General features: G+C 40.7%; 3 protein-coding genes and 3 long non-coding RNA genes across 6 annotated transcripts in view; 2 read left to right on the forward strand and 4 right to left on the reverse strand.

The window, feature by feature from the left end:
• The first annotated feature begins 3,745 nt into the window (after positions 1-3,745).
• LOC145448981 (uncharacterized) lies at positions 3,746-42,769 on the forward strand. Its single transcript, XM_080327441.1, has 8 exons — positions 3,746-4,025; positions 6,863-6,957; positions 7,523-7,678; positions 9,268-9,397; positions 18,341-18,562; positions 20,322-20,491; positions 21,152-21,263; positions 38,564-42,769. The coding sequence occupies exons 1-8, from the start codon at positions 3,860-3,862 to the stop codon at positions 40,726-40,728; spliced, it is 3,216 nt and encodes a 1,071-aa protein (XP_080183567.1). The 5' UTR covers positions 3,746-3,859; the 3' UTR covers positions 40,729-42,769.
• Positions 9,435-14,932, forward strand: LOC145448983 (uncharacterized). Its single transcript, XR_013918087.1, has 3 exons — positions 9,435-11,133; positions 11,682-11,741; positions 12,701-14,932. It is a non-coding gene; the product is annotated as an uncharacterized LOC145448983 (long non-coding RNA).
• LOC145448982 (sulfoquinovosidase-like) lies at positions 24,816-37,231 on the reverse strand. The gene is made up of 18 exons (XM_080327442.1): positions 37,124-37,231; positions 36,651-36,800; positions 36,366-36,475; positions 36,190-36,301; positions 35,418-35,514; positions 34,917-35,067; positions 34,100-34,212; positions 33,907-34,022; positions 33,209-33,318; positions 32,893-33,124; positions 32,243-32,389; positions 31,935-31,995; positions 31,573-31,666; positions 31,067-31,202; positions 30,798-30,949; positions 29,702-29,933; positions 29,227-29,325; positions 24,816-25,202 (listed from the first exon to the last, which is right to left on the reverse strand). Exons 2-18 carry the CDS (start codon positions 36,793-36,795, stop codon positions 25,006-25,008), a joined length of 2,304 nt encoding a protein of 767 aa, XP_080183568.1. The 5' UTR covers positions 36,796-36,800; positions 37,124-37,231; the 3' UTR covers positions 24,816-25,005.
• Positions 42,770-45,402: 2,633 nt separating the features above from the next.
• LOC145449126 (uncharacterized) lies at positions 45,403-46,914 on the reverse strand. Its single transcript, XR_013918142.1, has 2 exons — positions 46,629-46,914; positions 45,403-46,429 (listed from the first exon to the last, which is right to left on the reverse strand). It is a non-coding gene; the product is annotated as an uncharacterized LOC145449126 (long non-coding RNA).
• A 7,555-nt stretch (positions 46,915-54,469) lies between these two features.
• On the reverse strand, positions 54,470-57,062 carry LOC145448623 (uncharacterized). The gene is made up of 2 exons (XM_080327064.1): positions 56,347-57,062; positions 54,470-56,028 (listed from the first exon to the last, which is right to left on the reverse strand). The coding sequence occupies exons 1-2, from the start codon at positions 56,543-56,545 to the stop codon at positions 55,646-55,648; spliced, it is 582 nt and encodes a 193-aa protein (XP_080183190.1). The 5' UTR covers positions 56,546-57,062; the 3' UTR covers positions 54,470-55,645.
• A 10,279-nt stretch (positions 57,063-67,341) lies between these two features.
• Positions 67,342-72,089, reverse strand: part of LOC145449130 (uncharacterized) — a 7,247-nt gene continuing 2,499 nt past the window's right edge. The window contains exon 2 of the long non-coding RNA XR_013918146.1: positions 67,342-68,431. This is a non-coding gene — a long non-coding RNA (uncharacterized LOC145449130). The remainder of the gene's footprint in view (positions 68,432-72,089) is intronic.

The raw sequence follows: 72,089 nt of genomic DNA on the forward strand, positions 1-72,089 counted from the left end.
ATTGCATTAAAAGTTGGTCGAGAACTAAAAAAATTGAGAAGCACTGCTAAGCCCGTTTACATGGTGAAGTCGTACGTCTTGGATTGAAGTCATGAGACGGCTTATCAAAGTGCTGAAAATTCTATTCTGTTTACTTGGCAAATGTCTGTCGCAGTTCAAATGAAAACGTAGTCAAGGCTGGTATTATGCTACGCGAGTTGCAATAATATAACCAGAAATAGTAGTAGGCGAGTATCGTCAGTAAACAGTGTGCTGTTCATTGAAGACGTTTTGCCTACTATAATTGCTCTAGTTGCAAGTGGGTGTGAGTTTTGTTTGGACTACTTCTGCTTCAACTTCACAGCGTTCAGAGTTCTGTTTTTAGGCAAAACTTGGCACCATGCAGTGTGATTTTCAGACGCAATAATTATACATAGGGATATTAATTTATTTTTCTGCCCCTTCGAAGAAGGTTTCGTGATAGAAGAGGCGATGGCCTGATCTTGGATTGAGGCTTGACGTTTAACAAAAATAGTAGTAGAGAAGTCTGATTCAACCGCAATCGATCGATTCATTTCATTCACATATTACAAATTAGTTATCTGTGTATGGTGCCTTTATATCGCATATCGCATTACCTAACATCTACGATCTCTTCCTTGTTACACCTTTGAATAGTATATTCATATTAAAATGAACCCGAATATTTTCGGCTGACACTCGTCAGGGGTAATCGTCAGCAACTAGTAGAGAATTCGAAAGAACAGCGTATATCAACAATCGTAACACAAAATTATCTACTAGTTGCTGACGATTACCCCTGACGAGTGTCAGCCGAAAATATTCGGGTTCATTTTAATATGAATATACTATTCAATTGTATATTGAAGTTCTGTACCTCAAAGAAGCTGTTACACCTTTGAAACATGAGTAATGAGTATAGCAGAGATGCGCGGATTTGAAATTTGTATGTCCTAATCCAATCCAAATCCGAACCTTCAAATCGAAATCCAAATCCTAATCCATAACTTTTTTATATTCAAGTCCATGTCCAATCCTAATCCGATTCCAACTGGAAATTCAGAAAAAAAAAAACTAATTTATGCAATGGAGGGATTCGAAAATTTACTTTCACAACCAACGATTCACTTGATTCAAGATAACCTAGTAACCATAAGTACATTATTAACTGATCTGAATAAAGTTTGTCGCCATTCGCCACACGACATTTCAATCTCTCAGAAAAAAGGTAAATCCAATCCAAATCCTAATCCGTTCTGAAAAAAATGTCAAATCCAAATCCGACAAAATTTCACAAATCCTGTTTTTTAAAAACCTAATCCTAATCCATGCTCATCTCTGGAGTACACGGCCGTAAACCAAACTTTACGCTGATTGGTCGAGAGACAATGGCCATGGATACGACGCAGCAACGGAGGACGCTGCATTTACCTCAACCTATAGTCGGCACTACGATGTATTCCTGTAGCCGTATAGACTGCATAAAAACGACAAGATTACAGTTAAATGTTTATTTCTTCATCAATAATAAAATTAGGAAAGGATATTAAATATTTTGTAACGTATACTAAAATATAATGCCGAAATACTTCTGTGTTTATAAATGCTGTGCCACCGATGGCAATGAACTGGGGAGGAACAGATTTTTCCATTCATTTCCTTCCAACGCAAAGGTCAGGAAGGCTTGGGAATGGAGAGTAAGAAGGCAGGATTTCAAGCCTACTTCTACAAGCTTCATTTGCTCCTCATCGCCGACCTCACTGCAGCTGCAGTGACTTAAAAAGCCCAGAAATCACAGTGAGGCGAGCTACAAGTCGGCAGCTAAAGACCCGATGAATCGCGAGCCGATGCATATGAGAGAGTGGAAAGAATGTCAAAGACAAGAATAAATGCATTGATCAGTTCAAATACTGTCATGTCGTGGAGCACAAAGCCTTAAACAGGCTAAAAGCACCACTGTTGTGTACAATTATAATATTAATAATAATTTGCTCCGACCATTTTTGCAAGGAAGATTTTGCTGCTAGTGCATTATAGATACACCAATACAGTCACGTCTAAAGAGAGGTGCGATTCCCAGTCGCAATCTCCGTGGTGAAGCAGTAGATTATGCGCATCGCAAAGAGGCGGACCCTGAACTCCATGCCGTGTCAACTGTCTTCCTCCAATGTTGTGGATGCTGCACATGCAAATCTTACATTGTCATCTTGTGATCCTGATCTAGAATCGCCATCGTGTAGCCTTGAAATGGAATCTTCAAATCCATCACCTGAATCTTAGGGTTAGAAGCCAACGATGTCAGTCATATGCGGATTTATAGCTAACTAAGACCACAGGACATCAGAACAGAGACGATGTGCAGAATGGGGTAAATACATAGGGCTCTTCGACTCACAAGTAGCAATTTTGGTAGGGTTTTGGACTGCTTTGAGGGGAACAAGACAGCAGGTACTCCATATGCAGTGGTGGCTTTTGGAGTGGGCGAGGTGGGCGGTCGCCCGCCCCCCCTGGTCGAAGGGCCCCCCTCTTTGGTTTTAGCGCTTATTCCAAGGGTTGTAGCGAATAGACGTGGAAATCCTTGTACCAATCAAGAAGATGATTCCGTTCAGATGAGTCAATCATCAAATCTCCACATTTGTTATTTTAAAGTCCCATATAACGACAATCATGAAGTCTCTGCATGCCTGTTAAGTTGGTAGGCGAAAAGGGGGGTCTGGGGGCGGAGCCCCCCAGAAGCTGCGATTACATACTTATAGGGGGCCCCAGAAGTCTCGCCCAGGGCCCCCCCCCAATCGTAGGGCCACCACTGTCCATATGCAACATCTCTTTTCAAATCACTTCAATGACAGTGCAGTATGAACAGGTATTCAATATTGTGGGGGTTATTGCACGAAGAAAGGGCCATTCAAGACTACCAAGCATCACTCATGTGAATGTAGCAAAGATTGGTCATGTTCTTTTTCCATATGGATATCTGGGTGCTTCGCATGATAGAGTGATTCTATCTGAGCAGACCTCATCTGCAATGGTGTGCTTGAGGTATCGTAACAGCACATGCGATGAGTTCATGAAATTTGAACTTGGGCAGAAAACACAGAAAAAGAGTTTTTATTTGACTGCTGCTAGGTAATTACAAGTAAGTCACTCTTATTGGCATCAAATTCAGGCCCAAATGTATGCCACAAATAGTCCTGCCTTCTTATACTCTGCGTTCCCAAGCCTTTGTGTCCTTTGCGTTGGAAGAAAATGAATGGAAAGATCTGTTATTCCCCAGTTCATTGCCATTGGTGGCACTGCATTCATAAACACAATAGTATTTCGGCATTATATTTCAGTATATGTTATTAAATATTTTATTTCCTTTCCTAATTTTATTATTGATGAAGAAATAAACATTCAACTGTAATCTTGTCGTTTTTATACAGTCTACACGGCTACAGGAATACATCGTAGTGCCGACTATAGGTTGAGGTAAATGCAGCGTCTTCCGTTGCTGCGTCGTATCCATGGCCATTGTCTCTCGACCAATCAGCGTAAAGTTTGGTTTACGGCCGTATAGTAATGATCATGGTTTACTGCGTCATGCATGAATGATGACTGTTACGGAAGACTGATCAATAAGGAACTTCAAATCTGGCGCCAGTGTTATTGTTGTTGACTGTCGATGTCGAGTCCCGAGTGCTCAAGCGTCGACTAGGTCTAGGTGAGGATGTGATTCATTTCTAATATATTTATAAAGACTTTGCTGGGCTCCTAATGACTTTTTTACTCATCTAGGCATATTGCTATGCTAATCATTTCGGTGGAATAGACTGCAGTCCGGAGTAATAGATTTGATTTCAATTGACCGAGGTTCGGGATGTATTTTTCTGCAACAAATCATCCCCGAGATGATGGTATTATAATGTCGCCGATGCAGAGCGAAAAAAAGAAAGCGAACCCGTTACCTGTGTACAGCTTCACCTTGTTCGATATCGTCGTTGTTTTTGTGTCCATCGGAACATACCTCGCTGACATAATTACAGGTAATAAGTTAATGATATTTGAATTACCGCACTTTTTGTTTTCGTTCTTACTTCTTATAAAGATTGAACATGGACGGCGAACTGATTTCATGTGCACTAGGGTTATGACTAGAAAAAAAATTTCAAAATTTTGTGTGTCCTGTAGTCACGAACGATAAACTTTTGTGTCCTGATTTCAAAATTAACAAAAGTTAAGACTGGTTAAACAAAAACCGCCCGCACAAAATTTTTCCAGTTTTCACTTTATGAAGGATAGGCGTTTTTTGTAGATACAGACTATATAATATTTATACCGACTGATTTGAATTAACTGCCACAATTCCAATTGCGAAGATTTAAAATAGTATTTTGGTAAATTATGATTGCCCAGATTGAATTAATCCGATCGTTTTCTTGCTTACAGTCAAAATTAAATAATTAATAAATAATTATTAAATTCGATTTACATGTAGACTGTATATATCGTGTAATTTCAATTTGTCTGACACAAATCGATCTGGTTGTTCCAAAAGGCGAAAGTAGAACAACTGAACATATTTCAGCGGTCTAGAAAACCGATTAGAGGAATATGATGAAAATTTGAAAATGTCATATCATATGTGACTCAGCATCTGTTGATACTGGGCGGCGGAATGGCGTTGTTGTGCAACTGCAAATTGCAATGATGAGCACGGGTTTTCATAAACCATAATATGGTTTGCCATTTATGCCATTTGCCAACATAATATTATCGATTCTTAAAGCATAGGCTATATCAGAGTTCTTCAATCCAACATCCTCAACAAATCCAACTCTCAGCTACAAATTTGGATATGATATGGTAAAACACTACGAAAACAATCATCAACAACAATCATGCTTATTCATCACAAATGCGTGTCAGGAAGTCTGGTATTCGAACCAGATGTCTATAGATGGGATATACTGGAGCCCGACCGATTATTGGTTCTCCGATAATATCGGGACGATATCACACTTTGAAAGAATTATAGGTATCCGCCATTAAAGCTGAAAAATTATCGGCAATTTTCGTGACATCACAACATGGCTGTAGGAAGTCAGACAACTATAATCTTTGAGCGCTAGACTGAGAATATTGATATATGTCACATAGCTTACACTTAACAAGTGTCCAGAGGTTGCCTTTCTAGTTTATTTCATGTTCAAAATGGCTGTAAAGATGTTCAAATAAATGCTCTGAAGCTTTGAAAATGTGCTTATATATATCCAACTTCTTTGGAATATCGGCTGAATGTATTTGGGTTCTCGGTCAAGGTGTGAGATATCAGTTTTAATGGTATCGACCCAAAAATTCAATATCGGTCGCCGGTCGGGCTCTAGAGTGTAGGCTACCAAAGATTATTTGTTGCTATCTTTGCGTTCGAATGTCCTGCAGCGATTAAGTGCCTTAAAATCCCATTGGAAGTAGGCTACTAACATAATAACAGAAAGGGAAGTCAAATTGATGGATGAACTTTGCCAGAAGGGCAAAAGGACATATATATAAAGATTAAATTTGTAGCAAAGAATACCTTTGAATTGTAATTTTTTCTGTATTTGAACCCGTGTCGAAAATTGAAATTAGTTTGTGCGGGACATTTTTCGATTTGAACAAAATGATTATATTTTATCAATTTATATCAAAATGTTCACTAATTCCTGCCACAGGCAAAATTTTTTTTAAGTCATAGGCTACTGGTAACCCTAATGTGCACTGCCGGGTCGAGTTGGAATTAAGCTACATTTTGCGCAATGATAATTTTCCTCGCACAGTCCAATTTGCTGCTTGGCATGATTAAAAACCTTGTGGCAATGTGACAGGCAACAGCTCTTATTTCAAGACGCGAAATGAAATGAAATATCGTACATAGCTTCATTACCTCGGGAGGCTCGTGGTGCTTTTCCCATGCATACAAGTCATCCCAGCCCCATCATAACTCAGAAACAATGTAAACTTTAGAATATAGGTGCAAGCGTGCAACCAGTGTTCCCTCTAATTTTTCACTAGTCTGCGCGCACTTCACCAACATGACCAACTCACAGTGCGGTCCCTCGAACAACAGTGCGTAACGACTAAAAAAAAAGCACGCATGAAGTTTAAAGTGGACCTTGGTTGGCCTTGGCCGGCACGGCCCACTGGGTCTGACACTGCTGACTGACAGAACGTCATAAAACGATAGCTACTGCTGTCAAGGGTTAGTCCAGGTGGGGATAGGCGTCACAGGCAACTTACGGTTTAATTACCTAATTATTCTATACATGATACCTTCCCACCATGCCCAACTTATTGTCATAAACTACCATAGTTTCCAGTCTAGGAGTCAGTGACATATGATTATCATTTCTATGTAAATGTCCTTCAGGCCTATCGAATATCACCTGATTTTGCTGTGTTTTACCTGAAGCGCAGTGAAATTGCTAAATTAATTGTACGCCACATGTATCAGGATATTATTATTACCCATTGTCAGTATCAACAGTTGAAGCAGGGGTCACCAATACGCGGCCTGCAAGTTCATATTTTGCGGCCCGCGATCTAAATTGAGATTTCATGATAATGGTTAATAAAGCATTTTGAAATGCTAGAATTGATTTCAGCTTAAATATATTGTTGTTCAAAGTAAGATATTCTCCGTTGTTCAACATCACTATTCCCCACTAGTTGATACAGCTTCGGCGATAATACCATCCCATGGAGGAAAATTAGCACACATTGTTTGTGGGTAACAAAGCCACAGTCTGCTGTCAATACTAACTTTGATAACGCACACATCAACCTTGACCGTCTGATAAGGTACCATGGTGAATCTGTATACTTATACTACTCTCTCTTGCAGATATACTTGTCACTCTTGTATATTGGAGGCTGGATGAGAAAATGTGGGCATCACTGACTCTACTCTTTCTCCTTGTCCCGTCAATAATCATGCAGGTATAGTTGGTTTATACATTGTCCCGTCGTCAGAATAATATGGAAGATTCATCTGATGATGAGATTTGTGTTTCATATATATATATGTGTCTCCGAATTCAATAGGATATGGAAAGGTGAGCTTTTGCTTATCGCACTTGCAGATTCTTCTGTATCATATCTACTGCACTACTCTTGGTCTTGATGTTCGAAGTAACCCAACTATATATTTATTGTGTCATGCATGTTATGCTACAGAATGGTGTGTGGTGTGCAATTCTTAGCTGAACAATGCAACTTATCTATGAACTACTTGTCCATCCAACAAATTACAGTGGCCTACCTCTGCAATTGCTCAGTGCATGATGTGTGTTTTTGCAATTTGCATCAGCTCTCGAGAGCTGGGCTTTTATTTGTCGCATACCGTACTTGTAATTGAATATTGGTAGCTGCATTTAACTGTCTTTGATCACCACTAGTTATGATGACACTTTGCTAAGAAGCTGTGTTTCAGGCTCTGAGGTACATCATAATTAATATTCTCATGAAGATTTTTGGTATTTGACCTTTTTGACTGGATTTCCAGATTTTCAGCGCACGCTGGTACTTGGCCGATGGTCACAGAGCATCGTTTACCATGATTTTAACCCATCTTTTCATGATGGGTCCGATTAAACGGTACATCGAGGTTTTGAATTACGGAATCAGAGCCAGGCGAACAAAAAGAATTGAAGATTATCAGGTTTGGTAATAGAGTAGCCAATATATATTTGTGGGATGAGAATGTGCATTTATACCTATGCTATGCTGGTAATGGTAATGGACAGGGCAGGTTTCATGGATAGGCATTGGCTATCTGTTATCATGTAAATTCTCAAATTACGCTAGTGTTTGGCAGAGTGCACTGTTATTTTCATGAGAACTGAAGCAAAAACAGTAAATGTACCATTTTTATATGACATCTCTTTAATAGAAGTGCTGCCAACATGAAAATTTCTTCCTTGCTCGCAATACAATGCAAGTATTAAGAACCGTGTATATTCAAACCTCAATAATTCCCATCTATTGCTGGATTTATCAGCTTCTGCACCATCACTTTATATAGGCCTAAGCCAGGCGCGTAGCCAGGGGGGGGGTTTCGGGGGTCGAAACCCCCTCCTTTAGAAACGCGAAACCCCCTCCTTTAACGCGAAACCTTGCTCTTTTTAAATGACCGCTCTGACGCTAATACTCGTTTGCAATTCAATAAGTCATATTATCAGTATTGTGCGCGGCGAATTAACGAAAGGCGCGGCCAATTAACGAAAGACGTGTTGCTAATTAGCGAGATTCGTCTGTGCGCATTGCACTGCACACTTGCACAGTGTAACGCGACACGATCTCCCGCTGAGATGATTGGCGAAATCAGGTCATTCATTGTCGCGCGTTCGGCAATCATTACTAGCCTGATTTACCGCGTCTCCAACAAGCCTAATTCCGCTGGCTTGAATAATCACATCTGCAATAGGCCCGCGGCGCACGATATCGTCACTGGCCTTCACAATCACATCTGCATTGGCTTGGTGTGCACGATATCTTCGTAGGCCTACACAATCGCATCTGGAATAGGCCTCGTACTAAAGATATCGCTAGCCTAACTACCGCGTCTTGGGCCTACCATGCTTCGGCTCCTATTTCTCGATGGCTTGGATAAAATGCTATTAAGTATATGCTGATTAGCGATTGTGATTAAAGAGTTACATCTCGTAACTGAATGACATCGAATGTCCGCAATCATGTTCGACGCGTGCGTACATGCGTAATTGATTTCCACTAGTCTTCAGCTATAGTCCAGTAGGCTTGAGTTATAAGAGGTAAAGGTTTGAACCACCTGAAATCGGCGTCATTATAGCACATATTCCATAAAAACTCGTACATTTTTACTTGCCTAAATCGTCACCGAGGCTACGTAAGACGCAAGACGCATTGATGAGCGGGCGTATTTAATTGTTGGACGCTTTGACAAGCGCGCGAATTTAATTGTTCAGCGCGTTGATAAGCGCGCGTATTCAAATGTTCGACGCGTGCGTATTTCATTGTTCACGACAGATCAGGGAGTCGCTAATTAACAGCACTTCCGGACTCGTCGAAAAGCTTATCGTACGCCTATAATCGCCAACACGGGGATGTTGTATAATCGTTATTTACGCATCGCATGTACTTAACCCTAATGAGTCAATGCTACGTTACTAAATTCGAAAAAAATCGAAACCCCCCCCTTTTATTTCAAACCCCCCCCTTATTTTTCGGCTGGCTACGCGCCTGGCCTAAGCTAATATCTTCCCATCGCAGGCCATGTACTCTGAATTAAGTGACGTAAGCATGCTCAGGTTGTTTGAGAGCTTCTTGGAGTCTGCACCGCAACTCGTGCTCCAATTATATATCATGATCAAAGTGACGGAGGATGACCATATTCTTACTGGTGAGAACATTGAGAATTTTTAATGAGTGACGACTTCCATACAAAGCTAATATTGTGACGAGAAAGATTTCATTAGGGATGGTGTGAACCTCTAAAAGGTTCAGGTTCGTGTGAACGCGAACCTTTTTGAAAGGTTCTGTGTGAACACGAACGTGAACCTCATGACGTCACGGATAGTCATATTGCTAATTCCAACCTATCCTTCAATGAAATGATAGCCTATATTAACGTACACGATACCTAGCGACGACTCATTACGTTACGTCACAATGCTGAAATACATATTGACGTTTTAAACGTCGCTAAATGTATCAACTGGGGCAATCAAATGATATAATAATTTCATAAAATCAATAGGCCTATCTTCCGTTGCTTTGCCAACAATTTTGACGAGGACTTACCAGGGAATATAAGGGAAGGAAGGGACGTAGTTTGTTTTTGCGGCATATACACTGACTCATGATATACATACACACGATCTGCGTATATGCATACCATGAGTACATGACGTGCATATGCCGTCGGGCAAGGAAGATGCAGATATAGCCTTGTTGCAGGGTTGGGATGACCCGAGTCATGACTTGACTCAAGTCAGACTCGAGTCACCTTTTTCCTATGACAGATCGGAAAATGTATTCGGCGTCTGAGTATTGCTACATTGATATTGAGCAGTGTGTGAAACGGGTTTCTATAGTTGCTACCGATATTACCCCACTAACAAGTTATACAGCAGTATAGCCAAGACCTCAATCGCACCGATTTGGTTTTAATGATGGAGTAAACATATGAAGTCAAGATTGACCCCATACGCTTGCTAGATTGATTAGTTGAATAAGCATCATTCGCTGACTACGTAGCTTATTTCGATCGTGATGTTTTGTGATTGTGGGTCAAGCTCGCAGCAGAGATTCAATAAATATTTACAAACGGAAAGTTGGATATTTCGAGCAAACTTTTGCAACAAAGCAAGTAAAACTTTTGGGATTGTCAAGGTACATGCTCGTTTAGTGTTGATTATCTATGCCTATAGCGCCATGCTTAGAGTGGCCTGCAGTTTAAATGCAATGAATATGAACCGTCGATGTTGAAATGAAGTGAAAATTGTAATATATGAAAAAGGTTCACAGTGCAGAACCTACCAAGGTTCTGTTGTGAACGCGAACCTCTAAGGGTGGAGGCCAAAAATATAGATCAAATAAAAGATCTGGGGATTTTGCACGTTGCTGGATTTTCTGCGGACCAGAAAGGTAGATTAGTAAGATTCTGCCAGGACCGACTGAGTATAGACTGCTGCTTCTTGATCCTGGTCGCCACCAGGATTAAAGTCTAGATTAAGGTACACAAGCATATAAATTTGGCGAGGTTTGTAATAGTTATGTCATTGTAGATTGAAATTGCTGATCTGAGGCTCATTATAAAGATAGTGAATATTGCATGTTAGCGATATTTTGTTACCGGTACTCAATTGTGCTTCTCCTTATTGACTGATGATCATGTTATTACAGAATGTTTAATGGTAATTGCATACAAACTATGTAATAAACGAGTTCTGCCGTTGTCTTGCATTGGAAACAATCAACCAAGCCGTGAAATGCCACATCACCAAACATGGCAAAAAACAGAACAGCAATTGAAGGTTGCTTCAAAACAAGATAAAGTCTCAAAACTGAAAATGACAGAAGGCCTTCAGAACATTCAATAGTGTCTGACCCGGTGACGGTGCTATTTATTGCAAGGTAAGTTTGTAGACATTAATTATATCCATAATATGGCGCATATCAGTAAATTAATGGTTAAAGCTGTCATGCCAGCAGAGGTTCAGCCATTTGAACATCATTTTGAAAGTGATTCCACCATATTGTCTGTAGTTACTGCAGAAAATCAATCATGTAAGTTATGTTGCGAGAGAGTAATGAGAACTTGTTCGATACATTGACCACATCGAGAAATGTTCCCCATGATGAAGATCGGTTCGTGTCAGAGGCAACTCTTCTCGTTATTTTCATCACTACTTTTTGCTAACATATCAATTACAAGTATAGATGTATATTATATCAATTTCTTATCCGGTGGTGTATTGAAGGGAACGCATTCACAATATCAAACGTTCTTGTCATACATTCAGCGATTTTTAATGAGATTTTTTGCTCGTCGTCAAATGATCGGTTTCAGTATTTTTCACCATCACTAGCAAATATGCATGTGCAATTGTGCATTGTACATGTGTAAACATGCGTAGGCCTATAGCCACAAACCCTTCTGAAACATTCACATTTTTTTTCAGAAGCAAGCTATATGGAATCGCAGTCAACATACGTGACAAAGACGAGTGATCTGCCACCTGGTATGTAGCTTCTACTCATTTGGATTTCAAGTCGAGTTGATATTTTAAAATATACAATCTTGCAGTTTCGGTGGGTTTGGCAAACTTTTGCTCCACTGCCCCAACCATTGTTATGTAAAAATTCTCCACTTTGTACTTAGTTTTCTAGTGAAGTGTATTTGCGAACGATAGAGTTGGAAATGGTGTTTGACTGCTCGAAAGATTGCTGATTACCAGTGCAATGCACATAGTTACAATCCTGTAACAATTGATATAAGATGGTGTACAATGGAGCCTGACCGATAATATAGACTCGATATCACTCTTTTAAAGAATTATTGGTATCGGCCATTGGAAATGAATATATATGGGCAGTTTTCGCGAGGTCATAGCATGGTGATAGGAACTCCATAAACTATAATCTTTTACCACTAGACTGAGAATATTGATATATTTCACATAAATTACACTCTGCAGGTGTCCTGATACAGCCTTTCTAGTTTATTTCCTGTCCAAGTATCGCATCGGCTGTAAAGCTATTCAAATAGATGCCCTGAAGTTTTTCAAATGCGCATTTTAAGGTATTCCACACCATTTGAATGTGGCTATAGTGGTTATCGCTGAAGGAGTTAGATATTGGTTTTATCGGTATCGGCCCAAAACTCCAATATCAGTCGGGCTCTAGTATACAAATACAATACAATGAAAACTACCAATTCTGCACTTTGTGATCAGCTGGTTGCAGAATACAAGTTTTTAATGACTAGAGACTGACCAATTATTGGTTCACCGCTCATATCGAGTGGATACCACACTTGGAAACAGATATTGATATCAGGCAGTAGAGGAAAAAATATCAGCCAACAAGGCAAAGAGAATTTCCAAATGATTTCTTTGTGATTGGCTTCCTAATACATGTTTTAGTTTAATCATAGGTTACTACCTCATCGCAGAGTCAATATGAACTTCTTTTAATTCAGAAAAACAATGAGCTGAGAATTAAACTGATGGTGTCCAATATTGAGGACCTCAAAGAAAGAAAAGAGATGAGAGACGAAGAATGATATTTCAGAAAGCAAGAACTCGAAATGCGTATTGAAGAACATGCGATAAAAATGGAAAAATATAGATTAGAACTTGGACAATTGAGGAATTAGTGACATATTTAATGCAATATTTCTTTGTTCAATTATGTCAAGTTATCTAAATAGCCGAATACGCATTTTCTGAAAAGCAACATTTCTTTATAATATTTCATTGTGCCTGCCTGCCAAGTGTTCCTCGCCTTATAGGCAACTTAGATTTTCTGTGCGCAGAGACCATGTCAGCACTGCGCATTTGCGCACGTGAGTAGCTTAGAGGGAACATTGCTTATAGGTATTATCGACGGTGCACATTTTTTGAAATGCAACATTTCTTTATAATATTTCATTGTGCCTGCCAAGTGTTCCTCGCCTTATAGGTATTGTCGACGGTGCAAATATTTCGGTACATTTTTTGAATTCATATTTGTCAATTTGAATACAAATAATGGGACACCTGCTCTTTGTTTATTATCTACAGTGCAATTGTAGTTGAATCTTTCATTCCACGAAGTCATGCACATTTCATTCTCGTTATTATTTTTACACCAGCACGGTTTACTGTGTTCGTTAAAATTTTAAAATAAACATAATTAGTAGAAATATGTGTTGATCTTATTTTCAAGATAGGCTATTGCGTCATTGTATCCAACTTCAGATGTTATATCCGTAGCTTCCTCGGGAGTAACTGCAATATCAGGAACTGGCTCATTGGTTTTTGTAGCAAAATTGTGCAAACATATTGTTGCAATGATTGCCAGGATGGTGTTTTCGATTTGCATTCGCATAGGATTTAGCAACATCTGGAAACGCTGTTTGAGAACGCCGAAGCATTGCTCGATCAGCACGCGTGTCTTTGAGTGCATATAGCTGTATTTTTTTTTCTTGTGCAGCCTGTGGATTTGTTAATGGAGTCATCGGGTACATTTTTAGAGCATAGAGCCTCTGTCTCCCAGCAAAATCCCATTGTATTTTTTCTGGCCGAGATTGTATTTTAATCTGGAATTTGAAAAAGTTCTTGAGTCATGAGTACTCCCTGGCCATCTCACAACAGCATTAGTCACTACCGGTATTCTCTTGGCATTGCAGTCCATTTGACAGTTCGAAGAAAAATATCCTTTCCTGCAACGATAAGCTTTTCTGGTACAGAGTCACCCGGGGACTTTATTGGGATGTGGGTACCATCAATGCAACCGATGACATTTGAAACTCCACCTATGTCAAAGAAATCACTCTTTGTTTGTAACAAATCATCCAATCGTGGGATAAATTTTCTCTATTCTCTGATAACGCCCGAGAAATGCAGTGGATGATTCGGCGTGCAGTTGTCCGGCTGCCACCGATCAATTCAGCATCTGTTTGTTGAAAATGACAGTAGCAAAAAATCGGAGAGCACAGAGTAATTGCATCATGGAGTGCAAAGCTTGGCACCGTACATCCAACCATGGGCTGTCTTTAATCATGTCCAATAAGAATTACCGTAGCTCCCTTGTAAAATCTGTAGCGGTCAACGAATTCATTTTCTGGGTATTTTACAAATGAGTCCGATATGTTTGCCAAGTAATGCCTGGGCATGACAATTGTATTCTAGACTCTAGTCGTCCGAACTGCATGCCATCTACGTTGTCCAAAATATCCATACTACAGACAGTAATAACAACAGTACCAGTTTGCAATGCCGTCTTTAGAACTTATAACTGTGAATAAACTACAGAGTAATATGCATTAAAGCTGCAAAGTGGCTTCAAATCAATTTCATAAGTCTACCTAGGAAACGATGGCATTCATAGCACATGACCAAAATCGACGACATTTCCAATCAGCATGGCCAAAGCATAATATTTACTACGAAGTCGATGGGTTGACATGGCAACCTTCCACGGATCACTACATTTTGCGTCATTTTGACGCAATAGCGTCATACATCCTGGATTTGTAGATCTACTAACTTCGCACGAACATCCAATGTTTTGGCGTGCGGATCATCTACTTCTAAATCGGAAGATCTTGGAACTCGCAGATTAAGCGAAAATCCAGGATGTTTTTACTCAGCTTTTTGGCCTCCACCCTAAATTTCCAAGGTTCACACACAGAACGCGAACGTCAACCTCACGTTCACACCATCCCTAGATTTCATGTTAACTTCCACGCATATGGTAAATATAGTGAAGCTGTACAATAGGGCTGTTCAAAAAAAAAACTTTTCCTTCAGATTTCACTGGAGTAACTCCATCTCGAGTTCACCAGAAAAACGGAAAAATGTAACCAATTTTTCAGTTTTTCATGAAAATTGGCATGCATAGAAAACTTCATTTTCTGATTTCAGAAGAACAAATTTCATCAAAATCGGTCAACTAGAAACGAAGATATGGCCGTTCAAAAATTGCTGTTTTTGTAATCGCTCAAGCGGAAAAAATGTATAAAATTTATACATGTAATTTGAATTTGCCATATTTACGTCAAATTAAGGGTATTGCAGGTGATAATTTCATACTTGGCCATTCACATCCTACTTCATTCTCTTAGCCGTTTTTTGGCACATGGGGTTGCATAGTTTGACCTGTGACCCCATGATTTTGTTTGTACCTCCAGAAATCACTCACACGTGACGGCATTTTCAATTTCAAATATCTCTTGCTGACCAGGTGGTATCACCAAGTGTGAGGTGTCGTTGGAAAGCTCTTGTAAAGGACTTTTGAAATCAACAATAATATTAGTGGGGAATTAATCGAAACATTTAAAAAATCGTTGTGAAACAGACTTGAAAAAATTGTTGAGTTTTTGAAAATTGTTGCAATTTTACTTAACATAACAGGTGTCAGTCTTATATTTGTAGCATGAATATTTGTAAAATAAGTTCTGTTTTGGAAGCTGGTTGTCACAAAAAGTTTTTCCATTACCAAAAGCAGAAATCATCAATAATTCAAAATGTATTATTATTATATTAATTAAAAATGGGACAAGACAAAAAATTCAAAAATAAATCTCAATTGTAAAGCAAAGTTGTCAGGGTATTTCAAGTTGAATTAGTAGAGCCAGATAAAGTGAAAAATAGAAATGAATCAGGTTTGGAAAAAAGAAGTACTGTAACTCAAATTCAACAAGATCTCCAAAAATTCGAGTCCTAACAATGGCTCCAGTAACATTGGTGAAGAAAAAAAAATTTTGAGTAAGTGAAAGGGTGGTGAGAGATGCCAAAGAGTTAGGAAAAAGACAACGGATATTCTTTGCCACCACCACAAAAAGGAGGAAAGAATCCAAAAGGTTGTAATTTTTTTTTAAAACAACGAATGTAGCAGGATGATGATAGGAATGAAAGACCGAGTTGGCATTAAAAAGAATGTGTATCAAGAAAAACATCAACTTTTATGTACTCTGAAAGAATTAAAGGCCATGTTTAAACAGCGAAGCCCTGATTTAAATATTGGACTAGCTCTCAATTAAGACCAAAATGGTGAGTTAGTGCAGAAGCATCTAGGACACATCCAGTATTCTGATATCTGCTTCAAAGTATTGTGTATTCAACTCAAACTGTGCAGCAAAATTCCCTTACGTTCTTAAAAATCTTTTTAAAATTATTGTCAACACATTCTATGTGAGCAATTATCTGTTTGAATTATACCGATTACCCTCCATACAAAGTAATTGACAGATAGAATAAAAGTGAAATTAGGTATTCTACAGAGTTTGTTTTATGAGTGTAAGATGAGAATTTAGATTGAAACATGTTATATGCATGTTAGTTCCTAGTTTCTTCTGAAAGTTACTTTCCTTTTCGTGGTGCTGGCAAAGAACAAACTTCATTGTCTTTTTCTTGCTCTTTGGCATCTCTCACCAACCTTTCATTTGCTCAAAAATTTTGAGATTTTCTGGAGCCATTGTTAGGACTCGAACGATTTGAGCTCTTGATGAATTTGGATTATTGATTTTTCTTTTTATATTATATTTTCGAAAGTTGCTTCGTTACAATTTTTCACTTTATTTGTCTGCCATCTCCACTAATTCTGGCATCTCATCACCTTGAAAACCTTGACAAGCTTTGCTTTAACATTGAGATTAAATTTTTCTTTTGACATCTCCAATTTTCAATTGATAAAATATGATCTATTTCTAATTTTTGTTTTTGGTAGTGGAAAACCTTTTTGTGAGAACCAGCTTCGAAAACGGAACCTATACTAGAAATACAAGACTTAATCAATAGGCTTGCAGCCTGTTATGAATGTATAATAGTAAAAATTTTCAAAAACGTGACAACTTTTTAAAGACTGTTTTACAACAAATTTTTGGATTGTTTCGATTAATTCCCCACTAGTATTATTGTTGATTTCAAAAGTCCTTTACAAGAGCTTTCCAACGACACCTCAAACTTGGTGTTACCACCTGGTCAGCAAGAGATATTTGCAATTGAAAATGCCGTCACGCGTGAGTGATTTCTGAAAGTGCGAACAAAATCATGGGGTCACAGGTCAAGCTATGCAACCTCAGGTGTCGAGCAAGGGGTATAAGTATGAATTAGGGTGTAAATGACCAAGTTTGAAAGTATCACCCTCAACACCCGTAATTTGACCAAAATATGGCAAATTTAAATGACATGTCTAAATTTTTAGCATTTTTCCGCTTGAGCGATTACAAAAACAGCAATTTTTGGAGGGTCATATCTTCTATTCTATTTGACCGATTTTGATAATATCTACTTTTCTCAAATCAGAAAATAAAGTTCTGTAAGCATACCAATTTTCATAAAATTCCGAGGTAGTGGTTACAGTGGCCAGGAGAACTGACACGGATTGACTCACTGGCTACTTGATAAAATTGCTAGGTTGGTTAAAAAAACGCTGCACACCAACTTTGGCTTCATTCCAATTAGTAGAAGTGAGACTCCTGCAGTAGAAAGTTTTAAATTTATCATTAAAAAACAAAAAAGTAAATTTAAAAATTTTTCGGCCGACCCCATAAAATTGTTAGGCTGTCAGTAGAGATGATGCATACTGTACCAAATTTGGCTCAATTCCAACCACTAGAAGCGAAGTTATTGCAGTTAGTATCTTACTCTTTCATTATTTGTTATAAATCATTGAATTAGAAATTTTTCTACTGCAATAACTTTGCTTCTGGTGGTTGGAATTGAGCCAAATTCGGTGCACATCATACTGACAGGCGACAGCCTAACAATTTTATGGAGTGGGCAAAAAATTTTTGAAAATTTCATTTTTTTGGTTTTATAATGATAAATTCAAAACTTTCTATTGCACGAATCTCGCTTCTTCTGGTTGGAATGGAGCCAAAGTTGGTGTGCAGCGTTTTTATTTTAACCAACCTAGCAATTTAATCAAGAAGCCAGTGAAATCTGAAGGAAAAGTGTTTTTTTGAACAGACTTACTGTACAAACAGATTTAATCGTTAAGTGTGTTTGTTTTCTGACTCAATTGTGATTTTACAGAACTTAGTTTGTCCATCTAGTTTTTGGAAATTTCTGTCGATTCTACCAACAACACTTTATTGTGTTCTTATCCTATTTATGTGTTGTTTTTTCCTCAGGAATTGCCGCATTCTTCAGCTTGATATCCTTGTCGTGGGCCATTGCCGCTTACACAAAAGCACTGAGAACAGCGGCCTACAGTCAGGACAGCAGGAAGAGAAGGGTTTCGTTCTCCGGACTGGCTTTGCAAACGCTGTGGAGAGTGGGGATGGTCGCTGGGAGGATCGTGGCTCTGGTTCTGTGTGCCATCGTGTATCCGTTGTGGGTAATCAGTGGGGTTTGTAAGTTGATAGATTTTTTGTGTTTTTGCCCAACCAGATTATTCGATCTCGCAAATTTGAGTGTCAATGTTTCAAGCTTAAAAGTATCGTATTAATAAATGTGGCCATAATATATATATGCTTACTTATTCCTTAGGCTCATTGTCCAACTTGACAACTGGAGCTGGATCATAAGCTTTTTTGATTCTTGCGGTACATAGCCTAGGCGTCGTGATTTTGGTCGATGCCAAATCTGAATTGAATTCACAGTCTATGATAGCTTGTTATAACTCACTAAGCTTCAACAATAATCTGTAATGACTTAATTTTACATCAGTGGCATCATCATTCATCAGGATGTCACAATTTCTCCCGCCATTAACAAATTGCGTTCTAGGATTTATTGCATTCGAAATCCTACACAGATCGATATAAGCTATCTTGCAGAATTAAAGAATATATATGTCACTGGAATTGTTCGTTATGAAGCAGTAGTTGCGGTAAACTGCTGTAGCCTACATTGTGCATCGTTAATAATCCAGAGGTGGTCAATAGCCTAGCAAACTAATTCGACTTTTTTGGAGTAGTTTTTGGGCAGGCCTACCACGAGCCATGTAGACCTCAACGGGAACTCATAATAGGATTCCAAGTAACACAATCACACTTCATACCACTTATTTAGATAGAAGGAGAAGGAACATTTATTTTGTGCCTAATTCAATTTCTACTTACTAAAACTATTCCTCTCTAAAAGCATGGGAAGCATTTTATGACTTGAGGTCAAAACTACCTATAACATGTCACTATCTGGATTTTTCTCTGCCACAAAGCTTTATTCCCTATTGGCCTGTGCCCCATGTATAGTTGCAATTCAGTCAATCTCAGGCTCATTCATGCCTGGTATTTCACACGCCATAGAAACCATATACGTTTGCTTAGAATTCCCTTATCATTAAGTCAAAATATTTGTCGTCTGCATTTCGTTTGTATATCTTAGATTTTGCACTGTTGTTGAACTTATCATTTGATATTTTACACCTTGTAGCCTACTTTATGTTTATAGGCCTACCATTGTAAATGGCCAATTGTCTGCTCATTGTCAATCATAAATGGCCGAATAAAACAAATAGGTAGACATGGTGTTATGTACAACGTACCGCAATATCCTATCTGAAGAAAGACTTCTTGGGCATTCTTATTTTAAGAAACGCATGATGAAAAAATTGTGATGTAGACAACATTGTCAGAATGAAGCAACACTGTGTGTCACCAGCTAAGTGTTGTCAACCAACAACTGCTGCTGTTGGACGTTCTTTCTCCATTCTTGGCAAGCTTCTTAGTAAGGACATGCACTTTCTACCCAATAATGTAGAAAAGTATCTCTTGTAGTTCTACAACAAATTTTAATTATTTCTTCCATAATACGTATTGTAACCACTGGAATTCTTCATAGGGCCAGATTTCGTTAAAATATTAGTTCTTTCATGTACAAATTTGCCTGTTTCGAAGCAATAAACGTTTTTTCAGACCAAACTACGTCGTTAGGTCAGCCAGTTCCAACCAAAAGTGGTACAATTCAACATTATATGAGAAAAAACATAATTTGCATACGTTGGGTCAAAATTTGGTCAAAATTCAGTTTATTTAGGTCAAAAAAAGTCGAAATTTTCCTTTTTTTAGGTAAAAAAATCACCCTACCTATTACCTTCGTATAGTAAGCATGTAATATGTGCTATGGATAACTGTTTTCGATTTACGAAATTTTTCGCAATCCTTTCAGGCGCACATTGGCTTGTGATGACAGTGTGGCTGGTGGTCCAGGACACCGATTTCTGTGGGACTTGGTGGGAGGAAAAGCTATTCAACGCTGTAGTCGGCGTGATTCACATCTTTTGCTTCTTCAACATGAAGGAAGGAAGATCGCGCTGGAGAATGGTCGCGTTTTATGCGGTGAGCAGGCGTTATTGTATCTGGACTGTGAAGGCTGGCAAATCAGGTGTACGGAAGGTCCTATTGCACGTTGTTTAACGATGGACCAGGATTATAACCAAGTCACAAGTCAATGTCACTTATAGTTTTGACTCGGGTCATACATAAATTGAGTCGAGTCATTTTATGCGAGTCAAGTACCAATAAATGTGACTCTTGTCGGACTCGAGTCATCACAACCCTGGCTAGGACGTATACATGGCTAGCCTATATGCCTAACTAGATAACCCATTCGATATCCCAAAAATATGAAATCTGCTCATCACCGGTGGCTACATCTTATATATGGGTACCACAGTGAATTCGGCATAATAAAAATAACAACTAATAATATTATGAAAGAGATGCATCAATATTGTATTAATAAATTATAAAATGACAGTGAAATGTGATATGCGGCACGTGGTGTTTTGGCTCATGGTACTTGGTATGTATAGGTTTGTGTTATTGCATTCAGGGTAGTAGTGAGGGTTAGGTTAGGTTAGGATAAAGATAACGATCACGGGTCGCCAAGTGAGAAATTCAGTAGTATCCTTATGTAGACTAACCTTGATGACATTTTGTCTGAAGCAAATGCTACTAGTGATCTGATGATCATTTTGGTGTGATTTTCCGTGGCAGGTTACTCTGATCGAAAACACCATCATGATACTGCTATGGTTCCCGCACAGAAGTATCGGAATGTGGTACAACATACCCGCCATGAGCGTGGTATGGGGCGGCTTTCTTGTTGGTAAGTTAGTTCATCTGTTCTATATCAGCGATTTCATGAGGCGGCGTAAGTATGTCATTTAATGTGATCCATTAGGAGGCCTGTAAACTCGATTAATAGGAAAATTGGATCCAACCACGTGTAGTAAGGTCCAGTATATATTGGCAGTTCAATTGACATGTGCTCGACTATATAAGTCTATGCTTCCCTGCATGAGTTGTATGGCTGAACAGTTGCAATCAATTAGTTGCTTGACATATGCAACAAGTGTCCACTGTTGATAGCTTTGTAACTATAAAAGGATTCTAGTAATCATGCAGAAACAGAATCACTTTGATAAATGGTTTGCAGGTCCAGGTTAGGGACCAGCAGTGCCTGAGATCGGTGATAAATCTTGAGCTTGTGTATATGATGGTAATGTAATTTACATCGATGAGCACTTGAGTATGAGCATGCTGCTGTTGGAATTTGCTTTGATTTAGCAACAAACCTTCCAGGTGATCGTCAGCCCAAGGGGTCCTGTTTCTACCTTTGAGGATATTTTTTCAAATCATATCTAAATCAAGTGATTAATTTTGATTTTATTACAACAATGCTAAGACAATAGCGAGTTTCATTGTAATTTTGATTATTGATCAAAAAGTAATCGTGGCACTGTTTGGTGGTGGAAATATTCCTGCGGGCAACGATGTAAAGTCTGAAAATATTTCTATGTATTCGCTCCCTTGTTTGTAGTAAATGGATGGCTCGCCCATTTTTGCCAATCTTAATAGCCCGAAAATTAATGTGTTGGGTGTTAGTGTTGCCTTTTCGTCTTGTGTACCCTGTAATCAATCTTGTGCTTGCATATGATATTAACCCTTTGCAACCGGCCGGCCTACTGACCTAAATTCTACTGCATCCACATAAAAAACGATAAAATATCATCCATATGGCTTAATTCGACGGCCAATATATTGCCGTAAACCTGAAGTAGCCGCCTAGCGGTCTGAGATACTCTCACGGCTCAGACGCCAGAGGGAATAGCGTTATGCGAGAAAATGTTCTCGATTTCTTGAAAATAAAATACAATTTTGTTCTTCTATATCTCCTGACGTCATACCTAGGCCCTCTCTTAGTATATGACCACCTGATTGCCTTCCGCATGAATCTCTACGTTCCAACGAGACATTACATGCTACTATAGCGCTTCATAGCCCAGCGCTACGATCTTGGAAAGGTAGAGATGATAAGCATTATCACGCGGCCGCCGCCGATGAGTAATCGATTACGTAATCTCGTATTCTCGCTGAAGGCAACGCGCGTCCAGTTCTACATAACATAGTAACTGCCTTGGCAATTTTGCCGTTAGTATACATCTCCATGCTATTGAAGTGTTATCAACCCCAGTTACTTGTTATATGTAACTTGCAACTGCAAGGGATCCGTAAGTATACACATATTGCCTTATTCGACACTGCCGAGTGCCCATATACGCTCGGGAAGTCATTTCACCTGACACATTGCTTTATTTTGCATCAATTTGAACCGTATTCTACACGGCTAATGTTCCATGTATGATCAACAGTAGTCATAGAAGCCAACAGTAACTTCGTGTGCCATCTAAAACAGATTTATAACTGCCTCTATATGATGTTGTTATCACAGGCTCGGGTACACAAATAGCCTAATTCGCACGCTTATTTGTGCGGTGTTAGGGCTGGTGTTGGCTTTCTTATACAAAACTAAGCTCCATGATAGGGATATTGATGGATATGCCAGGATAATGGCTAACCATATGTATAATTTGCTATTGCCTGAAGCAATTGTACATCTGTTTGAAACCGCAACGAGTCAGGTCATCTTACGCAGCCATGATTTTCACGTAATAAGGTATGCTTCTTTCACGTCAATTTGAAACATCTCCTATGTGCTAATCTTCGATGTAAGGACTTTCATAGAATAGTATGACCAACAACAAGTCATAGAAGATAACTATAATCGGTTATATGACGTCTAGAACGGAAGATACAATGGTTTATATTTCAGGCGGTCACTCACGCGAACATCATTACAAATTCAATTTTGCGGGAAACATTTTTGCGTGTTCAATCTGCATTTCAAGCAGGATATACATTGCAACATTAGGTTATATACATGGTCTGATGTAGGCTATGCGTATTTATAAGAGCTATACATACAAACCGATTGCAATCGTTTATGACCGATACAGGTCTAGCTATATTGGATTAAATATCGACTCCTCTGCGTTAAACAGTCGCGGTCTAGTATACTAGACCGCCGGTCGCAAAGGGTTAATGTAATTTACATGAATGGGCACTTGTGTATGAATTTTGTTAGATATTGGGAGTATATTTGGTGACCTATAGCATTCAATTGCGGTATGTATGACAAGATTTTCCCATTTTAAAGTAAGATCACCACAAAATAGATTTTCTACGCAATGAATGATATTTGAACAGCTTCTTTGAGGTACAGAACTGCAATATACAATTGAATAGTATATTCATATTAAAATGAGCCCGAATATTTTCGGCTGACACTCGTCAGGGGTAATCGTCAGCAACTAGTAGAGAATTCGAAAGAACAGCGTATATCAACAATCGTAACACAAAATATGACGTCACCAGCACGAAATGTCGAATACGAGAGCGTTCAATGTACTATTTTTAGATGATACACGAACTCTTTTTGTTTACACAGCCTTGACTGGTGTATTTTGATAAAAGTCGACTCCAAGGCGCACAAATGAAAGTGTGAGCGACCCTTTCCGAGTATGCGAAATCTGTCGTCTCGATAATTTTTCGCACAGGCGGGATTATCCAACAAGTGTTTGCCAATTGCAGAATTTATGGCCTTTGATTGGTCCGCATCAATCTTGAGCGGGTGAGTTAAGGGTGAGCTTTTCATCGAGCGGTCAATAAGTGTTACGACACAGTGAAGACCAACGTGATTTTCACGACAACGCAACTGTTCCCCGCAACACGTAAAGACATGCTACCCGCACTTCAGCAAAGCAATGTAGTTTACGAATTCAAGTGCCACTGTGATTGTGGCTACGTGGGAAGAACGTCAAAGCGCTTGCAGGAACGCATAAATCAGCATGTCCCTAGATTCATTAGAACACGCTCGTTGAAAAGCTCACCCTTAACTCACCCGCTCAAGATTGATGCGGACCAATCAAAGGCCATAAATTCTGCAATTGGCAAACACTTGTTGGATAATCCCGCCTGTGCGAAAAATTATCGAGACGACAGATTTCGCATACTCGGAAAGGGTCGCTCACACTTTCATTTGTGTGCCTTGGAGTCGACTTTTATCAAAATACACCAGCCAAGGCTGTGTCAACAAAAAGAGTTCGTGTATCATCTAAAAATAGTACATTGATCGCTATCGTATTCGACATTTCGTGCTGGTGACGTCATATTTTGTGTTACGATTGTTGATATACGCTGTTCTTTCGAATTCTCTACTAGTTGCTGACGATTACCCCTGACGAGTGTCAGCCGAAAATATTCGGGTTCATTTTAATATGAATATACTATTCAATTGAATGATATTTCTAAAAACGACTTTGGGCGATAGGTTTATTCAGCTTTTCAAATTCGGTAACTCCATTATGGCAGTCTGTTCTATGTAACGCTGCTGTTGTAATTTGCTTCGATATAGCAACAAACCTTCCAGGTAATTGTCACCCTAATGGGCCCCGTTGATATGAGAATTATTTTAAAATTATTTATAAATCAAGTGATTGAATCGAATTCTACAACAACAGTACTAAGGAAATGAGGAAAATCAATAAAATATTGATTAAAGATAAGGATGTATGCCTATTCGTGCCGCTGCTTGGTGGTGGAAATGTCCCTGCTGGCAGTGATTTAAAGTCTGAAAATATTTCTTCGTATTCGCTCCCCTGTTTGTAGTAAACGGGTGGCTCGCCCATTTGGCCGGTCTTCATCACTGTGGAAAAACGTATTGGGTGTTAGTGTTTAAACTGAAGCACACATTTGTCAATGTGTGTTTGAAATTGACTGGCATGCGGGCCAGTTTTGCGTGACTGTAACATTTTATTAGCCTTGTCACATACCGTAATTTTCCGAATATAGTGCGCCCCCATGTATAATACGCACCCTTAAAATGGCGTATATATTATAGGTAAAAGCCTGTACCCATGTATAGTACGCACCCTGCATTCGCAGTACATGAATAGTTGCGTTTTAGTACACGGTGTTGTTCTGTTTTCCGATGTCACTGTCGAACAATCATGACATAACGATCGCTAATCAAAATACAATTGACGGCATTGTCTCTAAACGAGAGTAGATAGTGGCCAAAGCCTGTGAGGTCGACGACGCGATAGTTCAGGCTAGCGACACACGACAACTTGCGCACGAGGCCTATTACAATTACAGATGCGATTGCTCAGGCCAACGGTTATGTCGGGCGCACCAGTCCTGTTGGAGATGCGACTGATTACGCAAGCGATTTTATCTTGCGCACATGTGTATGCGATTGTTAAGGTTGTCGTTGACGCGATAAACCAGCAAGGATTGCCGCGCACGCTTGTAGTAATCAGCGCCCTAATTTCGTTTGCGTACAAACGGCAAACTAAAAGCAAGAGATTGCATGCTGTGCAGGCGACTCTCGTTAATTAGAAACTCGCTTTTCGTTAATTAGCAACATGCTTCTCTATTGGGCAGCGTGTTACACTCTATTATACGAATTACGGGGCCCAATGGCTAGAGGTGATGCGCGACTTAAACAAACATGAAGAAAGGTGTAACTTCAAGTTCTTGATCGAGGGATTTTTTTTTCAAGGCTTACTGTACCCATGTATAATACGCACCCCCCTATTTTAGAGCAAAAAATCGGTAAAATTTTGCGCATTATACATGGAAAATTACGGTAGATTGGGCATTACATGAGTGTGCAGTACAGTGGTCGGGATCCTTTTTCGGCTGAAGAGCCGTATTGGCCCAATATTTTCAATTGTAACTCCCAACGAGCCATACATGTCAATCAACTGTCACGTCACAATTTTACGTCCCTGATGTATCGGTAGCACTAGTATATGAGGTTTGTAGTGTGTTTTCTGCCGACATGAGTAGGTGGAGCCAAAAATGGTCACTACATGAATATTTTGGATTAGTTAATTCCAATCTTTGCTCCGTGACCCCTGAAAAACTCAAAACTTGCCTCCCCTACACTCTAGCATTTCCCAGATACAAAGCGGAATCGTTGAAAATTGTCCAAAGTTACCCCGGTTTACGGGCACATTTTTACGGCGATGCTAGAAAGCTAGTATCCAATCAAGAAAATAGATAGGTATGGCGTTGTTTTTAATTTGAATTTGAAATTGTGAATATCACTTCCACAGCATTTTATTTCTCGGTGTGGATTAGGAAGACATTGTGTATTTGAATACTGCATTGTCCTACTAGTGTTGCCATGTCTGCTATTTTCTTTCGTCAATCAAGGTATCGTGCAATCCAAGATTTCTAGGCGCGCGATGGTTGGTAGCTCGAATTCGCGAGCGGTGTTAGTCGCCGGTGCAACAGATAAATTCTCAAAGAGCCATACCTTCTACCCAAAAGAGCCATAGGTTCCCGTCCATTGGTTTAGTAGAATCTATACTTGTACTTGTACTATACTTGTACTTGCACATAGCGATGCGAACGAGGCAGCTCTATATTTAACAAACGTTTACGACGCAGCTCGCAAGGAACGAGTCGAAGCCATTGCCCTTTCCGTGGAAAAGGAGTTGGAAGCAGGCCGACCAAGAGCAGCCTGGAAAGCTATCGGTGAATTAGTTGGCTTCAAGAGGACCCGCGTGAAGGCCTGTACGGAAGACCTCGCAGCACACTTCGAGACCCTGTTATCTACACCTGCACCGGACATCGATGTGCTCGTTGCACCGCCTTCACTAGCAGCAAATCCTCTAGCGATCAATACAACCCTGATCACGCTAGGTGAGCTCAAGACAGCCATGAGTGGAGTACCACAATTCAAGGCCACCGGCACGGACGGCATCCCAACGGCTGCTTACACCTCGGGCGTTGCACCTGTGCTCCTCGACGTCATGAATGGCGTCCTCGAAGGCGGCCCGGTGCCCCCCGAGTGGCTCGAGAGCGAAATCGTCCCTATCTACAAGAAAGGCGCTGCGAGTGACCCAGCGAACTACAGAGGCATCTCCCTGATGCAGACCGCTGCCAAGCTGTTCGACCGAGTACTGCTCCTTCGCATACGTGAGCAACTCTCTACCAAGCTCCTGAATGCTCAGAATGGATTTCGACCATCCCGCGGTACAACAGAGCACATCCTGGCACTGCGCACAATCATTGACACCTGCCGCTCACACAAAAAGAATGTTGTGGCCGTTTTCGTTGATTTCGCGAAAGCCTTCGACTCGGTCTCGCGCCCAGCCATGGCGGAGATCCTCAGATTCTATGGAATTCCTGAGGTGATAACGTACGCCATTATGGCCCTCTACACTGACACACGAGCGCGAGTCCGAACAGATGACGGCCCAAGCGGAGATTTCAACACTTCGGCTGGTGTGCTTCAAGGTGACACCCTGGCACCATTCTTGTTTGTGGTCATCCTTGACTTCGTGCTGCGAACGGCCTTCCCGGATACTACGAACTTCTTCGAATGGCGGCCACGGCAAGGAACGCGCACGCGTACGACTCGCGAGGCAATCCACGTAGGTGTTCTTGCATACGCAGACGACCTAGCCCTGCTTGCCCCGAACACCGCATCGGCACAGTGTCTCATAAACCAGCTAGAGGCCGCCGCCGCTCTTGTTGGCCTCCAGATCAACGCTAAGAAGACTGAGGTTCTGGCCATACCAGCTCTACCGGCGAACGCGACACCAATTCAACTGGGAGATATCGATCTCAAGTATGTAACGAGTTTTGTATACCTCGGTATTGACGTCGCTGACTCTGGAAAAGCGCTCAAGGCGAGGCGAGCAAAGGCCTGGGGCGCGGCAAGACGGCTACATAGCCTCTTCCACTCAAGTGCCTCAACCCAGCTCAAGACCCGCATCTTCCGTGCCACTGTCGAGCAGGTTCTTCTCTACGGAATAGAAGCGCTCACGCTGACAGAAAAGCTGGCTAAGACACTCAACGCCAACTACGATGCACTCCTCCGCTACGCACTCGGCATCCACCACCCGGAGCACATATCCACCAATGCTCTGCGCAAACTCACAAAAACAGTCCCATGCCGTTTGCTGGCTGCTGAACGACGCTTACGCTTAATCGGTCATCTAGTGCGGCATCAAGACGATCAACCAGCCGCCGCCATCATCAACCACATTCCGACGGAGCCATGGCGCAGAGGTGGCTGGAATAGAACCACATGGCGCTCAACAATAGAGACCGAGCTAGCGCAACGCGGGCTATCGCTCGAAGACGCCCACGACCGCCCACGATGGAGGCGCTTAATAAGGGCTGAAAACTCATTATCTTGATGTTCGTTTGTTTCCTGTTTTCTTTTGCCCTTTTATTTATTTAATTGAAAGACGATATATATATATACTTGTAAAGCTCAAACAGTACTCTCGTAGTGTGCGTGTCCAATATAAGCAAGGGTGCCAACATTTACCATGCTTATCTGGCACTTGAGTATATAAATGACTGGTGTAAAAAGGTCCAGCTCAATAATGAATAATAATTATATGTGCACGGATGTAAGTGAATAAGTCCCCCATCAATTGGTCTAATTTTACCTATACTGATATTGAACTAAGCCGCTAATTAACTTTTAGTAAGTCTTCTATTCTGTGGTTTCGTTCTTATAAGGATGCCGGGTAGTCGGTGTATTCTCCATCTTCTAATACATAAGATCCACACATTAACGGTGAGGGATAATGTGTATCGATATCGACAGAGGCTTTGAATTGTTCAGACTACATGGCAATCTTGAATTCTGGTTTTATAGCGTGGATTTGATTTGAAGGTGCTGAAGCACTTGTGCTTACCATGTAAACCTTTTGCGGTAGTATCCACAATATCTTCTGGGTCCCAAACGTTCGTCCAGATCTCCCCCTTCGGAAAATACACGCTCCTCGTGTTATAACCTTTCGAAAAAATGTTCTTTCATTCACTTGTCTGGTTTGTTGATCAAGATTCCTCTTCCAAAATGTATTGTGTTGAATTTGTAATCGTCTGTTTTAAATTATCCTTCAAGCGGTAGATGTGGCAAAAAACATGAAGTGTGTGTGACGCTATAAGATTCTATTCATTTTAATGCAGGGGTGGAAATCGTATACTCTTCAAGGGTTAATAATCGCAAAATGAATCTTTGCCAATTACACATTATCTGGATTGTCTGCGCTGACTAATTCCGATAGTTATGGCTACTATGTCGGATTCTAAAAAACTAAGCAGAAGTAGTTCAAGCAGGGGAACATCACCGAATACTCGAGGGGCTTAAAAAGAAGCAGGGGTACTCACCTTCAACGTATATGGGTGCCACCAACAAGTCATTTCCCAGCATGAACTGGTCTTGCAAAGTGGTGTCGTCGCAACACAGCTCGTCATTCGGGAAGACGAGGAAAAGCGGCCTTTGCACGGGTAGTGAAGTCTCGTAATATTCAGCGACCAGACTTTGCATATAAGGCAGCATGCGAGAATGAATCTGGGTCAGTCTTCCGAACCACGACATCGTGTAATCATCTTTGTATATCTGAAATATTATGTAATTCAAAAAAGGAAGTAATTGTTTCGAACCGATAACTGTTCAAAGTTGCGACTGATTCAATCCGGCATGCTACTGTGATTTCATTCCCCATCATCACATCGGCAGTAGTTTCTCCAAGTCTGGTAGTGGTCAGACTCGAATCAACTTTTTCACACGACTTGGCTCGACTCGGGTCACTTCGCAAAAATAACTTGACTTGACTTGACGCGGTATGATGTCTTAACTTGATTCAGAATAAACAAAGTACATTGCATTGCATCATGACTTGATTTGACTTGACTCGAGTCACCTCCAAAAATCGAGTGACTTGACTTTACTCAAGCTACCTTCAAAAAATTGAGTGCCTTGACTTGACTCGAGTCAATATGTGCAATGGCTCGATATGACTTGAGATTTGAAGGTAGTGACTTGTTCCCAACGTTGATTTTCACTGCTTTCTCGAGTGGTTACGATTTTTGATCACTTCCTCATCTTATTCGATAGGTTTTAAAGCTAAATGCTTACTACCGGTATCTGCTTTTCTAGATCTTTTCAAATAGAAAGTATTATGGTGTATGGAGGCATTCCTGTCACTATCCTGAGTGGAGTTGCCATTACAACTGGGTGATGCTGAACCTGTATCGCGTTAACTTAGGCTATTCTCTCCGAGAGTTGCACCTATCTTCATCGCCATCAGTCATTTGAGTAGCAATTCAGAATACCAACAATGTCTATTTGATCATCTCTGAATAAATGCCACATGTTATCAGATACTTCTCATTGGGATTTTAAAGAAATGTTGCTTGTTATCCGTTCGTCATTCTGCACAAGATCATTACCCCATATAACCAATCCATGGATATGTTTCACCTGGATGTTTTCTTTTGGTCTGTTTCCTTCGTGGGTTCTCATTGATGGAGTGAAAGCAGCCAGCTCGGCTGATCTAAAGAGCAACTCTTGTGTCCTTGTGACCCCGAAAAGGGAAGTAAAGCCGCCGATATCAAAATGGGACATTCCGATACCTGTGTAACAGCAATAAATGAGTAGCAGGTATAGTTTCAGTATGTCAACCATGATGGTTTTGCTGAAAGGTTCTGGTATTCCAACAAAATTTATTGTATCAGAGTGAAATTCTCTACCTGATAATCCCACGGATAATGCCGCAGGCACCGTGGATATGAGACCGTCGTCGATAGACCAGTCCACATTTTGGTCTCCTGCCCAATTTACGATTGCATATTTGCTTGACTCGGTGTGTCCAGCTCTCATCCATACCTGTACGTATATGAATGAACTTAGTCATAATGCAACATTGCAAGTCATATACCCTTTCTACCAGGCCTTGCCATTTGTCTTCAAAATAATCAGTTTTTGGTCAAACTACTATTTTGCATTTAAATTTGTTGGTTCTTTGAAATAAAATGGTCGGTGAGGTTGTAGTTTCTATTGAAGTTTTTGGTTGAGGGTCTGCAATCAATTATCCAATATATAAAAACTTGTCGACTTGCATATTTACCTCATGATTTGTACCCACGAGACACAACATTCAATATTGCTTTTCCAATGTTACATAACACCCGTATCTTTAGATAACTGTGCCTTGTGCCTTATTTCCAAGTAATTACTGTGCCAGGCAGTCACTCACAAATATCTCATCTTGCATGCCGCTCTCTTGGATCGCGTCATAGTTCACTTTTGCCCATAACGATGGCCATAAGTTGTGCAGTTCATCTGCTCCCCTGTAGAATGATGTAGACTTGTAATTAATTGTGGAATTATTGGATGTAGGAGTCAATTTATCAATAACTTTCCAAATCTTGCCCTAAACATGCTGTCTGCGGTGTTACATCAGTTTTGTAGCCCACCATATCTGTATCAGATGTCAGGAAGCATTAAATTACATCCGATGTGACGAATTCCACTATTGAAATTTCTTTCTGTGCTACCCTATTTTCACTCATTGATGTTCCGCCTCTGATTTCATGGGACTTATTGCTATGTGCATACCTGCCATCGTAGAATACTTGATCATCGATAGGCATGTATTCTCCAAAGTCCGCCATCCAGCCTGTAATGCGCAATTTGTGATTTAAAAAAAAAATAGATAAGGATTAGATATAAGACATTGGGGGAATTAGGTTTCATGGCATTTCTAAACTTTGTCAGAATATGTAGTGGTCATTGCAACACAATAGGAATACCAACCATTCTTCTCTAGTTATGCAGCGAATTCAAACTTTTCGCAAACTTGCTAACCTTGTCAGGTTCATCGAATTTAGAAACCCGTGATAGCCTGTTCAAATTTTTCTGCTCACCTCTGAATCCGACGTCAATCATATTCGTTTTTATGACGTTCTTGTACCAATCGTAAGCCGCAGGATTTGTCAGGTCCACAGTACCGCAGTCAAATTCTCCAAAATCGCTGAAATGCACTGTGCCGTCCTTTCTTTTCACAAGATAACCTTGAATGCAACGGCGTTTTTTGATGTCTAAGCCTATTGCGTGGACGTGGGTTGGGTGCAGAGGTGCTGAACGTTAGTTGCTAAATTTGAAGTAATGTTTTAATATCTCTAAGACACGTCAATAGTACTTGTAATGAAGTAGTGAGCACATTTCTTATGGACTAAGTCAGGGCAAAAAGTCATGGATTTCTAATAATTGCTTAGGACAACACTAGATCATGCTAAATGCAATAACTAATGTGGCCAAAACTGGTGATATTTTAAAATTATATTTTTCTACTATAGCTACGTCGTCAGTTCTTTTCGTCACAATTGTTAAATAATGTAAAACCTACATAATTGAAGAAAGAGTAGTAGGCCTACTGAGGCTAAGAGCATTTGAAGTAAAATCAGAAGTATCCCCAAACCTACCGCACTTAAGTTTCTAGTGCTGAGTATGAAGTACTGGTAGTGTTATTGGACTTTGCAATTGTTAAGGACAGTGTCATGTAATTCGGTTTTACCTGCATCGCTGGCTTCGGCGTACAGTGTTCCCTGCGTGTTCAAATACGGATTGATATATGCCGTAAAAAAAACTCCCTCTTCTGCCTTTTCCGCCATGATTGCGCTAATGTTGGGGTATCGCTCTTCATTCAACTTCCAATCCCAAAACAGACGTGTGCCAAAAGACGTTGTAATCTGCCCCACCCAGTCTTGTATCCATATTCCCGACACTTTGACATTGTTGCGCACTGCCTGTGAGGATCGATGTTACTACGAGTTTTTGGTAGGTGTTCTTATTAGTAAGTTTCATGTTTTGGTATATTGTTTGATACTGACCATGTCGTAGTACTCCATCACTATATCAGTACCACCTTGTAGCCCAAGTATGGCGCCGTCAATTGACCATTCAGGAACTTGCTGTCTTCTTGTCTCGCCAACCAGATATCCTAGTAAATATGACACTTTGTAGAAGTTCTGTGCTATCAGAATGATAGGGTATTGCGGTTGTAAAGGCGAAAATTGATTAAGCCTGTTCGAGTCTGTTTAACAACTCTCAGGGTAACTCTCAGGAGATATTCAATTTGGGCTGGACACTTTATTTTAACTGATACTTGTGGAACTGCATCCGTGGTAGTTCTTTCGGATTAAGTATTTTGACTCTTCATCTGTAGTCACTTCTGACTGGAAAGACTTGTGATACCCATTCAGTTCGGACATAAACTGGTACCGCGGTAAAAAATTCTGGATTAGTCACCTTATTTAAATAGATTATTGGTCAGATTCACAGATCAGACAACACGTGGGATGGTTCAATGCTTGCTACATCCTGTATTTGACCCGCAGATATTCACATTGGATTTTGTGGATAAAGGACTTGGTCGCTGTTAAAGCCGTGTTTGCTTAGATGTCACCGTGAGGCCTGTTTTTGGTACAGATTAGAATCGAAAGTTCCACCCCCAATGCAATTGCTTCAATCTATCCGCAAGTGCTGCTCGGATTCCTTTGTCCAGCCCTGGCAAAATTTGGATACCAACCTATGGTCTGTTGTATGATATCATCCCAGCTGCTCGCGATGTGAAAATCGAACTGAAACTCTTCGTTATCCCAGACTTGTATCTCGTGAAAATCGTTTTGGGTGAAATCGAATACGCTGTCAAACGAATAGTCACGTGTCAGCTTCTTCAATGATTGGCTAGATTTGTGGTCATTGCAGCTAAAGCTGCTTACCTGTACTTCGATGATGTCATTACCACCGAGTAGAGGCTGTCTGCATAATATAAAGGTTGAGGCCAGTATGTGGTGTGGTAATCTCCACCAGCACCTCCATCGAGAGAGTCTGCCTAGGTACAAATTGAGATGTTGGCAGGTCTATCGAAAAGCTCCAGGAAATATATGTTGTTTAACGAAGATAGCATAGATCGGTATTTTTTTTTAATAACAACAGTAATATTTAATTCCATTTGTGTGTCATGTTACTAGCTGGTACACTAAATAATGATGAAAGGAGCTCCCAGCGTTTTAGAAGAAGTGCACCAGTATTTGCTCCACTGGAAATATTGTGTTCCAAATCGAACAAAAGATATTCGACGGGTCTATATCATTTGAGCTCTCTGCAATCGCACTTGATGAGAGTTGAAGTATTCCTGAAATTATTTCTGTAACACTTTCTAATAACTGATGCTGATCATGACATGATTGTATAAGGTGTGTAGATATATTATGTTGCGTCGTGTGCCCCGGGTGGTGTACGACTGTTCTTTGCAATGGACCAGATAAAAATTATGTCGTGAAATCACGGGTCGGACGTAGGCTGTAGGCCTATAGTAGTTACAAAGACAACTATCTAATTATTAACGGTAATGGGAGGACTTAACAATAAAATTCGGTGTCATAGTAGGCCTACACCTAATAGGCATGAATACCTGATGGAAAATCGCATATAGCGCAATTACATGTACATCCTTTATCAGCAAAAACTTTTTAAATCTCACGTAGTGCAAAATAGTTGACTTCAATTGTTATCAAGCTCAGCAGGAACACTCACAAGGAAAGTCAAGTTTGTCCCTTTATTCCTTCCAACACCCTGTTCTCTCGTCCATATTGGGAAAGCCTTTCCTCTCATATTGAAATTGGAAAATTGGGTTCCACCACCGAAAACCTTCTCGTTCGAGGTCGATTCAAACCGGATCCAGAATCTGTTTAAATGAGATCAAAGCGTTGCTGTTAGGAAGGCATTAAAAAGCTTGTGGACAAATTGTCTCTGTTTTGGGAATTGACTTATTTGTTACTCGGTAATCATTTACCCTTGATCGCATATTCTTTCGAAGTTATTCCAAACATTCTATCATGTCAGGTACGAAATTCACACTATCACACAACGAAGATAATGACGAGGTGGTAGGCATAAAATGTATGCAATTTAAGTCTAAAAAATATATCATGACTTTTGTGTGTGGGTACTTTCTTCTAATGTACAATGGGATCTGCCTAACGAACTGCGATAACTTATTCAATTAAGTTGACGTTAAAGTCATGCTTCACTGACCTGTCGAACCCACTAGTCTTGTTTCCTGTGACGATACTGACGCCATCGGTATCTGTCATCGAAGGACTGATAGATACTTGCCGTATTCCGTCGATGCCTGGACGTCAGTGAATTAGTCACAATTCACAGCGGATAGTGTAGCCATGTTGAAGGCAGTTTTTGTGATATAATGATGCCAGTGGAATTTGAGTCATTTGCGAAGGTTCTGATTCTGGTTTATTGGAGCAGATTGCCGATCAGAGTTTGTCAAAATAGTCAACATTGGTACTAGATTCTTACATAAGTACATGTAACAACTATACTTCTAATGGAAGTAAAAATGATTGTCTAACAAGTACCAAAGTGGAAAGTTTTGAAAGTAGGTTAGTCGTGGAGCAGATAGTTGACGGTGACTATTCACGACGCAAAGTTACTAATGGCACCATAAATTGCAGCTATTTTCGAAAAAGTTCAGTTACCGCGTACAGGTTCTATTTCGACCAATTGTTTTGACGAATCCTATAGATGATGGAAACATATTCCAAAACTAATTTGTGCTATACAATTATTCAAAATTGTACTACGGACACTTTTACCTTGAAAACTAAAACATAAGTAAGTAGGCAACACTTACTTGAGTACTCCGAAAATCTTGGAGTACTATGGTACTGATCACCCAAGTTGACAATCAACATAGATTTGCATTTGCCTTACTAATAGTAGGCTTAGGCTACATCAACTATAACGTAAGCTACATATTTATATTGTATGTAGGCGTATTAGAAAAGCATACTTGACGTTCCTTGAACCCCTAGATTCCTGAAAGTAACCTGTTGACAAATTGAATTGACGACATTCACTTCAAAATAGGGCAGTGCCACTTTCTCGACCGGAAAATCCGTAATCTGAAATCAATCAGACAGAATATAATGTTGAACGTGATGCAGTAGGGCGACTTTCTCCACTTACGTTAAAGTTGCCTCTGTACTCGATGAAGGTTGATCGGCCTCTTCCTATGAATAGGCTTGGGTCATCCACTGTGTGATGGAGTATCACAATCTCCTTGGTGACTGGGGTACCTGTATCATATTTGATTTGATATGCAATTTGCTTTCCGTATTTGCTGGATGTTGATCAGTATGGATTTTGATTTTGCACCAGCATTCTGAGGAGTTTGGATCACATTTTCCAACGTAATTGCTCCATCGTAGAAATGCATAAGAGATTAGAACTGATTGTTTTGCCAGTGCTTACCTTGTGCTAGTATTAGCTGGAAAGAGGAAGTATCATACTCCGCTCTGAACCTTGTCTGTCCGTTTGTTGCGAATGTGCATTCATCCCCTCTGACTGGGATATTGAACAACAAACAGCCCAGAATGCATTGCCACAATATATTCATCGTTGCTGAAATAGTATTGGAAAAAACTGAAATTACATTTTCAAAGATATTTCTACAAGCCGACTATGTAAAAGAATATTTTTAATGCCCTACTTAAATTAGTGTGTCCTAAGTAAAAATCAGTGAGGCGTTTGCATGGTTTCTGAGTACATTGGAAATAAGAAATTAATAATATTTCTGTAAGTTCACATTTGCAGGTCATGGCAAGAATCTGTCTGCTGGCGATTTGAAATCTCATATCGAAATTGTTTTTTTTATTTCGAACTAGAGAGATTAAATTATGAAAATAGGAAGCTGCTAAGATACAAGATCAAAGTATGATCCTTACATCAAGCTCTTCTGTGACCTCGACTCAATAATCCCTGCACTCTGATGGATGACTAAATATACAGGTTTGACCTGTTCAACGTAGTTAATCAATGACATGAAAGTTATGATGCACGACACCTGTCTGTGTTGCCTTTGCACTTATGGGATGGGTTGTACATGATTGCATTGCTGAGAGCTTGTCAACAGTACTATTTGCATTGCCATTGTAGTAATGGCTATTGCGTTGTAATCAATGCATCATCAGTAGACCATTCTTTATTGAGTGTAGTGATCCTGGTGCTTGTTTTATTTATAGGCGCTCCCTATATTTTATTATGATTTTGAGAAATTTGATGGCCAACGTAAATATAACATAGACCTCTGCAGTTGCTAGACATATGTCAAATATCCGACCACCAATATGGCATCATCTGTTGGGGGCTGCCAGTGTTAGCGCACTGAAGCCACTGCAAAAACTACGACATCAGGTTTTCCGTATCATAGCCAGGGCCAGGATGTGTGTCTAACAAATCCATGCTCAAAAGATCTGGTGTCCTAAACATAAAATATATGCGGAAAATAGAGATTGACAACTTTGTGTATCAGTTCCACTGCGGTCACTGCCCAGAAAAGTTCAATCACTTCTCTACCTCGGTATCGAAAGTGCATAAATACAATAGGCGCGCGTCCGCATCGCCCAACTACCATATGGTTGACAAAAAAGATCATCGCTCTATTAAATATGACGGACCTGCAGTGTGGAACAGTATCTCGGCGTTTATATAACAGTCATCGAACACGTACACATTCAAGTTGAAGTACAACTAATTCATGCCGAATCAATACTAGTCAGCCCTCTAGTTTACCAGACCACGTCCTGACATATCGATCTCGCCTTCTGACACATGCCACCTTTTTTTGTCGCCTGTCCTTTTATATTATGTTGTTTTACTTTTCATTCAATGTGCATGCCTCCTTTTTTACATCTCCTGGGCCAGGTAGGTGTCTTATTTCGAAGACTACTCCAAGTCGCTTTAACACCTTCCTGTCTTTCTTGGTATCACAGTCTTGTGTATTGAAATGATGATATTGTTAGAATCCTTAGGCCGAGATTCCTAAATCGCCGACTATGACAACGTAGCCTATATGGCTACCTTCGACATGCATCCATGGATATTGAGTGTGGCTCCGCTTCCTTCCTAGCAGAAGTGGTTAGTAACATAGTAGCCTATTGCTTCTTTTTCGTAGTACTCAATCAGGTTTCTGTTTACTTGCAATACTTACATGAGTGGCTATGTCTATTTACTTTTCGCACTCTTGGTTCCGCAAAGTATGAAGTAGTCTTCGGACATGTTTTGGTTACCTTCATGAATGAAAACACGCATCAATAAATCCTCTACCTAGCTGTGTTCAACTGCTGGCACAGTCAGGTGACGATTGCGTTTTCCGTGTTTTGCAGGCTTGGCGGCCATGTTGCTCTATTACCAATACTTCCACCCGTCGAGCCCGAAACGGTGCCATTGCTGCATGCTCTACTACCACTTGCTGTACAAGTGCTGCCCGTGCCGCGAGGTGACGGTCTTCCACGGCACGCCTTACCGCAGAGGTCAAAACGCCGACGAAATCTCTTCGGAATTCGAGTACGGGAACTCCAATTCTTTTCACGGACGACCTTTCGAAGTCGATGAGATTGAAAATTTTAACCCTCTGGCGGAAGATGATGAGAGTATGATTTCGGCGCGACCACAATTTACTTCCACTCCTGGCGATGATTTAAACGGAAAGTACACAAAATTCGAGAAACGGTCTTTAGAAAATCTCGACAAAGCAGACGGTCGGGCCGATGTCTCTGACTCTTTCAGCAGTCCCTCCGATCGATTAGAAAATGTCAAAGATCAAGTTACTGGCGATTTATGGACGCCATCCGTGTTGAAAAATCTACCGGGCGGTCTCACAAGGCCGGGTGCCGACAAAGGCGACTCTACTCTTGTCAGAAAATGGGTGGAGAACACCCGAGACATTTACGGTCCTGACCAAGTGGAAGCGACGCCTGACGTGGGGACTTTGCGACCTGCTGACAAAGACGAACGGGAGTTTATGCGTCTTCATTTCGGAGAGTTTGATGGCAAGCCGTCCGGACGAAGGAATATCTTGAGGATGAAATCTTTCGGGAAAAAGGACAGGGAGCAACAAAGCTTAACGAAAAAGAACGGAGTCCCTGTCAGGCATTCGTACGGTTTGAGGAGTACTTTTAGAGAGGCGTTTGGCTTTCATACGGTTACCGGCGATGGTCCGGTTCTTGACGGTCGTAAAATTATCGTCACTAGTCAGCCGAAAAGAGTTAAAAGGGGTAAACGTAATGTGTGGAACGTCGTAGATGTAGACACGGAATGCGCGACTGAAGCCAGAGTTTCAGAACAACTTTTTGAGCCTGCGATGATACGCAACGCGTCAAATAAGATCTCAGCAAGAATCGATCGTCCTCCTGAAGTGACACAGTTGAACGAATTCCGACACCGACCCAAAGTTTACGCGGAAAAGCGAACACGTCTGCTTCCGTTACAGTCGGCAGATAGAGTACTTGTTGAACGCAAAGACAGGAAGACGAAAAACGCGGAAAAGGTGTTTGTTGACAATGATATCATACTCGAAAATATTGATCCGGTAGGCGAAGTTGCGGTTGTTGACAAGCCTAGTCAGTCAGATATTTCTGATGAAGAATGTCGGGATAAGGTACTGGCAGAATTTCGTGACATTCCGTACGTTGATGTTACCCAGCCGATTGACACAGACTCGATCACGGTCTCGAAAATAGATACCAAGTTTGAATCAGATATCGGATCTAGTGCGAAACAGGCGTCACAATGCCTACCGAAAACTTGCGATTTTACAAATCAGCTAATGGTACCGATGCGTGATGGTGACACCGGCAAGGAGCAGTCTAAAGAAAACAGAGTTTCTAGATTATGCTCGGAATACTTTGGCCCTGTCGTTCAGGTTAAAGGTAGGACTATTACGGTCAAACACCGTGATGGTCCGCCATTAAATGTTCCCGCCTGCCATGAATTGAATCTCGACTTGGATACTCACCAAGGCGATGTTCAAGTAACTGGTCAAGACCCTAATTCCGATTTTGCACAAGATGACTCTGATCTAGTCATGTTACAAGAAGGTAATGTTGTGGCTACTCGTGTGTTTAAACCAGCCATGATTAGATCGAATATCGTAAACACGGCTGCTTGCGGTAGCGCGATCGAAACTGATAAAAGAGCTGAAGATAAAGGGCGACGGTGTACTAAAAAGGGATGGCGCACGCCGAATTCGCACGCTAGGAAAAAGCTGTCTTTCGTAAAAGCGTCGAAAACGTACAGCCTGCGAGATGCCAATAAAACACAAACAAATGGGGTAGAAACTTTTCGGACTTTGCCTGATGTCGGCGCTGATGAGAATTCAACGAAGGGCTTGAGAGGAAGTGTGGAAACTATGTTGGACGGCTCGGGGAATTACAAAGTGCATTTACGCGATCAAGATCGGAATGGCCCTAAGCGTGGCTGGCTGCCCGAAAACGGCATCGACAAGAAGAACAGTGCCAGGAGGACATTGGGCGCGATCGAGAACGTTTGAAATGTGTATGCAATGATTGCCACATTGCGGAGGAAAAAGAGGATTGTGGGTGGTAATAAGAAATGATTACAATCGAGTGTTCAACTGATTCGGTCCCGAATCGAGTGTTAACGACATGTCGGGTATCGGAATACAATTCGTTATGATGTAATGCAGAGAAGGAATGAATTCAAAATTTAAAGTTTTTACCTTTTGCACAATCAGAATAATAATAATGCAGTTTACACTTTCCGAAGTAACTGTTTTTATATTTGTTTGCCTTGTTTTCCATAAGTATGACTAAAGTGCTTCGTGTCAATGTCGCTACACCAGAAAGTTGTTTTATGAACTGAACAAGCATAGTCTGGTGGTACATGTTTCGATACTGAGATAAAAGTACTCTAGGTTCGTGGGAGTGGAAAGAAAATGTCGAAATGGTGATTCCTGTTGATAAAATAGTTCTGAGTCATTAATGGCATTTAGTTCTGGTACTCGAACTCTTACTCGACTCTTGCTGCTCGATTTGAATCATTGCAACCAATGGTCATTATGCCCAGCTCTAAGAGTGATGGAGTGGGATTGCAAATAAGTAGAATCCTGGACCACGCAACTTCCGCCTATTTCTGTTACATTCTGTAGTAATACCATATCACCAACTGCCACAGGTGTCGTTTTAAAATAACGTGACACATCATGTACATTAAAACATTTTAGAATACAGTCGAAATTGGCTGTTAGGGGTCTCAATTGAACTGAATTTCGTATTTGTTATTTTCAAAGGTTTCTGTCAGCTCTAGAAAGATTATTGTGTTTTTTAGAATGTTCATGATTTCATGCCGTTTTAACGAGCTCATAAGAACAATTTACTGCTTCGTGTTGTCTTTTCTACGTGAGGGTGTATTTTATGCCTACCTGCAAGTAATTTTTTCAGCTGTTACACATTGTAAAAAGTAGATGTTGTCCAGCCAAATTTTATGTTGTAGGAATACCATCCAGTCATTAATTTTACTCGTCATCTTGTGTAATCCTTGCCTGACCGGTGATTTTGTATGGTATTTTCTTGTCCATGGACATGGCTCGCGAATTTTACGGAAACTGGCTTTGGTATGTGTCAGTCGAAATATTGGATTTATAGTCGATGAAGGCTTTCCCTGGAGTTTGCCTTGGTTTGTATATGCCGCGAATTTGTTCGGATAACCACCATTTCAAGACGAGCTACAGTGATCTACTTGTACGTTGTTTTTTTATGTTTTTCGTTTAAAATCTGCGCCTCAAAAAATGCTTGAAATTTTATCAGCCACTGCGATGCAATCGAGTCACTGTCAGTCTGCCGCTATTCTTTGTGATATACGAATAACTTTGCCCCGATGTTTTCCTGGCCTAATTTTATTTCGTCTGCTAGTTTCATCACATCCTTTCCAGAGATGATCTATCTGGTGTCTATATTTAATCATGGCGTTATTAGAAAGAAGTAAGGTGGATGAATTTTTCTTAAACTCTTTCTGTTTGTTTGCAGCCTCGAGGTAGTTTTGATTGTCTAGAGCAGTGGTTCTCAAACTTTTTTAGACACGCCCCCCTTTATGATAGTGAAAATTTTCGCGCCCCCCTTATCGCCATATCACAAAATGCAACGAGAATGCTAGCAATCCCAACGCTTAGTATGATGGCATGGAAGATTATGACTGCTGATGAGGATTCTCAAATATGAAATTCGGATCATACACAGAGCAATATAACTATGTGAGCACGAAAAAAAATTTCAGTTGACCGCAGCTTCGCGCCCCCTTCAGATGCTTTCACGGCCCCCAGTTTGAGAACCACTGGTCTAGAGAGATTTATCTGGTCATAATAAAGAACTCGATTGCTCAGGTTGTGAATGTTTTCATAACGCTTAGTGTTGTGAATTGAAATTGTTGATGACTGAGCAAATTATACTTCGACTTCTACGTCCAAGATGTTGTGGATGGACCGCGGATTTTATGGTGATCATTGATCAATCAATCAACTGTGGAGTCTTTGGAATCAACTGTTCACATTAAAATTACCATTTGGTTGAACAAAATGTGTCTGTAGTATGTGAATCTGTGGTGTGTACGGTTTGCACATTAAATGGATATTGTGACACCTGAGATATGGCATTTTGAGCAGGATTGCTCATTTGCTACTATTGTAATGGTAGAGCACATCTCGATCGACTAGAACTGGTTTTACTGGGCTGCGGGCCTCCAGGGACGTCTCTGGCATTTTCAGACAGTCCTTGAATTATAAATTTGCAACATCATTGGTAACCTGATATGTGATTTTCTAAGCTAGGGTAGTTCAGGCAGATTAATTGAGCTACATTTAAGCTACGACTCCGGGATTCTGCGGAGGGACCTTGCCGGACCAAAGGGATTGAGAACCACTGGACTGGGAGGATGAATAAGAAACAGATGGTTGAAATTTTTCGATAAGACACAGAGCCTGGAGTTAATCTCTGAAGCAGACCACAAGGGCGCTTCCTTCACGATGTGGTTGTTCGTACTTCCCCGGAAGAGACCAGTATACAGCTGATAGGCGTTCTGGGGTAGCTGTGCTACTGCTTAGCTTGTGCGCCAGCCTTTTTTGTGAGATCTTGAACTAAAGGGATTGCTCAGCCAGATATATTTATAATTGTTGCAGCAAGTATCATGATTCAGAACGCGATCCAAGTATGGATAACTAACCTACGGATCATAGTGTCCGATATGGTGTGGACCAGAGGTCTCAAACACGCGGGCCGCATGCGGCCCGCGACGGCATTTTGGAATTTCAAGTATTCGACAATATATTCCAGTGCCACATATCTTTTTTAGATAAAAGAACTTGAAGTTCACCCTAAAACTATCATCAAACACTGAAACCTCAACAAACTACACTATCACACCACTTTTAAAAGCTACCATTCGTTAGAAGATCAGCTATATTACGTCACATTTCTAGTTCATGTTGATTAAACATGACCCGTTGAGGATTCGTGACAAAAAATTGTGATTTGGTTTTGTGCGATCTTTCGTAAAATTACTCGATTTCGGATTTACTGGGTGATTAAATAAAAATGACTCGAGTTGAGTCGAGTCAAACGTTAAAATCAGAGAAGGACTTGCGACTCGGAACGGTGACTTTGGCAATCCTACGGATGCAACAATCTATGAAACTGTCATGGGGAATAGTAATATATCAAAAGGTCGTAGCTTGCGTTGCGTAGGGTATATATAGCTATCTAATCAGGTCAGTATGGCAACAATCGGCATCATGTGACCCCGGCCCTGACGTATAGTTGGTTACATGCTAGGCGTTGTCTGATCTCTTTATCCATGTTATTATCGGTGGTGAGTAAGGTAGTACTACGCTCTACAGCTGTAACACCAATGAATTCATCGGCGATTGGACATTTCTATTCCAGGGGTTCTTAACCAATGTCCGTAGAACCTTTCGCGGTACGGAGCACAACATCATGGCGTACGAGATGCATTGTGGAGTTAAACCTATCCTGTGGAATATTTTCTTGACCCACTTATTCAACTAGAAAATGGTATTCGCGCTACGTGCGGTTTTACGTGTATGGGCTTTCTAATTTTAATATAGGTAGGCTGCAATCAGAAATTGTGTTGAAAATGAACAGGGGCTACGAGAAATCTTATTGGAAGCACGAGGGGTACGATCGCTAAAGTTAAGAAACAATGCTATTACTATGGCTCGATCATGATTATATTCCAGTTGTTATTGATATGTTCCAATAATAATCGAAGGCATAATATAACGCTGATTTAATTTGACTTTGGCAATGACAGTAACAATAGCCTATACTTAACACGACTATATCAAAACCCAGATTAGGCTACACCGCTCAAACGCTCTGATATCAGATCAATCTTCGGCAGATTTTTTAAATATTCTACATAAATTTGTGGCACGTCAAAGGTCCACTAGCTGCAATATTATAACCCGACAGTTTGACGATGTCATGATCAATGTTCCCTCTTATTTTTGACGCATCTGCGCATTCTCACCAACTCATTGCGCAGACCCTTGGACAACAGTGCGTAACGACTAAAAAAAGGTCATCACTTCGGATTTTTTGTGCGCAACTTACATTTTCTGTGCGCAGAGACCTTGTCAGCACTGCGCATTTGCGCGCGTGCGCAGCTTAGAGGGAACATTGGTCATGATGCATCCTCTCGCATGATGTCTATAACTCATTATTTGAACAAATAATGTCCGGCATAAAAACAACTTTATTCAAATAAATGAAAATATGATTTTTTTTCTGTGTCATGCCCATGCGTGAATAGTACAATAGTAAATTACATGTTCATGATGTTTGTGGAATGCCTGTCGTCAAGCTCCCGTCAAATAAGGCCTACTTGGAAATTTTTCGTTGAATATCCCTATTATTGGTGTTGCGGCCCGCGGCGTCATCAAAACTAAGAAATTGGCCCGCGAGCACATTTGAGTTTGAGACCTCTGGTGTGGACGGACACAAGCAAAGCTCACGGCTCAGTGAACTTTATTTACGTCACACTTCCAATTTGGCCAAAGGCAATTTTACGGTAATTTTTGACTGACTTGCCGAGAGTGAAAATCAATAGGCCTGGTTACATGTTCGACTCGACTTGGCGTTCAAGTCGTCTCCAGTGACGTCACGTCTCATCTCCAAGCTGACTCGTTAAAGGGCCCTGTTTACATGATCCTTCAGGAAGCTGTATCGTGGACGACCCGGTGTCGCTTTACCCCTTACAAATATATATTCGTAGTAAGTTTGGTGGGCAAAGGTACAACGACAATGTGTGTTTGGTCGTACTCTGAAACGTTTCTTATCCTCGAAATTAACGAGAATGATGAGATACTCATAATATCGATATTTGTAGAGGAAAATAATCTTGTTCATATCATGATTGTAGAGGAAAACAACAAGTATAAGTTATCAGCTAGCTTTTTCGGCGTCAACGAAGATGGGCCGTGGAGTATAGGCGGGAGTAACGACTGTTTTGATATGTCAGGCATCACTTATCGATGCGATTAAAATAAGGTCATTAACACTCAAGTGACCCACTTGCAAACCCCATGTGGCCTGTAGTTGTTCGGTCGCTCCTCTGTAACAGACTACCCCATGTATGCCGGTGACTTAAGAGTCAGTCACGATACAGGAACTACTGCGGAGATTTTATTGAAGCATCTTGTCGGCATGATATACCAAATAGGAAGAATACCAAGAATGTCTATAAAAACTGTCATAAAGAGCAATATAGAGCACTACTACTAAATTGCTACCCACCAATTAAACTTTGAGAAGTGCCAATTTCAGCACCCTCACAAACACATAGGCTACCATGAATACAATATCAAAACGGCTAGCTGAAAGTCATGAACACCCGCACGACCGCATCATATCAGCAGAACACTATAACCCAGAACTAAAAACAAAGCAATAAACCTAACACCGCTGCGCTTCATCATCACCAGGAGAGTCACAAATCTCCATATCATCCACCCGGGAGAGACACCAGATCCATCCCATCACATGCGCGCTCACATCAGTTTATCCAGTGGAACAGTAGGCCTATGTACGAAATGCAGCAATCGTTCATGTATTCCCGTATCGATATAGCACACTGCAAGGCCGCTTCTTCCACCAGTTCACTATGCATGTCGTAGTCGAGTTGTAGTACCGGTACAATCCACATCTCTTCCGAACTGTAGTCTGAGAAGTTGAAATACAGATGCAACGTTTTACCTTGTTAGCCATTTTATGTAGCTGATGACAGCAACTATAGGCTACTACAGATCGAAGCGTCGCAGCCAAATATCAAATATAAAACTGCCCTAAAAGAGCACGGTTGCTACTCCGGTACTGGTGTACTACATATGATATATTCCATCGTAAACAAGCGAGCACTTACAAAGTAACCCCACTTTTCCTTGCCATGTTTGCCCAATTTCTCAACATCAGATGAAAAACATGAATTACGATGCCAAGAGCCCGCGCGGCAAAAAACAGCGCCGTCGAACGAAAATCGCCGGACGCCGATGACCAAATACTCAAGCCGATCGTAAACCACATTACACAACAGCTTGAGGCTCGAGTCGACTTGAAGCAGTTTGCCTTTCTCTTTTCATCGAATACGAGAGAGTCGGATCGACGAGTCAGCTTCGAAGCTGACTTAAACCGTCATGTAAATGGGCCTAATGATATATATACAATGATTGGAAACTTCCGTGAGCTCTGCGTTTCAGCGTGTTCCTGGTCACGCTTCATCACATACACAGTTGTGCTGTAAACAAAGGCTCCCTCAGCAATACTTCTTTGAGGAACTAGCAATGATATATAACTCATTGGGTATATTTATCGGTGGCAATTACCGTTAACGTGTTGAATAGCTTTAAAAGCGCATTTCTTTCTCGCGTCTGGCATTTTTCTTCTGATTATGCTAGCGAACCGCTGCCATATACACGTTGATTCACGTGCTTCGTACAGTCGTACACCTAGTTCACAAGATAAATTTCGCGCGTCATGCGCGTATCGTAAATCCAATTCACACATTGACGACTCGCAATTATACGCAATCCCCGTGATGTAGCCTTGTGACGACCAACGAGGCTTATTTTGACACAGTCGCGGACGTTCAACCTTTGTTGCAAGTGACACAACCTTCATTCCAACTTGAGGTGTCGCTTTTCCATCATATTCCTACCAGTGATGAGCATCGGAGCGGAGTCGGAGTGGATTAGGAGCGGAGTTTTGCCGATTTTGTGACAGTCGGAGCGGAGTCGGAGTCTACTACAGATATTTTTTCGGAGAATGTCGGAGTATTGTAACTTTTGTCTCCGATATCTTTGGATAGCTCTGACCAGAATACACTATTGATTATGATTACAAACCAAAACGCAGACAGTTGACACCTTGTAAAGTTGTAATATGACGGGTAACATGCAAAAATGATTGCCAAGTGCATAAAAATTAGCCATCTGCACTGCAATTGGGGGCTGGAGAGTAAACAATACTGTGAGTCAACCACATTATCACATGTACCGTGTGTACCATGTACCATGCTTGCCACTGTTTCGGATACTTGACGAGATTCATCGGAGTATCTCGGAGTCTGGGATTGAGCTCTTCGGAGTCGGAGGGAGTTTTCCTCAGACACTTAAGTTGTCGGAGGGATTCGGAGTCTCGAAAAGCACTATCCGCTCATCACTGATTCCTACATCAATAACATCATATATAATTTAATATCAAGCAGACGTAGTTTCTAAAGGAGTAATTCTAGTTATTTTGAGTACTCGAGTAGGTTTGCCTACTTCCACGGGTGATTGTGTTTTCATACTACTCACCAAACAAAAACATCACAACTTGTTTTTTCCGGGGATATCTAGATGTCCTGAGTTTTGAAGGTTTTTGAAAATAGCACGCACATATCAATGGCCATTTTGCGGCAGTCACTAAGCTTAACCCTGCAATTTCAAAAGTGACTATTTCCAACTGACTCCGAGCGAACAACCAAATCTACTTTTAGAACTTTTTAGAAGTACTATACACATTTATATTTTCGCTACTTCTATTTGAACCTGTGTAAATCATTGTAGCAATACTTCCACTACTTCAGTAGCAACGCTGCATACATCACCCACCTCTGAAAAAAGTCACCTATCCATGATCATTCCACAAAATCTCGATGCCTTACAATACAGAATTAAATTTTCAGGATTCCATCATGTTATGTAAAGAAATGAGGAAGATACATACACTTCACAGATAGAACATTTACGAATACATAATTTAATCCTCAAATCCCTAATTCATGTGTATATGACCGAAATAATGATGCAGGCATTTGAAAAAAGTAACATTAATATGCAACTGTACAGAACTAGACCAATGCAAAAATAACCATGTGGACAACAAAAACAGTTTATGCGTGATTTGTTAAGCAATAACAGTGCTAGATATCAATTTTTGTCATCTTCAACTTGGGAAAAGTATTTGGATGATGTCCCTAATAATGCAGCAGTACACTCGCTTTCGTTGGCTCAAGAATGGCCAAATACGACCCGAACGATGCCGTATCTACTCTTGATGAAATCTGCCTTGTTTAGCTGTTTGTCCATCTTTGCTTGCTTGCTCTTGCCCGAATCATTGGTAGGATGGGGAACATTCTTTTTCCGTAATTTTATATGATATCAAGGTGTCACCAAATTCATTATTATCTGTAGTGCAGAATAAGGATTCGGCTATTTGACCGTACCTGTCCAGTCCATGGTTATTAAATGCATAAATGGTTATCGAGACCCAAGAATTTTTTGGTTTTCCAAGTTGCTGTTCCTTCAGCACAAGAATCTATCCATTTTCGCATTTTAGGCAAGAAATCATTTTCCAGCCGGTCCAAGCGTGAATCGTCTGGACTGCAATATGGCTTCAAGTCGGCGTTGTAGCTGAACTTGGTTGATGTATTCATAATGTCGAACCACTTGTAAATACCAACAAACCATGCAGAAGCTTCTTTAGCCTCACCTCTCCTGCTCCTATCCACCTCCTATCAGACAGAAGCTGAGCAGCAAAAATCTCCTGCATCTTTGCCAAGCTTTGCATACGAAAATGTGCATTCGTCAATTTGCCGCATCTCAATTCCATCGGTTCAAACAGCCGTAAAATGCCACCATCGAATAAATTTAACATCCTTGTTGAGAAGTTTCGTACCACCAGTGCAGCTGGCGTAGAGGTTGCTGCGTACGCTCTTGGAACATCTTGCGATTTGCACTGAGTCCATCAGCAACAAACGCAGCTACCCAAAATCCACAATCCTCCAAGATGCCGACACATTTCCAGAATATAGGCCTACTCGAAAGTCGAAATGAAGCCACTGACTTTGTTGCACAGTATGCCAAGGGTTTGGAAACAGACGTTACCAGGCCACTGGCATAAATTGGAGAGCGTGTGTAGCTGGTTCATCATCATCTACAGGTCTCGACTCCCTAAGATCAACGAATCCTACCATTCCGTCTTTCGTTGTACTGAATACAATATTCTCTTTCACTGAAAATGCAAAAAATCAGAAGTAGTTAGACACATGAAACATCACCGTGAACAGCATTGCTGAAATATTCGCGATGAAGTTTTCGACACAGCAATAAAGTCATGAGAACACAATCTAGCCAATTTACAGGCAAATTTAAGATTGGAATTGCTCCAATTTGCAAATTGATCGATTTGTGTCCTATACGCAAGAGCAAATGCATTAGACCAGGGGTCCTCAGCCCTTTCTCGGCCGTGGCCCATTTCCAGGTTGAAAATGTGCTGTGGCCCACCTCTAATCTTAAAGTCATAATCCTGTTCAATGCGTGGTAATCGACGGCGGCGATATGCCTATTTCTCTAAAATATGCCCATTTTCCCCTGATTTACTGATGAAATTAAAATATAAACATCTTGTGGCATGAATGTCGCGCCAAGCGTGACGAAAATTTTCAAGTTGAATGAATATCTTCTAACAAACGACCAACGAAATAATCTTGCTGGGCCCCTTCTAGCTCCCTCAATTGGGGGTTTGGGTGCGGCAGTTACGGCTCTGGTAGATCATATGCTAAAACTTCTGACTATTTTATGATCGTCCGCTTCTCCATTCGCTTCGCTAAACACAATTCCCGCATACACTGTGTGATTGGGATTTCAGTTCCACTATTGAGGGGAATAGTAAAACATTTGGGGCCAGCTTCAAACATTGCATTGGTGAATGGGATACTGCAGAGGAGTGGAGAAAGATATTCTTATTATGCATGCTGTAAAATGTACAATGTCACGTACTGAACCAACTGAAGTTGCGATGTCGGAATATTCAATCCAGTGATACTATCAATTCATGTGACTCTTACATTATGTACATTGATTTCCAGGCATGACATTTTAAACAGACTCCAAATGTTAATGCGCTCCGCTGAATCCTCAATCCATTACCATTCGTTGCGGCGGTGCAGTATACCTCCACCACAAGTTGCTAATAATTTGCAATTATGGCCATTTTTAACTTACAATAATACGACCAGTCGAAGTACAGTAAATCCATACATCAATTACACTTCATTCCGATTTTATTGCACACCCCTTTCAACGCCATACGACATTATGACCCTGCCGGAACACTTGTTTACTTCAGCATTACCTTCCAGGTATTACATACGCGAAATTATTTTAGTTTCTGTTAGCCATAGGTAGTCATAGCCAGTGGAAAAATCCGCCGTTTCTGCCTCCCATTCTCGACTTGAAATGCTGACTCCATACGTACCACTACGACTCATCAGAGTCGGATGAAAAGCTTTATGTAGCCTACGTATAATCAACTAATATGAATATATTTTTTAGTGATAAACACAACAAATATTACTAAACTTACATTATTTCTAAAAATTTTCAAGTAGCTCTGTGGCCCAACTCAAATGCTCTTGTGGCCCACCCTTTGAGAACCCCTGCATTAGACATTAAAACGAAACTTGTTTCATCAGCTTACCAGTCAACTACCATGGGAATCAAAATATATAGTCAAGGTAGCCCACCACTCTGTAGTGCTTATGCAATGATGAAGAGTAGGCTACAGTATAGAATCATTTCCTCACCTTTCAACAAATCAGATGACGCGAATGAAGTTCGCAAATCTTTAAATCGCCTTTTTTTGTACAATTGATCCAGCCACGATCTTGACGCATGCTCCTTATAAATTTCTTAAGGTTTTCCGCCCATTCATATTTGGCGCCAGTGCAAAAACGTTTTGCTGGAACATTTTAACAAATGCGCATTGGCAGAGGTTTTAGCACACCCTGGTATGCAACACTATTTCACATCTGACGCAACCAACTATTCATCAATCAACTATTGGTGAGAAAAAAGAGTTATAAATATTATAGTAGCCTTCAATAAAATTGCTTTCTGTTAAAAGGGTCTCATCGAATTTTCAGGTTGGCCACCCACCAGCCATAAGATTACTCGCAAAAGCATCCTAATCAGTTTCGCTTTCAAGATATCAGATGGAGTAATTGATGCTTACAAATGTTCGAATCTCAATCTGTCCTAATTTTCCAAGCTTTTTTACGCTCATCCACAGGTGCAAAAACCTAAGCAGCTAGTCAGTACCTGAATATTGCACATTGACGGAAGTTTGATTAGACCTTAGTATGCAGTACTGTCTCACTATGCTCGCAAAACCTGTTAACAATCAACCAGCAAACGAAAAAACAGTGGAATAACTGCCAGCAAAGGTGATTGCAGTACTCCACCACGGTCAACATTACTCAATGAAGTGTGTGCAGTCAACCTTATCCGCGCACACGCTGATTTCGGCGGGAGTAAACCTTACAGCGTTAGGGGGCGTGGCAGTTTCCAATCATTGTATATATATCATTGGTGAAAATTGATGAAATTGGTATCAATCGAAAGCTACCGCCGTAATGATTGCGAAAATAAAAATTTTATTCTGCTCGTGGTCCTACAACCAAGCAACCTTGAATGTTGCATTGTAACGGAGCTTGGTATTGTGACGCAACCATGCCGTCTGGGCAGCTCAGGAGCAAGTCTGCACGAGAGTGAGAGTGTGAATGCTCAATCGGTTGCGCAGCAATGGCCAACACGCTCGCGGTTTGCATTGCTCCTCACCTGCTCCCAGACGGCATCGCTGCGTCACAATACCGAACTCCGTTACAATGCAACATTTGAGGCTGATTTTGCGGGGTTCCCGAACCACGAGGAGAATAAAATTTATATTTTACGCAATCAGTACGGCGGTAGCTTTCGATTGATGCCAATTCTCGCGCTCGGCAAGTCGGTCAAAAATTACCGTAAAATTGCCTTTGTCCAAATGGAAAATGTGATGTAGACCAATTTCACTGAGCCGTGAGATGTGCATGTGTCCCCAACCCCACACCATACAGGACACTCTTCTACAGATAGATACGCAACACCCGTCGTCACGCTTACTTGCTTAAAGTTTATATCTATGCTCAGTATGGCTGTTCAAAAATAACTTTTTTTACCGTATTCCAGCCATTCACTGATTAAATTATCAGGTTACCTTAAAAAACGCTGCACACCAAATTTGGTTCAATTCCAACGAGTACAAGACTCCGCAGATCCAATTAAAAATTTTAATTTATTAGGGAAAATAAAAAAATAGGAATTTCAAATTTTTTAGTTAACAAATATTGTGGATCGTAAAATTTATATTTAAGTTTAGCTTTATTTTCGGAAAATAGAGACATTACTACACTTGCTGTATGTATGTACAGTATGTTCTACAGACAAAAGAACTGAAAGTAATTAGAACTAAATGTATGATACTATTAGGAATTGAAAGTGAAATACAAATACCACTTCTAAAAAGCGGAAAATAGATATCATATCTTTTGTCAATAAAGCTTCAAAAGTGATATGCTAAAACAGGTGTAACGTTCAAAAAAGCCGGATTTTCCAGATTAGCAGGACACGTCATGTCCTGCTAGATTACGATATGAGTGGTAATTGCTAGATTGCGAAACGGTAGTTTCAAACATTATGGGGAGCCATATTTACTGCGATGAAATATTTGATATGGGCGACAATGCGGTGTGAGCGGAATCAAGCAATCCGGTACCTAAATTATATTCATTGATACTTTCGTCAAAACATATTTTTCACTCCATTACTACTGTGCGCGAAGCGCAACAAAATTTCTGGGCTTTACTTGACTTTTATGAATATTAAATGTTGGTACTCCGTGAAAATAGCCCCGAAATTCCTCATGCTATCTTTCGTATTGAGGATTAAACTACTTCTACTTAACAAACTGAAAATAGCGAAAAGTAAGTAAGTAGATCACAAAATATTACGAAGTAGAAGTAGAAGTAGAGAAAATCAGATCTACTTGAGCAAGTACCAGACGTAGAGGGAAACTACTTGAGTACTTCCAAAAAGTAGAAGTACTTCGTTACTGACCACCTCTGGATTCAGCCGATCCCTGGAGCATTCAGCACTTCAACTATATACTACAACCTGAGCCCAATAAGATCACACAAATTATAGTTTCGCTTTATATTTATATTCAGTGATGATATATCCCTTCTGAAACTAGGAATTCGTTCTCCATTTGAATAAGCGCCTTTGCTTTCCCTCGATGAAAACAGGGCATGCAGACTACACAGCGGTTTCCATCACAATACGTTTTTTTTTAATCAGCTGTTGTTTGTTCATCACGTATTTCGTACCTCACCATGCCCTGAATCAATCCTAAATCATTATCTGCCCATCTACCTACAATGCGCTTTCAGAATCGGCGCCGGTGAGTGAGTGCGCGCATTGCCCCCAGCTTAAAGTTATTGCTCTGTGTATTGTCCGTCTTTGATATTTTAGAATCATCAACAGCCATAACCATTCATGCCATCAAACTATCCGCTGGGATTGCTAGCATTCTGGCGGCACTTTTTAATATTTCGTGATATCATGATAAGGGGACGCCAATTTTTTCCCTGTCATGAAGGGAGGCGTGCATAAAAAAGTTCGAGAACCACTGTTATAGAATAGAGTCTTAATAGAAGAACATGGATAAGGGTTTAATAGAGACTTAAAAATGTATCATGTTCAACATTGTTTCGAATCATGACGGCAACTAGATATTTTTTCAATTATCCGTCACTTCCTCATTACCTAACATCAACACATTCACAGAACAGCATTTATCAACAATTTAGTCTAGAAATATAATTATATTACGCGGAAGATTATAGCTAAAGTTCTTCACTCGGCCCGCCGACGTATTTTTTACTTCTCATTTGGTCCGCGGAGGAAAATAATTGCCCTCCCGTGGTCAAGATACTCAAAACTGATCCAAATAATAGGTCAGTTAAGTTTGAACTCGCGCCAGAAAAATTGCGACATGTCGCACGTAAAAAGATTCTTGATTTTTAACCTTCACTCGGCCGATTAACACACACGCTAATCTACAATTCTTCGTGGTATACCAAATTTCCACTGACTCATACAAACTAAAATCGACAAAAAACACACCTAGTACATTACTATAGATGGCTGGGGTACAAAATAAACTATGCATCCACAGAGTGTTAAAGGAGCATTAGCATTATAATATAATTTTCACACAAAACGAAAACAATATAGGGTAATGCATATTTATTGCAAACCAGTGTGACTTCTACTGTTCTCTTTCAGATACCAGTTCAGAAATGCGAGGCTTCACCTTCAAAATTGTCACAGTATTCTTTGGTAGAAACGCAACACCATGAAACCAATTGCTTGATTACAAATGAGCTTACAAGTATTGGAGATAGATGGAATTGGCATTTCGGAAGGGCGTGATTTCGATTTAGAACCTAAAGTTCCCCTGCATACGCCGTTGCACACGACGTACCACCACAATAGTCCCAATTTACCTACTGGCCTGGCCTATAATTACCAGCATCCTATGAAGGCCAAAACGGACGTGCCATCACAAATCCTTTGTATGAGTGGATTGTGTGTCTTGACCTACAATGGAACCCCTGAGACTGGCTCTCGGAACCCCTAGTGTTGCATGGAGCTTCGGCTCAGAAGCACTGGCTTAGATGTTGCAGAGAACGTCGAACAATGTTTTCAATAACAGCCACGAAGGTAGGGATGGTAGGTAAATTTATTGGGCAATATTTTTTAACCAGCAATTCAGCATGTTTCATTTGGTCCAAATCACCTGCAATTTTTTGGCGGAAATAAATACGAGTCTCGCCTGAAAACTTGTTGCAGTATAAGCAACTGGTTCAAAATGAGAACTCGGAAGATGTTTGAGCATTTCTGAGCGTCTTCGAGAGTGTTGCATGTTGACCATATCCTCATTTCTATAGGCAAATGCGCAATCATTATGGTGTAAAGATTTTCTGTCCTACAGCAGCATAATTTCATCTTCATCAGGAAATTATTCGATGCCAAAAGCATCCGTCTTTTCAACAATCATCGCTGAAAATTCATATGTTATCACGAATTCTGTATCGTCTTCGCAGTTCAAGCCTGCATCTCGGAAGATGCCGGCGAGACCGGTGCGAAAAATATTCAGAGGGTCGTGTCTTTTATCAGTGTAAGTTTTCTTTGAATATCCTGCGATTGTAGAATATAAACGAAGCAGGTCGATCACCGTTGATTTCCTGTCAAGACTGGCAAGGTGTACCCGTCGCTTTGTCGGGTTGTTGATAGAATTGTATGTATCTTCATAGCGGGTAAGGTGAGCATCGGCTACAGCCTCGTCAGCTCCACAATTGATCGCATACTCTCTCTGCAATTGCGCCCATCTTGAGTCTTTCACTGATAAATCACAAATCAGTTTCCCTGTGAACGTCCGCAATATGTTACGATCGTATACTAGGCAAGACAGTATACCCCCGTTAACTAAGACACGGTTGCATTCAGGCAGAAATACAGACGGGTCCAGGTAGTGGAATGATATTCCACACAATACGAGGTCTGCACAATTGGATGCGGCCGGTAAAATATTGTCATGTACTAACTGAAATTCAGTGTTGCTCACATCAATTTGTTTCCTTACGAATTCAATCTGCGATTGGCTGATGTCGATACCGAGAATATGTTCAAAATCTCGAACGAAAAGTTTGGTTGATTTACCTCCACCACATCCGACGTCGATCATAAACTTTCGACCAACTCCAGGAGCGGCGTTTTCTGCCAAACAACGCAATATTTCTTCTCTGACCTCGGCGGGATAATCGGGCTGCATGTCATCGTACGCCCCCACTACATTTTCATCGTCGTAGTCCCGTCGTACGTTCCGTATCCCAATATCAAGTTTATCAGCTTCCGCCATTGCAGGTTGCGCTGCTGGTAATTTCTAGCTGCGTTTGCTCAGCGTCAGGTTATTTACATGTGGCTGTTCAGTGTTCATCTGCACACATAGCATACCAGCTCACTTCCACATGCAATTGGGCATTTTGACCATGATTTTCCAAGAACGTACGTGCTTGTGTATCACATTGTACATTGTATGTCTTGATTGACTATCGAGTTCTATGGATGAAAATAAATAAACAAACTCATGCTAGACAAATACCAAATTTCAAGATAATCGAGAGAAAGTTGCGCATTCCGAATTATATAAATTATGTTGATCAGGGGCGGCCAACCCGTGGCCCGCGAGGTAATTTTCGATATTAGTTACATTATCAAAAATGGACTTCCCAGATTGTGAACTTTCAAGGCCAACCTTAAATTTGATTAGTCTGTCCGCAACACTTGGGATGTTGATGACTAAAACATTCGTTCCGACGCATTGGCAGATGCATGGGCCAGTCACATTGTTGGTAGATCTTCGTATATATAGGCGCCGAGTTACGGGGTGGCGGTCACCCCATACAGTAAGATTAAACGCCCGCCGTCTGCGATTTCAAATGATCAGTGCGGTTAATTAGTGAGTCCGGGATAGCGCGTAAATGCCAACTATTTACCATTAACCGATACGCGCGCGAATATTTGAATACGCAGCTTCGTCGGCGACGACGAACTAGTGCTTAAAACGCCCCAATAAATTGTAATCCGTGATTAGTAATCAGACAATCGAAGCAACCTCGCTTTTGACGACGTGGATTTCGACACGCTTGCGCTGAGAAACACCATGTTCTCTCTCGACCAGACGAGTGATTTCACGTTCTACTTCTCCTAATTGAATTGTATTTGCGCCCGTATTCGTTTACAAAATAGTTCTTGAGTTCGTTCCGTGATAGTCTCTTTAATTGGAGGCTCGGAGGGCGAAACAGGACAGTGTGTTTGTGTATGCCTGCGAATTAAAAGTAAATCCTGCGCAAAGTGCGCATATTCATTACTCTAACATGGCTTTGCCAACTTTTATCGAAAATGCAACAATGCAGCTCAAACGTCGTTATGATGAGCAAGCAATTGTTGCGATGCCTCTTTCTGGTTTGCTATCGTCTGTAGGCTACTAATTCTTGTCTGCTTTATACAGTCATATTCCCTCGGTGCCACTTGTCAGTGTTCGATTTGTTATTAATACTGCGCATTGTGCAGTGGACGGTGTTGAATTACGCTGTCAAATATTGATGCAATACGAGATTCTCGGTGGCGCAAATTCTGAATTTATTCGATTATTGTGAACGGGAACCTTCTATGTTCCAATAAACTTCATTGCTGTACGGACTCAATCGAGCGCAACCATATCGCGGATCGAATTTCAAACCTTTGGGATATGTATTTCTATTGATGAGGTCGCGGCATGCGCCCGAATTGCTCTTGCTGCATAACACGTGGATAATTAGAAGCGCACCGTTTTACGATCAAATTCGACTGGCTGATCGGGGCCTACGTAGGCCGCAGGCCCCGGGCTGATATTAACCAGCGCTTTGTCGAAATTAAAACCCCAGATGCGTAGCCAGGGAGTTTCTCATTTATACCTAGAAATCCCGTCCTTTTGAAATGCCAATTCACTAATTCGTATTATGGATGCTGCGTACTGCAAATTAGCGAGAATCATTTGCATGCGAAATGGGTCATCGATATCTCATGTGCACTATCGTCGGTGGTTTGATTCAGCGCGTCCGCATGCAGGCCTGCTACCGTCCGCAGAAACACTTTCGCCAAACAGTAACAATCTCCGTATTGTTTGTGTTAATGTATCTTTTTGATTAAAAGTTATGCCCGCGTCTGAACAAAATGTGCTCGTTGCCATTGCCGAATCTGGGTATTTAGGTATGACTATAGCGCACCCAGTAATTGTAATTATTGCAGGTTTGCGGCATGTCTGCAATTTCGTTATCAGCGCAACCTTGCCGGCCGATCGTACAGTTCGATAAAATTGATCACTACTATGTATTTCACACAGCGTACTGATACGGATTTCCGCAAACTAACAGTCCTTATTTGATGTACAAATTCGACCTCATCGTTAGAAACGTACATTTCATCGCGCTTTAGGAAACACCATCTCCTATCGCGATTTGACGACCAAATATACGTTCACCTTCTACAAATTTAAGCGCATTATTTGCATCGATTTGGGCCCCAAGCCGCGTTCAAAATATTTTGTGAACCATTTTTGTGATAAATATTCTCGGAACGCAAAGTTTAACAGTGTTTTATTGTGTGTGCCTAATAGTGGGAATTTATTCCAGTGCCCATAATATTAATCCAATTATTCACTGGTCAACAAATTTTTTTTCGTTTCTTGTTGCATGAGATTTTTTAACTGATTCTACACAATTTTAGGATGCTGATTTCAAATCTGCAATCAGTTTCTTTATGCATGCTCTAGTTTTCATGCAATCGACAATTTAATTTTTTTTCGTTTGTGGCACATATTTACTGCATAAATCTGATCTGCATCGAACACTTTTTATCTATCCAGCCCTTTTTCTTTTTGTATACATCATCAGAACCATTGTGAACATTTGCTAGTCATTGCTGACTGACTTGCACATGGTGGAGGAGTATTTTTGCAGGCCTGCTTGCTCAACAGCATGTTTTACTGCTACTCAGGTTTTCAAAGTTAGGGTATTTGTGTGTGCGTTGTCTGTACTATGGTACAGTACCAGTGTTTCAGATAGAAGCTTTCAGCTCTTTTAAGTTGTAGCCTACTGCTGTTTAAGGGCATTTGAAGAAGTTAGGCAACTTGATTATAGTGAGGTATTGCGGATAGATGCTGTAGGATATTCTATAAGCTCTATTTTACACTCGTCTGCTGGTAGCCTTAATTAGAACCATGGTTTTTTATTCTTTTTGGTTGTGTTAAGCACATAGATATCACCAGACTTTCTTTCGAATCTGAACTTTTTTCAGATTTGGTCATGGCTTCTTCTAGTAGATTTAAATGCAAAAATAAACCTGATTCATTTTGTTATATCTGTGGTGTGTACACGCTTTCTCGTCAAAGACGAAATATAACATCGTTCGTGAAGCGTGCCTACAGAGCTTACTTTGGCATCCATCATGGCGATCAAGATAAAAAATGGTCTCCACATGTTGTGTGCCATAACTGCGAAGAAATGCTCAGAGACTGGACAAAAGGAAAGCGGAAGAGTCTGTCTTTTGGCATTCCAATGGTGTGGCGTGAACCCCAAGATCACACGACTGACTGCTACTTTTGCATGGTAAATACAAAAGGTGTTGGCAGGAAGAGCCGACAAATGCTTTCTTATCTAAGTATACCATCAGCTATACGACCTGTTCCGCACTCTGATAGATTCACTCCTCCAGTCTTTAGTGGTTTTACATTTTCTGAAGATGAGGAAACTGAATCGCAAGGGGAAGAGGTTATGGAAATGGAGCATAAAAGAACAGATACAGGATCTGAATCTGAACACTCTTCTTGTGAAACCAGAGTAGCTGTTCAGCAGTTTAATCAATCAGAACTGAATGACTTAGTACGTGATTTAGATTTGTCCAAGCAAGCAGCTGAGCTCTTAGCCTCCAGACTCAAGAAAAATCAGGTTCTGGATCAATCTGTAAAGGTATCCTTTTTTTCGAAAAAGAGAAGAACTCTTTCTTCCTTATTTTTCAGAGGAAAATAAGCTGGTATTTTGCAACGATATACCTGGTCTTCTCGGACAATTGGGTATCTCCTCGTATGATCCAGGAGAATGACGATTGTTTTTGGACAGTTCCAAGCGCAGCCTCAAGTGTGTCCTTTCGCACAATGGAAATGTTTATGGAGCTGTTCCAGTTGGTCACTCCACTGTCTTGAAGGAACGGCATGATGACATTAAAACTGTTATGGGTTTGCTCAGATATCATGAGCACAACTGGATCATTCGTGTTGACCTCAATATGGTTAGTTTTCTGCTAGGTCAGCAAAAAATATACACTAAATTTCCATGTTATCTATGCATGTGGGACAGCAGAGCACGTGAAAAACATTGGACACAGGAGTGGCCCTTACGTGAAACATTTCAAGCTGGCATGCCTAATGTAACACACAACCCAATCGTAAGCAGAGACAAAATTGTTTTTCCGCCCCTGCACATCAAACTAGGTCTCATGACACAGTTTGTTAAAGCTCTAAATCCTGACAATGAATCCTTTCGTCATTTTCTTCATACTTTCCCTGCTTTGTCATATGATAAAATTTAAGCAGGAGTGTTTAATGGACCACAGATACGTACACTTATTCGTGACCAAAACTTCATTCAGAAAATGAATGTCAAGGAGAAAGCTGCATGGCTATCTTTTGTAGATGTTATAAAGAACTTTCTTGGAAACAGAAAGGCTCCAAACTATGAAACACTTGTATCCAAGATGCTCTCAGGGTTTCGTGATTTAGGATGCAACATGAGCATAAAAGTACATTTCCCGTACAGCCACCTGGACAAATTCCCTGAAAACCTTGGGGCTGTCAGTGATGAACAGGGAGAGCGTTTCCACCAGGATCTCATGACAGTGGAAGAACGCTACCAAGGTCGGTGGGATCGACATATGATGGCGGATTATTGTTGGGGCATCAAACGTGACTGTCCTCAAAAAGCGTACAAACGCAGAAGTTATAAGAGGAAATTTTTTCCAGGGTTGTAAAATAATTGAATTTTTTGCATCTTTTCATCGATAGCTTTAAGTTTATACCGTGGATTGTCATCATTCTTTTCAATGTTATTTTGCAACAAAAACTCGCTTATTACATGTATTTTACCAGCAAAAATGTTCTTTGTTACATTTTTTCAAACATTTGGTGCCTAATTGCCTGTAAATACAATTGCTAGTGGTAACACAATAATTTCTGGGAACCTACTATTGTTTTGAGGTTGGTTATTCGACTATAAGCAAGAACGTCATTTGACAAATCATGTAATTTTTCAGAAAATTTGAATTTAGTAAAAATAAAATAAAAAATCTCGATTTGCAAAAAATCTAGACCTTGCAGAAAAAAACTAAGGTCAGATTCGGATTCAGCGCCCCCAAATTAGGTAAGAACAAGTGTTGGTAGAAATGCAACAAAATTTTTGTTGACCAGTGTTATGCTTTGCGAACGTAAATCGGGAATGCAGCAGCAACGCAGTCAAAATCGATGGAGCTACTCAATATTAAGTAAAAACCCATTGTGTTGGCGGTGAGGGATAATTACTGATTGGCCGTGCGCGTTCGTATTCAGAATTCTTGTCTGTCTTTCGTGTTCCACAATTGTCGCGCCGTGCTACTGCTCAGTCCAGAGACGAATGCCGAGCGCGCGGCAATCAATGGCCTAATTTCGCAATGACTTAATTTCGCAATCATCTCAGCGGGAGATCGCGTCGCGTTACATTGTGCGATGCGATATGCGTGCACAGACGAATTTCGCTGATTGGTCGCGGCGCGCGTAACACTGATACTACGACTTGTTGAATTGCAACTGAATATTAGCGTCAGAATGGTCATTACAAAAGGACGGGGTTTGCGTTTCGAAAGGAGGGGGTTTCGACACCCCCTGGCTACGCGCCTGCCGCCACCCCATGCAAAAATCAAAGTCGGCGCCTATGTTCGTATACATTACAATAAAGTAGAATATTTTGCGTTAGATTTATCTGATGTACAAATTTTTTCACGCTTCGCGCAATATGTTGTCACTCGATTTCCTGTTTTTAATATTGTTACGTAGCCTAGCCTACCCCTTCCTGAAGATGTCAAAAACGCCTCATGTACCAGATTGAGTGTAACTATATTCGCAATTACGAGAGAAAGTGTCGTCCGACATGCGATTTTGCGTTTGCGCTCACAGAAAGAACGTCGACGATGAAACCTAGGCTCCAAATGATTGACGCACGTTGGCCGAAGCTTTCGATATCGATATGTTCAGGCGCCGAATATTCCTGTCCTTGCAAACTGAGCCCAGCGACTAACAGCAGACCCGCAATATACTCAAGTGACAATATTATTGACCTATAAACTTTGAAAATTTTTCGCGCGTTACGCGGGTAGTGGCCCACGCAATGTTACGTCATTTTCGACACTTTGACCGAATAGGTTGGCCACTCCTGATGTAGATTAATTAAAAAGATCATGGGATCACCGCAGCATTCTTAAATTCAACGGCATATCATTGTCGCCGTTTGCCTCGGTGGGAAGTGACAAAGTAGAGCAAATAGTGGAATTAATTCACCGACCGCACATCACGAAATTTTGGTCCTAAATTAAACTTCCTTTTTTCTCTTTCGTTTGATAATTGCGAATCGTTCTCTTGGCATAGACTATCAGTAGAACAGCGCACATAATCTTGAATATATACTCATTTAGTTCCGCGTTGTTGTCCTGAAGTGAACAGCTGTACACTGTAGATCTATATTGTATACACTACACATCCAGGCAATGTTTGAAAACATAAATGTAGCGAATATAAATATTGACTGTAATAGTTGTGTCTCAGCCGTGTGAAATAGAGATAAAAAGAAATAAATGGTACGATGTTGTGTGCATATAATCTCTCGTGGCTATAATATATATAATTATACACGCGTGTAATACAACGTATATAAATTCAATTCAATTCAATTTCACACGGAGATATTTGAATTTTTCGTTGATAATTCTCAGATAATCTTCGATCGTTGGATAATACGAGGATTATCAACAAAAAACTCAAATAACCCTGCTTCTACTAGTTGGAATTGACTCAGATTTGTTTTGCATCGTCTTTGAAGACAGCTCAACAATTTCATGGGGTTAATAACGTATATTAATCGCGCAAAGTGTTGAAACCGTATCCGATGCAACTTCGGCGTATTGCTCTTCGCCTGGATTTGGGGCCTTATAATATGGGGTATGGAGCCATGACATGATATTCTCTAAAACGAGGTCTTCCAGTAAACAAAGGGTTGGTATCGCATTTTCATATCAATACTATAATTTGCATCCCTTGATGCCAACAAACGCTTATTCTGTCGGAAATTGATACCTCCTGGTATGCATCAACACGAATCAAGCTCTCTGCACCTTCAGCATAGCTCAATTTGCCGCTTTTGACAGTCTATGCGAACGAATTAAGACTGTTAAAAAACTACTTACTTACTTGAGTATATTTAAAATCAGTAAATTCTACTTCTGCTTCAAGTAGTTTTAGGTGGCTTATGAAAGAAGTACTTCTAATCGCACTTAAGTAGATTTTTATCGTCGCTACTTCTACTTCTACTTAAGTAGCTTTCTTGACTACTTTGACCACATCTGGCTGAATCAGACGTTTATGCTTGGCACTTATCAGATGTTTACAGCAAATTGAATTCACTTGTAAGTGTTTTAAGTCCCTAAAAATTCCGCAGAAACGAGGTGTGAATGTAAGCACAGGCTATGCTTAATATGATATCCAAACTATGCTGGATACTATATGCACTGATAACATGTTCATTGTTCAACCAATGATAATTAGCTTTGGATACAGACCAAGAAATCACACACAAGTATTAAACATTAGGGTTACATTGCCTGCATAATGCCGATTTCTGCGTGTTTCCACGAATTATCAGATTTATTCACAAACTACGGTATCATGTGATGTACCGCTATATCGCAAAGCTCAAAGTTTGATGATGAAATAACGTTATTTAGAAGTTCAAGAACGAACATCAAGAACAACAACAACAAATGTAGTCTCTGTATCTAACAGCATACAATGAGTCAATGCCAAATTATACCAAATGATAAGGAAATAATTCCATCTCAGAATATACACGATTGCCAATAGGCTTAGATAGCGTAGTGCCCGGTGGAAATACGTAACACTAACCTTTCAATGAGTCGATGTGTCTTTGCTTTACTTCACCATCTAAAAATCTGCCAATTTCGAATCCATAACGACCTTGTAGAGGTCAATTAAATTGATGGAAAGATTAGCGAGGAGATTCACGGAGTACTTGACTGAAAGTCTTGTTGGAGAGTAGCCCGTAGGTGCCGGAGTGGCGTTTGATAAGGTTGAGCATAGAATTTGTTTCGCCCTCGGTATAGCTAACCTTTGAACGTTTCTTAATAACTAGGACAAGTTTCTACGGCTTTCGCAACTTGTTTCACAGCTTCCGGAAGCTTACTAGAAACTCAAAATATGTGTAATATGTTTTAAGCTGTTTGTAGGAATATTATGGTGCAAATTTCAAATATTGCGCATATTGTAATTTGAAAAAAAAACATTCTGTAAACTATTTCTAGTTCGGTTCTATTCTCTTTGATTTGCGTAACAAACAGCTATATGACGGATTAGCTGCATCCGAATATAATCTATACCGTAATGGCTTGTCAGCTAGAAGTTCAAACATAGCGTTATTAATTCTGCCATTCAAATTTGAGTTAGTTTCCCATTTTGCGGACGCCCAGGCGAGACCGCCAAAATGACACTTGTTCATCTTTTTCAGGCTGTTGATATTGTTTTAAAGTGGCCAAAAGTAAGCTTTTCTACAATGCCTTGGGTCAAGTTTGCAGGACTTGGGAATTCGGGGTGTGGTATTTGACTTGTTTAAGGGGGAATGAGGGACTCGCCGGACCATCCGTGAAATGGCAAAGTACCAAATTTGACAGCTCAGCATGAATTGACAGCGAATTGCTGTCTGGTAAGATTCCAACCTAAAGAACATATAAGTGTTTGCATGATCGTTATCGATTGAATAGCGAGGACCGCGTGTTGGTGACCCATGTTCTAGTCCACGAATACTTGACGTAGTACATGTAGTAGAGATATACTACTCACTGAATTTCGTTTCTGACCAATGCATGTTTATTAGTAAAGACAGTGTGTGTGCTTGTCATCAGTATAGCGCAGGGGTGGGCAAACTACGGCCCGCGGGCCGCATGCGGCCCGCAACACTGTTCTGTGCGGCCCACGAGAGTCTAAAAAAACTTTTTTTTAAATATTGATAAAATGCGTACTAAAATCGAATTATTGCAGGGACTTGATTAACTTTTTCTTAGTGTATTTCACCATGATAATTCTAAGACAATGGTTCTCAAACTGGTCAGTGCCCCCCCCCCCTTGGGGGCGTGAAAGCATCTGAAGAGGGGCGCGAAGCTACGCTCAACTGAAAAAAATTCGCGCTAGGCGCGATTTACATAAAATTCATACTTATTGCTCTGTATTTAGTCTAAATTACATATTTAAAAATCTCTCATCCACAGTCGTAACCTTCAATGCCATCAAACTACCCGTTCGGTTTGCTAGCATCCTGGTTGCATTTTGTGATATGACGATAAGGGAGTGCGAAATCTTTCACCATCATAAGGGGGGGGGGGCTTGTCTTGAAAAGTTTGAGAACCACTGATCTAAGGTAAATACTTAATATCACAGCGGGATAGCTGCAACGAGATTGACATAATTTGGATCACGAGTGGTATTTCATATTGGCCATTTCATTTTTAATTATTTCAGTGACGGGCTTATAAAACGATTCTGGCGTGTCTAGGTAGATTCGTTGTCTGTATGCGTAGAATTGGGGTATTTATATTTTATCTACACATAGTATAAGCGTGTTTGAAGCTGACATGGATATAATGCTGTCAGCATTGTGTGTTCTGGAACTGAACCAAAAGTGGAATTAGTAAATCTATGAGCAGATCACTGCTCACAGAGTTTTTTTTATTATTATTAATATGGTTAAAATTTGTAGTGGCGCTTATCTCCCTTACGGGTCTGGTGAACCACGGTCTGAAGTTACCTACTGGTATAAGTACCCTTGCAATGTATTGCAACCTCGTCTATAAACGAATCAAATCTTAAAGGATTCTACGACATGACAGCACGAATTCAGCCACAGGGGTTAATAGCTCGGGCTGGACTAATAGGTTATAAGTCGTGAATTGGATGTCATGATTACGGCATGACTCAATGAGAAAGGACCGTTGAAAATCGTATCTTGCTCAATTCAGTAGAAAATGGTCGACGGTTTCGGCGACATTACAATGCAGACATAGCGGAGTGTCTGAACATCCTATTTTGAACGAATGGGCGTTAAGCCTACAATGGCCGGAGCGCAGACGGAACATGATCACCTCGAATTGCCGACATGCATGCATTGACGGGAATTTATTCGAAATGCAACTATGGAAACGCTTATAATGCATCCCTATATCTTCACATGCGTACAGTTCCTGCCAGAGAGTTCGCGAATATTGGCGGACAAGTGACTTAGCTTCTCCGATGGTAACCTCAGGGACCTGACGATTCTGGCCAGACTGAGCCGCGGATGTTGCTTCGCGGTCGGCGATCTCGTTGCCATGGATACCTTTGTGACTGGGAATCCATCCAAATTCTACCTCTATACCTCTTCCAGTAACCCGCTCAAGCAAGGGGAAAAATTTGTTGAAGATATCTGTCGGCGCAGTGAGAGGGTTGGATATCGTGTTCAACACACTAAGCGAGTCTGAAAGAATCACATATTTGTCTTCTTTGCATCCATAATCGGAAACCCAGGCCAGTGCATGAAGAATCGTTAAAAGTTCAACATGGAATACGGAATGATAAACATGACAAGTTCTACTAACCGATACCGAACGAGAGGGGATATAGAAAGCGTAAGCGGTTGCTATTGAGGTCTTGGACCCATCTGTATATATCTCGATAGCTCCGTCGTGGCATTCAAACATATAGTCGTGGAAACATGCTTTTATGACATCTTGAGTAACATTCTTCGGGTGTAAACGTAGCAGTTGCGTATTGACGATTGGTGGCCGTGCCAGCCACGGAGCTTGATAGTGGGAGAGGGTTTTCTCCACTGAAATTTCCCGAAACAACGGGACGTTGGAGTGAATGTTATACGTGACAAAGCTAGGTCTAATTAGCCCATATATCTCGTGCCATGACTCTTGCAATAGCCCAAGTGCGGAATGTTGATCTGTATTTTGTTTGAGTAGGTAACAGCGATAGTTCATACACAGATATTTATGTCTAAGGTGAAGAGGGGGCTCGTTGCATGCTGCTTGTAACGCACAGACCGGGGAGCTGCGCATTGCTCACAGAGTTAAATTTCAATTCTGTTCTTAGAATCGGGCCAACCGTTTTTCATCTCTATAGTTTTGACAAATTGGTTCTTGAGGTCCGCCAGCCTATGAAATCTCGCCACTATATGTTTCTGACGCGTGTACGATATCATCAAAGCATTGTTTGAATTGTTCTGAATAAGCACATATATTATTTCCATGTCCTCATTATATAATCAAATATCAATATTGCGTTTTGGTTTATAATCCCAATTTTATATAGTGCGGTCCGCGAATGGATTCAGATGTTGACTGCGGCCCGCGAGCTCAAAAGTTTGCCCACCCCTGTTTTAGAGGTTCACACCGTCCCCACACTCTTAGCGAAAAGAGTGGTTATACACACCCCAAAAGGTGGTACACGAAAACAGAACTTACATAACCCTGCGGGTGTATATGACCAGATTCACCCCATTCCTTGCGGTGTACATCGGATATCTCACCCTACCCATTAGAATTGATAGGGGTTTAATTTCAATATATACACCCTACTTGATATCCTGTATCTTCTTCCAAATGGCACACTATTGCAAGTAAACAGTCTTGATTGCATATATACGATATCAATTGAACCATAATAACATAAAATGGAAACATATTTCGTGAAATAACAAAAACAGAGATCCCAGCGACGGAGAAAAATATTCACTGAAAATATTGCTCGAAGAACATCGCCCATGTAATATCGGGAAGTCGCCTCCTCCAGGTTTTCGCAAAACACTCTTGTAAAACGAAGGTTGAGTCACTATCGTCAGCAAGAACTTGTGGCATCATCCTGAAACCAAAATGCATATTCACAGGGCATGGTATGGTATGGTATGGAACGACAATTTTCCATACTCCATACTTGCCTTACTCTCTCCATACCATACTTGCAATTTTCCATACCATACCAACATTGTTCCGTACCATACTTGATAAATATTCCATACTTTCAAATACTTCAATATCATAAGTATAGTACTTTTTCTAGCACCTATATTATTGATATTTCGGATGTCATTTTGCACTAGCCATGATGCGAATCTAATTCCTGGTAATAGTTTTACAGAGTCTGTTTAGGTGAGGGTTAGTTCACGATGGTGAAGTGCCGTGTACGTCTACTCTGCAGCTTCCGCGAGCAAAATGAGATAGTCAGCAGATTGTTATCGAGGACAGTCCATAAAATGGACGGGTAACATACGGCCCGCGACGAGATTTTGTCCGGCTCGCGGACAGTTTCCCGTCTTGCATGATGATGTGGCCCGCAGCCCCAGTCTGCCGAGATTCCCCACTATACTTGCCTAAACGTCAAATTTTAGTGACTGTATGATATTATATAGGTGTACGTACTGCGCAGCGTGCGAGAGTGGAGCTTACGCGTAAGTTCGTCGAAGCGAGAAGACTTGCATTATCGGCATTTACGATGTACTCAACCATAATGAATTCAAATCTTGGTAAATTTTGGGTACCGGGCTTATCAAACGCTTTAAAATCTTTGCACCGTGATTTAGTTGATCAGAGAGAAGCAGACATGGAGAAGCAGACTGTATGACAATGCTGTTCTCAAATCCACATTGTATTGTCATTATCGGCGAGAAATGGCTCTGAAGTGACATATTGCTGTCGATGAAATACATTCATTAAACGATTTATCCCTTATATATATGCGCGAATAATGTATTCATTCAGCAATCCGGCTCGCCAAGTACTTAATTTTCCTATATCCGGCCCGCTGACTGGAGAAGTTGCCCGCCCCTGCTCCATAAGAATACCATCGCATTTCCGGTACATTGGCATGAGGCGCATGCAAGTTTGAAGTTGATACTCGCAAAATAATTTATAATATAGGCGCACCGCGCACCCATAAAATGTCCCAGCTACAGGCAATCAATACTGCAGCGATCTGCGTGATTATTAGTACAGTATTTGGTTGAGGTTAGCGTGGCGAGAATTTCAAACTATATCTACCCCACTCCCTGATCTATAATCCTAATGTGAGATCGTTTGAAATATGACCAATAAGATATCTCGCTATGTAAATAGTATAAATGTGCGGACAATATTTCAGAAGAAATGTAATTATCAATCACATTGAGCAATTAGAACGCTGCATCATGATTGCTTGTAAGCTGTCGTCACTCAAGGAATGAGGTAGTTGGAGTAGCCCACAATACCAATTATTGCGTCACACCATAGACTTTGCTCGGAGAAGTCGTGTCTAGACTCAATAGAATATCGGATCAACATTACTGAATTGTCATAATTACATCACAAAATCATGTCATTCCAAGTGCTCCTAAAACCGTTACACAAGCGTGTATTTGTTCCTACACAGCATTCAATAGTTCACGTTCACACATAATAACAAAAGCGATCATATTCCGTGCACAGCGATCAACGTACGCTTCATGAAGCTTGCACAGATCACGATTAAATGTATAAAATACCTAAGTATGGAAGTATGGAAATGTCCAGTGACGTGCGGTGAGGTTCATGGCTGGTGAGGCACGCCTCCCTCCCCCCCCCACACACAAACACACACGCACGTAAAGAGATCCAAAATGTGAATAACAACAGCAGCGGGTGGAGAGAGCATTTTCCTTGCACACTGATAGCCGTTGCAATTCCACATTATACAATACATGTAGGACTGGTCGCTATTGTGCTAAATGGGCAAGTTTAGACGGATAATAATTACTATCTCTTCAAGTACCGGTATAAATTATTCAAAGCATAAAGCAACGACAATGCAGCCTATGGAAGTAGCTATCACATACCACAATTTAACGGAAAATAAATAACATGCAGCGCAGCTACATGAGTAAGGGTATGTATTTGCTCCGCATTACGTATTGTCCGTCGCTACTATATAATTCCTACAAGACAGTCAAGAGTCAAGACTAGAGCCCGACCGATATTGGATTTCTGAGCCGATACCGATAACACCGATATCCAGTACCTCCACCGATAACCTCGATATATTCAGCCGATATTCAAAATGTATGGAATCTAGCACAAGGCCCATATTTAACACCTCAGAGCATTTATTTCAACAACTTTACAGCCATTGATATGCTTGAACATGAAATAAATGATCTAGGGGCTATAAAAATATATCAAAAGCACCAATCCAGCAGTTTACAGTTCACGAAGCACAATTTCTCGGCGCTTTCTCCAAGGAGTGAACTTCTGTGGTCTTTCATAAATGATGTATATAGTACTAAACACAGTGAGCAGTCTTTCACTTGGTACCTAGTGGAACAGCAAGGATTGGAAATCTTTCTTCATTTCGGTTCCACCGCTCCCTTGCAGGGGATCTTTCCTTCAATGGTTTCACCAAATATTGATATTCTTCTGGCAGAGCACCTGGAGCCTTCAGCACATCATCAACAAATAGCTGAAGAGAAAGTTGAAAACAACTCAAATTGTCCATGTCTGCAACTGCTCCACCCATCCCCCTTGGGCCTTGACCATGACCAGCATTTCAACAATCAATTGATCAATATTTTACGCTCTTTTGTCAGAATTGGCCAATGTCATCATGGAATCAAAAATGTTCGGATCTGTTGTTGGCTTTACTCCACCTTTGCTTGATTTTCTTGCCCTCTATGCTCGCACATTTCCTATCATGGTGGCCCCGCAGGTCTCAGCCCTCAGTCAGAGTGTCAGACGACTTCATACATTACTGGTATAATTAGCTCTGTTGGTACCGAACCAATAGCACTATCTTCAGAGAAACGTTTCGACGCGACGCTTTTCTCTATCATCACGAGGGCCAGCCCAGCATGATTGAAGTTCTCATTTCTCTTACTGATTGAAATCTTCTGCAGACAACTATCCATCCAGGATCCAGCTGCTCTCTGTCTTCGGTGATCGATTGATTACTGCAGGGGGATTCCCACGAAGTCAGCGGGGCATAACGGTGATTAGTTATCTACAATATTTTTCAGATAGGAACGCCTACTGCCCTCTATGCAGCATGCACTATATGCAGCTTGGCCATTTATTTTTATAATTTACCACCCTCACGTCTTCTATCGACTTCTCTGACTCCCTGCCACCATGTTGTGACGTCACGAAAAAGGCCGATATTTTTTTACCTTCAATGGCCGATACCGATATTTCTCTCCAAGCGTGATATCGACTCGATATTATCGGCGAGCCGATAATCGGTCGGGCTCTAGTCAAGACTGTTGTATTCTGAAATCGATAGCGCGTTTTATTGTACTGCGATTGTCCAATTGTTAGCGAATAGTGCATGAGACTAATTCGTTTCTGCCTCACCTGGCCATTGTTTTTCTGCGAAGGCATTGTTTGTAATAAAGCCGAATGTCACATCCCTTGGCGATTTTGAGGGGGTTCTGGTGGTCTGACACTGTTAATATTTGTATTTTCGGAATCAGTGTGACGATAGCATTTGATTAATACCAGTTGTTATGAATTCCGAGCTA

Source organism: Botryllus schlosseri, chromosome 10 (assembly GCF_051294905.1).
Source record: "Botryllus schlosseri isolate E-star chromosome 10, Bs_hap1, whole genome shotgun sequence".
NCBI classification, from domain to species: domain Eukaryota; kingdom Metazoa; phylum Chordata; class Ascidiacea; order Stolidobranchia; family Styelidae; genus Botryllus; species Botryllus schlosseri.

What these genes read in the sequence shown, in the direction of transcription:
- LOC145448623 (XM_080327064.1), bottom strand. Translation starts at nt 56,545, where the DNA reads ATGGCGGAAGCTGATAAACTTGATATTGGGATACGGAACGTACGACGG. An exon ending in CGACGTCGGATGTGGTGGAG is followed by an intron (nt 56,029 to 56,346) that starts GTAAATCAACCA and finishes GTGATTTATCAG; the next exon opens with TGAAAGACTCAAGATGGGCG.
- LOC145448981 (XM_080327441.1), top strand. Translation starts at nt 3,860, where the DNA reads ATGTATTTTTCTGCAACAAATCATCCCCGAGATGATGGTATTATAATG. An exon ending in GTGGGTAATCAGTGGGGTTT is followed by an intron (nt 18,563 to 20,321) that starts GTAAGTTGATAG and finishes CAATCCTTTCAG; the next exon opens with GCGCACATTGGCTTGTGATG. An exon ending in ATGGGGCGGCTTTCTTGTTG is followed by an intron (nt 21,264 to 38,563) that starts GTAAGTTAGTTC and finishes CGTGTTTTGCAG; the next exon opens with GCTTGGCGGCCATGTTGCTC.
- LOC145448982 (XM_080327442.1), bottom strand. Translation starts at nt 36,795, where the DNA reads ATGAATATATTGTGGCAATGCATTCTGGGCTGTTTGTTGTTCAATATC. An exon ending in AGTACAGAGGCAACTTTAAC is followed by an intron (nt 36,302 to 36,365) that starts GTAAGTGGAGAA and finishes GATTGATTTCAG; the next exon opens with ATTACGGATTTTCCGGTCGA. An exon ending in CGCCGAAGCCAGCGATGCAG is followed by an intron (nt 32,390 to 32,892) that starts GTAAAACCGAAT and finishes GTTGCATTCAAG; the next exon opens with GTTATCTTGTGAAAAGAAAG.